This window comes from Cibotium barometz, chromosome 40 (genome assembly GCF_041138505.1).
Source record: "Cibotium barometz isolate CiBa-2024 chromosome 40, ASM4113850v1, whole genome shotgun sequence".
In the NCBI taxonomy this organism is placed as follows: domain Eukaryota; kingdom Viridiplantae; phylum Streptophyta; class Polypodiopsida; order Cyatheales; family Cibotiaceae; genus Cibotium; species Cibotium barometz.
In genome coordinates, this window is record NC_141085.1 from 9966050 (window position 1) to 10030877 (window position 64828).

The following is a 64828-nucleotide window of genomic DNA, read 5'->3' on the forward strand; positions in this document are numbered from 1 at the left end:
GATAGGCCCCATACTTACACCACTGGCATGGTTGGTGAGATCATGGGTGATATGCGGCCAGTGGGATGACAGGCTGTGTGTGACAGCCATTCTAGAGACTGGCATAATTATAGCGCCAGCTTATTTAGTTGGGTTCACACTATAGAGAACCCTAGTACATATTTGGTTGAGTACCTTTCATATTGTGTGTTTTTGTATATGGTGTGTTGAGTGTTGAGTGAAGAAGAAGAAGATTTTCAGCCTCTCACCTTGTGTGTTCTCTTTTAGGGTTTTGTGAGTGTGTGTGTGCTTGCAAGAGCTCAAGCTCTCTTCTCCCCTGCATCTTTTCATGTTGTACCTAGACCAAGAAGGGAAAGAGATGGTGATGCTCTTACCCGGTGTACCACTTCCTTGCTTACTTGTTCTTGTCTCTTGCTTGCCTCCTTAGCTCTAACACGAACCGAAGCTCTGTTACCATAAAGAGAATGTGGGGGGGAGAGAGAGAGCTTGAGTTCCTTGTGCAAGCAAACACACACATAGACACACACACACACACACAAAAGAGTGCAAGACACAAGAGAGATGGATGGCTGAATTTTATTCTATCTTCTTTTCTTCTCTACACCCATATATCTAAATGATAAGAGTACATACATGAAGGGAAAATACTCTCCTACAACAGCATACAAAGTAGTCGATCTATAGTGTGAACCCGACTATATGAGATGGCACTATAACTATACCATAACTCTAGTACTCCAAAGTGGCTGTCACATAGCTTATCATCCATTGGCGGCATATCAATCATAATCGCACCAATTGTACCAGTGACATAATTGCGGAAGCTCACCCAGGCAGGTCATCAATGTCCGCTCTTTGTAGCACTAGTTGAGCTTGATATCTCAACACTCCTCTCACTCTTGCACTTACTCACACAAGCACATGCACCAAGAGCATCTAACACTCTCCTCTAAACTCTCTTACACACCATAAACTCACAATAAGAGAGAAAGAAAAGAAGCATGAGCTAAATTATCACAAAGGGGGATTGTGTCTTTATCCTATGAGAAATTGACTTATATACAATTGGCTCTTATTTACATTTGGGCATCCAAAACCTTAAGTGTGACTAGTTAGGTTTGGACATGGTTAGTTTTTGTCATAATTAAAACCTTTCGAGGGCCGTTGCATGATTCTTATCAAGCCATCTCATGTGTAATGGAGAAATGCTGTTAGTCACAAAATTGGGTTAACATCTCTCTCTACCTGATTTAGATTTCATCCTTGAAAGCTATTGCTTGAGGGATTGTGATATATCTTGTAATCAACTCTTCCACATCTCAACCATACGGATTGCAAGAACAAGATCTATGAGAAACTTGTATCGATCATATCTTCAAATGTCGTGTGCATTTAAGATGGTAAATATCTTAATCTATGGTAATAATACATGATTCCTTTTTCAAAAGGACCTATGTTGAGATCAAACTTCATGCCCTCTCTAGTATAGCTATACACACAATCATCTTTTCCATAGTTGTTGATGGATCTAGAATATTCTTCTAAGCATGTATAGGGGTAAGAATGAACTTTTGTTGTTGATTAAGGGTATCAAACCTACTATGCTCAAAGTATGGGAAATTGTATATAAAGTGTGAATCCCTTTTTCTTGTTTTCTTAAACTCCATTTGTGTATCAGCATGTGAAGTGGGTCGATTCGAAGGGTTCTTGATTGGCTTCTATAGAAGTCCCCATACTGATTGATCTCTAGTATTGGTATTCGGCCATGATGGTTGGATTCTATATCTATCCATTGGTATCTTGCCATCAGCATCTGGTTGGATCTAATCCCATCCATCTGGTTGGATGTAATCCCATCCATCTTTAGTCTCTTTTAGAAGTTATCTTTTCTCAAGCACTTGTCTGCATGTGCAATCATAAATGTTAGAAATTTGATCTCAAGCACATCCGTGCATCCCAGGAGCTCACCCTACACTGAACCCAAGATGGTCACGACCTCGAATATGTACTCATGTGAGTTACCACTGGGTGATCCACGCTATCACCATGCAAGCTTTCTTCAGGCATGTAGCCTCTCATTATCACAATTTATTAAAGACTTGGAAAGAATTCTTATTAGGCATCAACACCAATTAGTCCTTTAGCAAACATATGAAAAACCATTGCAAGTAGAGATCACATTTTCCACTCTTTATCTCCTTCTTGTAGTAGGATGTCATAATCTTAATTCAGCAATTTTGAGTGGTGATAGATCTTCTAAGAAGTCACATTGCCATGGAGTACATATGAGCATGGTGTAAGAGACATGGATCAAGAACAAGATAAAGGTAATCAAGAACAAGATAAAGGTACAAGAAAAACATCATAGTGTCTTCCATATCCATCATCTATCACATTGTATTGTGTCCAAGAGTCATGTACAATTTGCATACAAGAGGGGATTTATATAACCAACCAACCATGTGACTCTTGGGATACCCATGTGACCATTGGGCTCCCATAACCTCCACAAGATCCTAACTCCCCACTAGCCCTCTTGTAACCACTTCTTGATATGACATCTTTTAATAACCAAATCCCACAACTCATTAGCCTAAGCTAATGCTACTAATGCCAGGGGGTGTTCACACCTAAGCTTATGTCAAAATGCTAGGGAATGTACACACCCATCAACACCTCTCTTTCCCTGTGTTTAGTTGAGGGTGTACTATGTCCTATCAATGCCAAGTACATCATGAAAATCTATGAATAAGTAGCTGCCCATAAGGTACAACGCAAGCTATTTCAAGTTATACAATATATCATGTAGAACCACATAAAACTGATGGTAGACCAAGGAGATGGTGGGAAGATAATTTCCACCAATATGATGAAGAGTACACAAGTATATGCTGAGATGAAGAATCTCGTCCCATGGGCACTCAATTGTGCTAGTACCATCTATTTTAATGTAGCCACCTGCTTCTGCTCCATGTGTTTGGGAAGTCAGCTTTATCTCCAGAAGTCCACAAAGTGAGTCCTCCCTTGGGTCCTGAAATTTCAACACCAACAAGTAACTACATTCTAGAAATCATTACATCATTTTCCTCTATAATTTTCTTATGCTTTTAACATTTTTCTTTTGGTTTATATTCTATTTGTTTCTTTTCCTTTACAGGCAACTCAGTGGGAACCATCATCATCATCCTCAACTATGTGAGGGATAGCATCAAGTAGCCCATGTGCATCATTGGCCATGGCTACATCAAGTAAAACATCTACATCTTGAGTAAGGTGAGGGAACTAATCTAGTAGACTATGTGCATCATCGGTCATGGCTACATCATTATAGATAAAAACAACATTAGAAAATGAGGTGGTGGAAAGTTCTTTGCCCCCCTCATCAATACATACAATAGGAGTCGTAATAGACTCAGGATGGATGCGTGAAGATGGTAGCTGCCAGCATAGTTCTCTTGGTTGGAATTATTACGCCATGGACATAAATCAATTGCTCTTGTAATGAGGACAAACTATGTCCAGGAGTAGTGATCAACACATTCTACTATATAAGGACAAGCCTGTCTCAACACTCAGTCTTGCAAAGGTACTTCCTCTTTAATTGGTAGATAATGAGGGGGACAATGCGGGAGAGTGTCAATCCATAACCCATGAAGAACTTTAGGGGCACAAAGGAGATGAAGAAAGTGTCTTCGAGAGGGAGTTATTTGCTGAGAAGCATGATGATGGACTTTGGGTTATCGATGAGTTCATTGAGGAAACTGAAGAGGGTGCCTACTAGGGTGATGCCTGAGAAAACATTAAACATATTGAAGTAGAAGTGCTTGTCGGCTTGTTGCCCAAATATGGACCAAAAGCCACATTCTCACCACCCAAGTGGGTGTCTCCAAGCTGTTGCCTTCACTTCAAAGATACCCTCTTTGATAGTAAGGAGGGAAACATCAAAGGTACCGCCCCTAAAAGGGAAAAACATCAAAGGCCCTCCAAATAAAAAATCAGCATATTCGTCTCACCAACACTAGGAGCCTTGTGGTCAGCAGACGACACGGCTCATAGCGACCTGGTTCTTGGCGGCATCACCGATGAGACGCTTCATGTTAGTGAAGGCGACATAGGAGGGAGAAGTGCAGTTGTCTCGAGATCGATGCCTTGGCCATGGCGACAAAGCAGAAGAAGACAAAATACAGTGAGGGCGGCTGAGCCTCACTGTTCAGGAAGTGTATGGAGCCTGTTGAGAAGTGTCTAAGGGATCTTGTGGAGAAGCAAATGGAGAGCTCAAGGAGGTTGTGGAGGAGGAGGTGATGGTATAAGGGTATTTTCTCCTCTACATTTCTAGTAAGCTAGGGTTTGATGTAGAGGTAACAGGGTATTTCCTCCTCCACAGACTCCATGCTAACTTGTACTTTGACATCCTCACAATACAAGAAGCCATCTTCTTTTCTACATATCAATGGGAGTGCAGCAAGCGAAGAAGAGCTTTGAAAGCCTTGGCCTTGCAAAGAGAAAACCCTTTGAGGCCGCAAAGCCATGGCTACTGTGACAAGCTCTCCATGTTCCATGTTCCACAAAACAGACCACAAGCAGTGACAAGCTCTCAAAACCCTCACATAAGAGCCTCATTTTTAAAGTCTTCGCAGCATAGTGAGAGCCTTTCACGCAATATATCCCCTTCCATTAATCACTAATCCTATGAACAGGTTCATTAGAATAGACAAATGACTCTCTCTCTCTTGCATGTGCGTGCACACTTTCTCTCTCTCTCTCTCTCTCTCTCTCTCTCCTTCTAGAAAGAAATGCTTAAGGATCAGGCATTTGACTTCTAATCAAAAGCTTGTGGGCAATGAGAAGATCAAAGCTTCTCGTCCCACCATGATTGCCAAGTGTTAGCATAGCCTTGCTAACATACAAGGGAAAACATATGCTCATACAACAAAGCCATGGAGGATACATGTACACATGAGCATGTTGTAAGAGACATGGATCAAGAACAAGATAAAGGTACAAGTGAAAGATACAAGCAAAACATCATCGTGTATTCCATATCCATCATATATTACATTGTATTGTGTCTAAAAGTCATGTACAATTTGCATACAAGAGGGGCTTTATATAGCCATCCAACCATGTGACTCTTAGGATATCCATGTGATCATTGGGCTCCCATAACTTCCACAAGATCCTAACTCCCCACTAGCCGTTTTGTAACCACTTCTAGATATGACATCTTTTAATAACCAAATCCCACAACTCATTAGTCTAAGCTAATGCTAGGGTGTGTTCACACCCAAGCTAATTCCAAAATGCTAGGGGGTGTACACACTTGTCAACAACTCACTCACTAGCAGGTAATACAAAACATACGAGTCCATGGTCCACATACGTAATGGCTCAAACAAGGGTCTTCTCACTAAAGTAAAAGTGGGTGCAAGGTACATCATAAAAGTCCAAAACTACATTTTCACAAGAAGGGCACATATAAATGTAACCACACAATGAAATCTAGGTAAATAACACCACAAAATTAGCAACACAAATGCCAAAGGAATAAAAAGAGCCAGTCACATTACCGCTATCCTACATCCCTCTTATTCAACATGCCCGTATGTGAAGTGATGAAAGATAAACCTCCATGTCAAAAACTTTGGAGTAGCGCTCAATTCACTCCATAGAATCCCTTGCACAAACTCCATGACCAAGTTGGAACTTATGAGACAAGTAGCTAATGATCATAAAATAGAGTTCAAGGAAGGCCCTAACCTGTCATGGAAGACACAACCACCAACCAACCATTGTTGGAAAGAGAAGCAGCCAAAAAAGATAGATCATAATAGACATGGTTCTTTGTGAACATATCCCATGGAGGCCTCTACACACTCTCATGGAGAATCCCTCCAAACAGGAAGCTCAACATAGTAAAGTCTACCAGCCATGGCACCTGCTTTCCTTTTCTAGTGTGCACACCACTCATAGTCTTATTCTTCGGGAAGAACTTGTGAATGCATTTGTACACTGGGTCTCTCTGCCCACTAGCAAATGCCTTGCCAATCACGATGTAGTCCTTGTGTGAACCGCCATGCATGTAGAGACACTACCAAAGCATAAAGTGTGCTCTCTCAGAGAAACAAAGGTTTGGCAAAGTTTCAAAGTAGATGTAGACAAAGAAAGAAATAGATACAAGAGTATAAAATAACAAGAAACCATTACTCAGACACCATGATGCAATGATCACAACAATTATGAGGGCAAGAAAGACCACTCGCGCTTACCCCTACAAGCTAAATCATCCTTATTGGCATACAAGTCATCATCAATGTGGTCCACAAGTGGCTCATCAACAACACTAGTAGCTTGCTTTCTTTTTGTTTCACTTGCCAACCCACAAATAAATTTAGGAAAAATACTTCACATCAAGTTTACACAAATTGCTTATCCTTTCATCATAGAATGTGTCTTGAAGTCTTTGTGATGATTGATGACTATGCCACTGTTTTGCAGTTACCTTCCTAGACATAAAACATGTGTTTGGCCAGGATTTTCAGCTCGTCTCGCTTTGAGCTATGTCATTATCAAACTCTACATTGATAGCCCTCCAGTGCTTGTCCCCCCCCAACTTTGCTCAATGTCTTCCGTGACCATGCTCTCCTCTTACAGTGATGTACACAAGGAAACTATAAAACCCCCTTCTCCTCCATGTAACCCTCATACTAAAAGCTTGCTTTAAGAGAGGAAACATCTTCTCGGATTCCACAGACTTTGGCATGTGGAATCAAGCAGCATAAAGGGATAGGTGGGCAAAATTTAGAGCTTATAATCTTTGTCCTCCTTACAATGTCCTCGCCATGAATCATGGTGATATCCCCCTCCTCCCCACTAGCACATGGCTCATTCGCAGTGGTGGATACATAGGGCACAATTTGAAGAGAAGCCTTTCATTGCAATTTGAGTCTCATCAACCTTATCTTCCTCCCCCGCTTCATCCATGGCACTTTCATGTCTATCAACCTCATCCATCTCAACAATACTAGGAGGACTAGCTTTCTCCTCAGTATGGAAAAAAATTAGAAAGCAACCCGCATCGATGTGGGGTACTTCCTATTTTTTTTTCCATTCCTTGGCCATGGCCATGCTCATAGCCATAGCCAAACAATGGGAAAGCACAAGAATTAAGCAACCAAGTTAAGCACCTTGCTTTGAGTATCCCCAACCACAAACTCATGCACCTCCTGGTTAACCTCTACTATCAAAGCACTTGTAGGTTTTTTCTTCACACCCGCATGCTTCCTCAGCTCCTCTATCTTGTGTATGCATTGTGCTACCTACTAATGGTTACGTAGATATCTGCCATGAGAACAAACCATGTAGCAACTTTTGGTTTTATCTCCACAAGTTCCTCAGTGAAGCATCTTAATCCTAGTTCAACTTCCATAAGATGCAAGTTAAGCAAGAATATTCTTTGCATGAGAGCCTCATTTAAGAGCTACAAACTTGTACTCAGCAACAAGCAAAAGTATTTGAAAGGTGACCTTAAAGTGACATTGGACTTGCAAAACAAAGATAACAAGGATAGTGAGCTCCAAAAAAAAGGGCTCTAGGGAAGTTGAGGCGCAATCATGAAGCCCACCTTAAGTTTTTCACTCTCAAGTGCTACATCATGTAGCCCTTACAAATAGAGATTCAGATATTAGACACCTTTATATGAAGAGCTCACAAAAGCTAAAGCTACACCACAAGAAAAGGAAATACCAGGAAGCAAGGAACTCAAGGATTGGCTAGAACAAATGCTAAGCCAAGTAGCCAAAATTGGTGAGTTATGATGTAGCCCTTACAAATAGAGATGCATATATTAGACACCTTTATGAAGAGCTCACCAAAGCTAAAGCTACACCACAAGAAAAGGTAATACCAAGAAGCAAGGAACTCAAGGATTGGCTAGATCAAATGCTAAGCCAAGTAGCCAAAATCGGTGAGTTACCATGCTCTCCAAGGTTGCCATCCGAGTCCTTTAACCTTTCTATTTTGACACTAACCCTCTCATATCTTCATCATAACATTTATTGCACACAACCACTACCACTACATGGCTACTCCATCATGTCATGAGAAACATTATAATCACACCACACCCTATGCACACAACACTTAGTGGCATTCTTCCAATGCACCCTCACATTAGATAATCCAAGAAACATCTTTGAGTTACCTCTTCATTTGATGTGCTAAACTTTCAATCATAGTGTCATATCCTCTATGATGTCATAGTACTAGATGATAATAAAGAGCAAATGCTAGAGTTGTATTGCAACAATAATAACACATTGATACTAGAGCCTTTAAGGGAATATTTACTCAAAGTGCCTAGCAAATGAAGGATGGTTTGAGGTAAGAGCTACAAGAAGACACCTAGAAGCCAACAATAATGCTATCTATAATCTGAGGGTATCATTCTACTCTCTTATAAAATCAACTCTATAAAATCAACTCCAAGCAAATGTTACAAGTAGGCCCTGTTCTTTTTAATGAGCTACACATTGCTTTCCTCGTTAATGATGAAGATGAAAATCTTTTTGAAGATGCCAAACAATTCTTTGGGAATATTGAGCCACCAACAACTTGAGATAAAGACAAATATCCATATAAGAAGGATGCCCTAATATTGACTAAATACCTTGGCCACCACCAAGAGAACCACCAACCCTCCCCTCCTAACAGACAATCCGTTTCACAATCACCATCACAACCACAAACCCTCCACTCCTAACACACAATCCGTTTATGGCTCTATTCTATGAAAGCATCACCATTATCTTCTCAATAAATTCTACTATCAGCAAATATCTACCACAAATCCAACCATCTAGGTTTTAAGGGTGAAACCTACTTGTGTGGAATGTAATAACCCATGGGAAATTTTTTGAGAGTCTAGTATATAAGGCTAATGTTATAAAGCCAAGTCATTTTAAGTCTTTTTTAATGGGTGTCTAACCTAGTGTGAACATATGGCCATGGTATATATAAGTGACTTTGAGATGCTATTGTGAGACTTTTACATGTATTTGAGAAGCTCTTAGCAAACTCATGTGAAGAGAGAGAGAGAGAGAGAGAGAGAGAGAGAGAGAGAGAGAGAGAGAGAGAGAGAGAGTGCTTGAGACATCAGCTTGTTGTGTGTTGTGCCACATGCTTTCATTTGTATGTGAGAGAGTGCGAGTAAGAGTTTAGCATTCCCATATCTTGGAGAAACCGTAGTGAGTTGACATAATAGCAGATTGGAATTGGGAGTGTAGTGATCAAAGAGAAGCACCATGTCCAAGCTCTCGGCTCATGTAGGGAGCTGATAAGTTCCTCATGACAGTTTGCACTCAATTTGGCCTAGGTTGGGGTGGGGAGTAACATGCACCAAAGTCGGATATAAACCACCATAAGCTACATAAGAATGTGAAACATAGAAGGCACACACATACACATAATATGTATTCTCAAATGCTTCAATAAGAAGATCCAAATCTCTTTATAATTGAGTTATCTACAAGCGGTTTGTGTTCAAGCCCGCCAAACCGAGACTTAAAAATAATCCTTAGCCTCATTCTAGCTTAATCATTCATTATAATTCAAAGAGTCTACGCTTCCTATTGTCCATTAAGATGAATTTGGAGCTATATTTAAAATGCAAGGTGTATTTTACAAGAGTTTTGATGAGTATGTACAACTTGATAGTCCATCCAAATGTAAGTTAGTGAAGTGGTTGATGAATTTGGAGCTATATTTAAAATGCAAGGTGTATTTTACAAGAGTTTTGCTGAGTATGTACAACTTGATAGTCCATCCAAATGTAAGTTAGCGAAGTGGTTGATGTAGCCATTTTAACCAAGGTGATAAACATGCACTCTTAGTCATGAGAGTGAAGATGATCTTAAATTAATTCCTAACCTGAACCATTGGTCCCTTTCCACAATCTTCATAATTCCAAACATTTTGAAAAAAAATACATAGAAGTGTAGAAAGATGAGAAAATTAAGATGGATCCACGTGTTATTGAGGAAATTATTAAATTCCTCTTAAAATATTTAATAAAAGAAGAAGAAACTCTAGCTAGGCCCTCTTTAAACTGTAGAAATGAAGAGAAGGATATAATTCTTCTAAACAAAGATTAATTCCATCATATAGTTCATTGGATACAACCATCATACAGCTCAACTTATTATACTTATAGAATTGTGTGTGGGACCTAGGTCTTGCCTCATATACAACAATAGGGATTGGTTCACACCTTAAAAAATCTTTAGAACTAGTTCTTTTAGCACAAAGAGGCATAACATGTCACAAATAAAAATGTCATTTATGAAAGGGGTGAAATAGTGAAACGACATGTTAGCGCACAGAAGGTCACCTTTTATCTCAAAACTACTAAAGTTTTCCTAGTTTAGTTTGTCAATTGTAGCAAATTAGATGTTGTGGTTTTTTTCATGATTGGCTACTATCAAAAGTATCCTACTATTTAGGTAGCTTGGACAAAAATCTTTAAAACTAAACTTCATACTATTTTATTAAAGTTGGAGTTTCTTTGCACTCACAAATTTGAGTACCACAAGAAGGCGATACAAATCTTGGCCATAAATATAAAAAAAATAGTGGTTGGCTATTTGCCTTCTTTAAAGGCATAGCAAGAAAAGAATGCATATGTGATAATCATGATCATAACCAAGACAACATAAAGCACTCCAGCATTTTTCCAATGGTCCATGGAAGCTTGGATGATCCCTGCCCTACATGTGTCACAATCATAGCATAGCTGGCTAGGGATGTTACTCCAATGCTTGCAGTCATGAGTATATGCATGGATGGTTTCACTCTTCATGCTCTCATGATTAGTGCTTTCATTGGTAGTAATTGTGACAATATTCAAGGTGGTTCTTGTTGTGGTATTTTCCTCATAAATAGCTTCATAATCAGTGTCTTGATTAGAAGTAATTGTGGTAGCATTAATGGTTGTCGTTGTTGTGGGTTCCACCTCATGATGAGTAGTGGCTTGGTTAGTAGTAATTGTGGTAGCATTGATGTTAGTTCTTTTTGTAGTTGCCTCCTTTTGATTTGATACTCCCAAATATGTAATTTTGCAAGCACTAGGAGCTAGACAGCATCCCCTCTGTATCACCAAAAGCACCATAATTTGTATCATTAGCTTAATCAAGAATAACTTTTATCGCACAAAACAACATAATTATTATTATAATTAAATTAACCAACATAATCATTATTGTCACATTAAATTAATCAAGCTCATTTAGTTTTATTAATTGCATTTAGTGCTTTATGTGATCAAAACTCCCCATATACCCTATTTTTAAAAGCATTATTAAAAGCTACCACAATCCCTTCTTATATGAAAGAAAATAGAGTTAGACTAAGGTGTAAGCAATTAATAGGAAACTTGAAAAGTAGAGTCAAACTACTATAGTCATTTATATGGTAGAAAAATGTGGACGTAGGCTAATAATGGGTTGAGGCACATTTTCCCTCCTTTGGAGGTTTTTTCCCAAGCATGTGTACACACTTATGAGTGAGTGTGTGAGTGACCTTATCATGTCACTTCACTTATACTTCACTGATTCTCATCAATCCACTTTAAGTGTTGTGCTTCTCCCTATCTCTTCTTGCTTACTGGATCTATGTGTTGCTACTTTTTTTTTCACTAAAACAATTGGTGTCAGAGCAAGTTATCTTGGCCCTCACCCCCTCATCATCACCTCCTCGAGTTGCTATTCAGATTGTCTCATATTAAGCTACCCTCTTAGGTAGAGAAGGTATACCCTATAGAGAAGGTTAACAAAGTTTTTGTGTCTTTTGGGTTCTTAATTGAGCTATCCTCTTAGGTGGAGAAGGTATACCCTATACCCTCCTATGGAGAAGGTTAACAAAGTTTTTATGTCTTTTGGGCTGTTTCGCGTGCGTTTTGGGACTCATTCACATGTTGTAAGGTTCTTGCAGATATCTTGGGGTAATGTCAATTTGAACTCTTTGTTCAATTTGGGATTTTTAAATTGTAGCATCACACATTTGGTGTACATACAGGACCTTCATCATTGATTCTCTATCATAATTGACATGTCATCTTCTATTTCATCATCAAGAGCTTTGACAGCATCATCATCATTGTGATAGAATTTTTCATCCTTGTTTCTCAGTAACATTTCTACACTATACCATTTTTCATATGCTTTGCAGGTTTCTTCATCTTTAGTGATCTGTAGGCAACCATCTCGGTATCATTTAGTAGGCATTGACAATACTTATTTGTAGGTGGTTGGGATATTTGCATTTTGTGTCAAAGATTCATTATTTGTAGGCTAAAACCATAGGCAAATACAACCATAGGCAATGATGTATTTGGGATACTCTACGGATAATCTTGACGAGACCAACTACCTGTTATTATCCTATACGATGTATCATGTCAGTGGTTTCCAAAGGGCTTTGGAATGTTATTATTTGAATTGAGGCATGCCCTATCTTGTATAGGATAATATAAGTAATTTGGATATTGATACTAGTTTAGATGTAATTGTGGCTTTTTCCTCTGCACCTCCCATAGTGGAATAAGCTAGGTGGAATGATAGGGATACACAAGCACATGCATTGGTAGCACGTTTTGTAAAAAGGACTAGTATTACTCATATTCTCTCATGTTAGACTTAATGTATAAGTTTCTCACAAGGATCAAAGATCTCCGAGAACAGATTTCGCATGTATTTAGGCCTATCTGGACATTTCATTGGTGTCTACTTTACCAGATTCATACTAGGGTTTTGCACCCACACTTTGGCTCATGAAACCAAACTAGTATGTGTGTGGGAGATCATGAATTCATTGCTAGTCAAAAAGATAAAGGTAAAGCCTTTTCTGAAGGTGGCTACAAGCCAAAGACAGAATCAGTCTAGTCTTTTGGCAAGGATGATGCCAAGAAGGGGGGTGATAAGCCTAAGCACAAAGGCAAATGCAACTATTGTTAGAAGCCAATCCATTATATCAATGAATGCATATAAAAATACTAGTAGAGAAGGAGAAGAAGAAAGAGTCAGGCACGGTTGTGGCTGTTGAATCAGTATACCAAGTGCTAAAAAGGAGGAGTTGGCAAACTATGAATATGATGATTGGGCATTCATCATTGTACACATTGCAAATCAGCTTGAACTTCAACCCATAGGTCAGCCTATTGATGAGGCAATTGTGGATGATGCATTGGATGAGAAAAGGGAAGCCATCATATAGACTTCCAGGTGTATGTTAAAATGGTTGGGGGATCGCAAATTAGCTACTCCTTTGCATAGCAGGACACGTGCAAATTCTTATCATGCATCTTATTCTTTTGTGGATCATGCTCTTAATGCCAGTATATGTAAGGAAGAGGAACCTATTTCCTTTGAGGAAGCACAAGAAAATGGTCATTGGATGCAGGCCATGCAGGATGAGTACGACTTGGTATTTGGTAGATTTTCCTTATGGTAAAAAGGCTATTAGCACAAAGTGGGTTTATAAGCTTAAGCATAAATATGATGGTAGCATTGCCACAAGGCAATGCTTGTTACAAAGGGTTATGCTCAAGAGGAGGGCATAGATTATGATGAGACATTTTTTCCTACATCTCTTATAACTACAATCGGGTGTATTATTGCATTGGCAACATATCATGTATATCAGTTGGATATCAAGATTGGCTTCATGAATGGTGATTTGCATGAGGTGGTTTATGTATCTTAGCCTTGTGGTTTTGTTCAAAAGGTTAAGAAAAGCTCTATATGACCTTAAGCAGGCTCCCAAATCATGGTACGAGAAGATAAATGCAACCTTGGTTGCAAATGCTTTTTGTAACAATCATTATCCTCTATGTAAAGAGGAGTAAAGATTGTTTATCAGTCATCATTTTATACGTTAATGGCACGCTGCTCACATGCCATAGTAAGGAGAAGATTTCAGGCTTCAAGGCCGAATTATGTTATTTGAGATGACAGATTTGTTAGTATATGTTTAATGCCTGCCTCTCAGCATGTATCTCACGTTGATGTATACTGCACATTTGTACGGCCACCATAATGAGGAGAAGCCATTTGTGCACATAGCCTTAGTGGGAAACCCATCTTAGATGCTGGAAGGGATCGTAGTTGTGACCATTGATGGTTAGGAGATGATGAGGGGTACAAGCATTAGCTGGGGTCCAAGAATATTCCCAAGAATATTTCCTTAGATACTAATTTCATCACATTAGTGAGCGGTGGTTGGTGGGACGTGTTATGGATGCGCGGGCGATAAGCCACATCAATGTAGCGTAGCCACCCACATCTTAGACGCGTCCGCACTACCTGCTGCACTATAAATGGACATAGTTGGCACAAGCTAAGGCATCCAATGCTTGTGAGTATATATTCCCTATACTCTCAATACGCCCTCCATCCAGAGTTTGTCTAAATCGCCATCTAAGATTTACACTAGAGCACATGGGTGGACAATACCATTATATTGCACCTATCTCATGTTTGGTATAATAAAAAATTTAGAATTCTCTCCATTCTCTCTATTGCATTGTCTAGTGTACTTTTCTCTTGCTGTATCTCTTTCTGATGTGCCATATTCTTACAAGATTTGGGCTCATTACATTATTATTTGGACATATAGTTTATGCATCTTGATGATGGTATTGTGATGTTGTAGTCAAGGTACACATAGAGACTACTTACACGGATTGGTCTTGAAGACTGTGTTGCTATGCCAGTAGAGATAGGTGGTGCTAAGCTCAGCCTCTAGGATGCAAGTGAACCATTTGATGCATAACCTTATCAGCATGATGTTGGGTGCCTCATCTATCTATGTAATACGAGGCCCAATATTTAGTTTGGGGTCTCCCAGTTGAGCAGGTTTATGCACAATCTCGGAAGTAAGCATTGGCAAGATTCTAAGCGAGTATTCCCATACTTATAGGGCACCCGGTCCCTTGCCCACTATTCTATGCTAAGGGGGATGATATTTAGCTACATGCTTTCAGTGATTCCGATCAGGCTAGATGTTATGACATGCGAGTATCCACTAGTGACGGCTTTTGCTTTCATCTTAGTGATTCATGTATATCATGGCTCAACAAGAAGTAGCCACCCCAATGGTGGCCATTTCGAGCTGTGAAGCCAAGTATAAGGAAGCTTTTATAGAGTGTGTATGGCTCATATGCTTTTTGGCAAATCTTGGTGTTGGACAATAGTCCCCCACCTCCATCTTCACTGTGACAAAGTGAGTGCATTGGCCGTTATTGCAAGGAACCCACTGTTTCATGCTCACACACAAAGTACATTGAGGTGCATTATCATTATGTCAGGGAGAGGTTCATTGTAGGAGAGATTAGCTTGGGTTATGTCTCTATACATGACAATGTTGTAGATATATTCATAAAGGCTCTCTCATAAGAGAAATTCACAGCTTTTCGAAAAGCTTTGGGCTTACTACCATTTGGGGATCGATCAGTCTCATGATCCCTTGTACATGTTCACATCATCACTATAGGGGGGATTTGTAGTCATTTACATAGCAGGCTAATAATGGGGTGGGCACTTTTTCCCTCCTTACAAGGTTTTTTCCCCCAAGCATGTGTATACACTCTTATGAGTGAGTGTGTAAGTGACCTTATCATGGCAGTTCACTTATACTTCACTGCTTCTCATCAATCTAGTTTAAGTGTTGTGCTTCTCTCTATCTCTACTTGCTTACTTGCTGCATCTGTGTGTGTGTGTTGCTACCTTTGTCTCCACTCCAACAACTCCGGTGTACTAGTTAACTAGAATAAAGAGAAGCCAATAAATAAAACCAGCACTTTGAAAAAAAGGCACAAAAAGAGCTATGTATATCTTTAATAAGAAAAGAAGGAAAAGGCAACTGATGTGAGAGGGGTTATATATAGGAGAAAGAGAGATGTAGCCATTAGGTGCCCCTATAATGACAATTTAGAAATATTGAAATACCTCACTTATTTGATATCTTGTAATGTTATAATTTTTATTACGAACTCTCTTTTAATGTAGTTGTAATTTTTCATATACATATTTTTCCAAAACTTGTTTTTTTGGAAGCATTAAGAAACCAAGAGCTCACACATGCCTCTGTCATAGCATATGATGATGGGTTCTCCTATGTAGCATTCACTGGTGGTAATATTGGAAAGAAACTAGGGAAAAAAATAATTCATGAAAATTACTCTAAATCAAGAGGAATTAGAGTTAACTTTCGATTAAATCAAAATTTTAAAAAAATAGGAAAAGGTCAGAATCACTATTAATCAAGATTTAACTGTAAATGAACATCAAAGTCATGTAGATCAAGATCAAAATAAAACCAAATTCAATATTACCTGAAAATCAAAACAAGAGCAAGCTCAAACTACCTTTGATAAGAAATACATATTAAATTAAAACTACCTTTTGATAAGAAATACATATTAAAATGAAAATTTTACTCGATTTCACTAAAATCAAAGTTAAAATGGAAACCAGATCCCCAAAAAAAAATCAAGTTCAAAATTGGATCAAAACCAAAATAAGATTAGGCTCAAACTTTTGATCAAGGAATGGCTTGTTGAATTGAAATGAAATTCGGTAGTTAGACTTATATCACTAAACTCAAAATTATAACTTTCCAAAATTGGATGAAAACCAAACTTTAAGTAAGATTAGGCTCTTGTGTTGCTAATTGAAATGAAACAAAAGATCAGAATAATATCAAGAAAATAAAAAATAAAACTAAAAAATGGGAACTAGATTAAGATCGAGATCCTTAATCAGAGAAATGACAAAACTAGGTTAAATTTTAGAAATGGGAACTAGAATAAGATCAAAATCACTAATTAGAGAAAAGGCAAAACTAGATTAAAATTCAAAATCAGAGAAAAGGCAAGGGTAGATTGAAATCACTAATTAGAGAAAAGGCAAAGGTAGATTAAAAATTTACAAATGGGAAGCAGATTAAGATCAAGATCACTCTAATTAGAGAAAAGGCAGAGCCAGGATATTGAAATTCAGAATCGGCAATTAAGACTAGATTAAGATTGAAACTGGGGACTAGAGCAAGATCAAAAACCCTAATTAGAGAACAAGGCAAAGCTAGATACCTGGACAGGTGTGAGGTTGGAGATCTGGGTGTAGCTTTGATTGCTTCCAAAAGCAGGGAGGACACCAGCACCACAGATGGTACTTCTGGATCTTTGAAGGCAGAGCTTAACTTTGCTCCAATAATTAGGGTTCTCCACTCTGTGCCTGGTCCACTTGGGGTATTCATATAGTCTGTACTCGTTATAGGTCTGCCCATATCCCTGCACACTGTGTGCCAACCCATTGTTTGTAATCTCCAGTGAAAAGATTGCAAAGCAGAAGAGCAAAATCACAAGGCAAAACATTGTCAATAAGTGCAGCCATGCCAATGATGCCATCTGCACTCTGCATTTCTCAATTATGGCTGCAATTAGGCCCCCTAATGACACTATTAGCAATAATGCGCCTATTGCTATCACTGGCCTCTCCATGAAGGTTGCACACTCTGTCCGGTGCCTGTCTGCTAGGTAGATCCCTGTCACTAATACTGGCACTGAGAGCAATGCCCCTATCACATTTTGCAGTATTAAAAACCTTGATCGGAACTCCAACCTGGGAGCAGCTGCCTCCTTCTTATTCATCATGATTCCACCACAGCTTTGCTTGAGTTGATTGTCTTCAATGATTACATCAATCGCTTAATCAGCCCCAGCTTAAGCCTCCCCCTTAGCCATATCTGTGAAAAGAGATTAATGATTACAGCAATCACAATTAAGGCTTAATCAGCCCCAGCTTAAGGGATTCCGTAGCTCAATTAAGAGGGCTGCACCTTCAATTAAGGTAGCTCAAGGGGGCAAGAGATTGATCTCACAAACAGGCCTCATTTGGGTGATTAGCCCCACAATCAGATCAAGATAAATCAATCCATTTTGGGTGATTAAGCAAGGCCTAATCGAGTAATAACCCACAATAATCTCAAGCTAAGGTGAGATTGTCTGGCCACAATGCCTGGATTAAGGGCTTGAGTGGAGGCGGACGGATGGCAATTTCAAGCTTAGAGGGTTGAATGATGCGATGGATTAATTTTAACGACGACTAATTAACGATTTAAAAATAAGAGACATTCGTTACTTGCCGCGATTGCTTGCTAGATTGCTTAAGGAATCTCTTCCTGTTGCTTAAAACGAGAGAATTATCTGTATAATCTTCATGGCTCAAATTGTGAAAAAAAAAACGGTAATTTAAAGATTCAAATTTTTTTAATATCTTAATTATTCATCAGATTAACCTATGTATTTTTCCAATAAAAACCGTTCTCATTTTGCCTAGCATTGAAATTTTACTTTTTTTTTTGGAATTTTAGTTATAAAACAAGTTAAGTTATGCTTCTTTTCAATAAAAACCAATTGAGGCATCCTTTTTTCACTCGTTAGCAGAAAAATTTCTCCATACAAGCTATGATTCATTTATTTTTTAATAAAGAAAGTTTTTGAGTGTCATGCCTTGGGAAAATTTCCACAGCAAGTCCTCTCCTATTACAAAAATATCACCACAGACTTTTAACTTAGATTCATTGTTTGATTGAGAACAAATTTGAACCAAATAGATACTTTGAAACCCAAATTGTGTGTGTGTGTGTGTGTGTGTGTGTGTGTGTGTGTGTGTGTGTGTTGGGAGAGAGGGGCGTAGGTGGGGGAGGGGGGGCAGGTTAAAGGAATTTTTCAATCTGTGAAGAGAGAGAGAGAGAGAGAGAGAGAGAGAGAGAGAGAGAGAGAGAGAGAGAGTTTCCTAAACATTGATGGCACTGTCTATGCCATAAGGATGCGTGCATGTGCATGTACATAGAGATTTTGTATTCTAAATTGGACATACAAGTAACAATTGAATGTAGATGAGAGTGCTTGATTGGGCTATCATCATTATTATAAAGTATGTATTCAAGAGTGCATATATAAGTTTTGTTAGCACAATTTCTTGTGTCCTCCAAAAAAAAGATGAGAGTGCATAGTGTGGTTTTGTTAGGGTGTTTTTTTTTTCAAAAGGTGTCATCCAAAAAGGTGTGCCCTTTACCCTTGCAAAAAGAAGCAAGTCCAATCTTTTGAATGATATCAAAAAACATTTGTCTCTCGAGGATGATTAAGGGTTGTACATAGCAAAAAACCCCTTCCATGAGGAAGATCCTGTAAAATAAAACCTTTTCATACACTAACAATAACGAAAGGACTCCACAAGGTAAAAGCAATTAAGAACTTTATATTATAACACCCAAAAGGAAAGGAAAGGAAAAACTTATGAGATGCGTTGCCATGTTTTATCAATGAGCATTGGTTCCATGACAAACAAGGACTTACAATGGAGAAAAAGAATATGTTAACTTTTCCCTCACTTTGGGTCTAACAAGAGATCCTTTGCCTCCCAGACACGATAGTCGAGCAATAGCCTCCCAAGAAGCAGGTTGTGGGTTCAAATATACCCTTGTGGTATATTAATTTAGTACCTACTCTAACATCAAATAAAGAAGAAGAGGAAGAGAAGCTCACATGATTAGCATAGTTAATCTTATCTTACTAAATATAATAATAGAGAAGAATGAGAAGAAGAAGAAGAAGACGAGAACGTCACATTAACATAGTCAATCTTATCTTACTAAATGTAATTATAGAGTAAAAATTTGACCATAAATTCAATCTACGTCACATATTCAAATCATTCACAAAGTGAACAAGAGGATTTTTTTTTGTTTTTGGCTTCTTGCTTTTCAACCCTCCATTTACCACTTTTAAACCTTACATAATATTTTAAGAAGAAAATTTCAAAAACCCTAAAGATTGTGTTTTCTCCTTCAAAGATTGTAAGTTCTGGATGCTAGTCTATAGTGCCCTCTTTGTTTATTATAACCATAGACTTGACCTCCTATCGGGAGTGAGATTTTTTCGGATATATTATTTTTGTAAAAGAAATCTTCTAGAGCAAGCAAGGATTTTTCAAATATTTTATTATCCAATTTTTATGAAAGAAAAGCTTGTGGAGCAAGCATGGGCTAAAATAGCCATGTAACCTATTTTTGAAGTAATAAAATCTATAAATACTCAAGTGAGGATGCTTTTAGCACACGCCTGGGGAGGGAGGGGATAGTTAGGACCCAATTTGGTGTTCTCTCTCGTCTCTGTATTTTTCTGTTGCGCACATTTCTCGAGGTTCACGGTTTCCCATTTCAACCCGGGCGACGCTTCGTCAGATTTGGAGACAAAGTTTTTGGTGTTGCAGCACTCAGACGATCGTACACAGCAGCAGCAGAGCAGCCGCGCGGGCATAAGTTTCTGACAAGACACACCGACGTGACGCATGAGAAATTGCCAGTGTCGACGTCAACTGCACACAGTGCGGGCCAATCAAACCGAATCATCTGCGCAGGCGACGATCGGTGCCAGGTGCCAAATAGCCCAACCAGATCATCAAACAACGATGCACCAAGCGTGGACCACGAGGAGGAGCCTCTGTCTCTCCCACGACTTGACCTCCTATCGGGAGTGAGATTTTTTCGGATATATTATTTTTGTAAAAGAAATCTTCTAGAGCAAGCAAGGATTTTTCAGATATTTTATTATCCAATTTTTATGAAAGAAAAGCTTGTGCAGCAAGCATGGGCTAAAATAGCCATGTAACCTATTTTTGAAGTAATAAAATCTATAAATACTCAAGTGGGGATGCTTTTGGCATGCACTTGGGGGGTAGTTATTAGGACCCAATTTGGTGTTCTCTCTCATCTCTGTATTTTTTTGTTGCGCACATTTCTCGAGGTTCACGGTTTCCCGTTTCAACCCTGGCGACGCTCCGTCAGATTTGGAGACAAAAAGTTTTTAGTGTTGCAGCACCCACACGACCGTACACAACACAGCAGAGCAGCAGCCGCGCGGGCATAAGTTTCTGACAAGACACATCGATGTGACGCACGAGAAATTGCCAGTGTCGATGTCAACTGCACACAGTGCGGGCCAATAAAACCGAATCGTCTACACAAACGACAATCGGTGCTAGGTGCCAAACAGCCCAACCAGATCATCAAACAACGATGCACCAAGCGTGGACCACGAGCAGGAGCCTCTCTCTCTCCCATGACTTGACCTCCTATCGGGAGTGAGATTTTTTCGGATATATTATTTTTGTAAAAGAAATCTTCTAGAGCAAGCAAGGATTTTCCAGATATTTTATTATCCAATTTTTATGAAAGAAAAGCTTGTGGAGCAAGCATGGGCAAAAATACCCATGTAACCTATTTTTGAAGTAATAAAATCTATAAATACTCAAGTGGGGATGCTTTTGGCACACGCTTGGCGGGGTAGTTAGGACCCAATCTGGTGTTCTCTCTCATCTCTGTATTTTTCTGTTGCGCACGTTTCTCGAGGTTCACGGTTTCCCGTTTCAACCCTAGCGACGCTCCGTCAGATTTGGAGACAAAAAGTTTTTGGTATTGCAGCACTCAGATGACCGTACATAGAAGTAGCAGCAGCCGCAGGGCATAAGTTTCTGATAAGACACACCGACGTGACGCACGAGAAATCGCTAGCGTCGACGTCAACTGCACACAGTACGAGCCAATCAAACCGAATCGTCTACACAAACGTCTACACAAACGGTGATCGGTGCCAGGTATGAAACAGCCCAACCAGATCATCAAACGACGATTGTAAGATTCCTCCCCAGCCTCTCAGGATGTCCAGTATCTTCCCCTGTAGTCAAATCCCTCTTCAAAAATATAAAAGATCTTGTTTCTACCAGTTTTGGCCTAGAGAGAGAAAATCTTCTAGAGAGTGGTAATTCAGTTTTTAAATATTTTTGGATGGAAAAATATCTCTTCTTATTAAAATAAGTTTCCCCGAAACAGAAGTTCAAAAAGATTTTCAGAAGGTGCATTAGAAATCAAGTATAATTTGTTCAAGAGGCCTTATCCTGAGGGTCAAGATTTTTTTGAAATTTGAAATTAAGGTTCCTATGGACCAATAAGATCAATCCATGTGTGGGGAGGAGATAAATCCAATTTGTAAAAGAAAAATACCCAAAAATGAGTAAATGCTCACATAAGATGAAGAGTTGACTATGTGTACAAGGGTTATTAGTAAAAAACTATGAGTATTACTAAGAAAATGAGATATTTTGGGTATAATGATTCCATTTTGACACATGTGTAAGGAAGGGGAGTCCTTTCAAGGAGGCGCCTACTTCACATGCTTGAATGAGTTTTAAACTAAAAAATAATGTGATATTTTTATCTCTCCTCTCTCTTAGATCAAACCGAATCAAAACCGAATCAAAAAGCAACAATCAAGCAATTTGTAAGGTAAAGTGTGAATTTTGATCTTTTTCCATAATTTCTCAATGTTTCTCTCTTCTCAACCCCTCTCAAGGTTGAGAACCTTAATTGGAATGGCTTTTTAATGCTATTGAAGTTAATTGATGAATGGTAGTAAGGAAATACAAAAAAAAAATCCATTTATGCTTAATTTTAATGGCTTTTATGATTTTTGTCTTCTCTAAAATGATTATGATGTTATGCCTCATTGAAAAAAGGCATTCCCCTCTCTTCTTTAGTAAATCCAACCATTCTTTATCCTAGATGAATGATTAATGGATAGAATCAAGTTTTTCATAATGTTTTTCTTAAATAAGTAGAAATTGTTTACATTAGAATGAATTAAATACTCTTGGTGAAATTCTAGTTGATTTTAGAGAGTCAAAAATTGAAAAATGGTCAACCATACAAAGGAGGCTATGGCAAAATTTTCTAAAATTATGTAAAATAAGTTTTATTTATTTATATCAAAAAGAGTAATTCCCATCGTATATGTATTCTTAGAGTGTTAATTTTCATCCTAGGTATAAGAAATTACATACTAAAAATATTTTATTAAAAAGTGTTACTTTCTTTAGAATTAAGTTCTATGCATAGAAGGAAGTATATTGAAATTGTTATTCTTATTATAAAAGTGTGATTTTCATCATAAATAAATTTATGCATAAATTAGATGCATAAAAAAAATTCTTTTATATTAAAAGAGTGATTTTTATCATAAATGATTTGTATGCATAAACATATGCATAAAAGATAAATTTTTTATATTAAAAGTGTGATTTTCATCATAAATAATTTTCTGCATAAATTAGATGCATAAAAGAAATTCTTTTATATTAAAAGAGTGATTTTCATCATAAATGATTTGTATGCATAAACATATGCATAAAATATTTTTTTTTAATATTAAAAGTGAAATTTTCATCATAAATGAATTTATGCATAAATTAGATGCATAAAATAAATTCTTTTATATTAAAAGAGTGATTTTTATCATAAATGATTTGTATGCATAAAAGATATTTTTTTATATTAAAAGTGTGATTTTCATCATAAATAAATTTATGCATAAATTAGATGCATAAAAGAAATTCTTTTATATTAAAAGAGTGATTTTCATCAGAAATGATTTGTATGCATAAACATATGCATAAAAGATAAATTTTTTATATTAAAAGTGTGATTTTCATCATAAATAAATTTATGCATAAATTAGATGCATAAAAGAAATTCTTTTATATTAAAAGAGTGATTTTCATCATAAATGATTTGTATGCATAAACATATGCATAAAAGATAATTTTTTAATATTAAAAGTGTGATTTTCATCATAAATGATTTTATGCATAAATTAGATGCATAAAAGAAATTCTTTTATATTAAAAGAGTGATTTTCATCATAAATGATTTGTATGCATAAACATATGCATAAAAGATAAATTTTTTATATTAAAAGTGTGATTTTTATCATAAATAATTTTATGCATAAATTAGATGCATAAAAGAAATTCTTTTATATTAAAAGAGTGATTTTCATCATAAATGATTTGTATGCATAAACATATGCATAAAAGATTTTTTTTAATATTAAAAGTGAGATTTTCATCATAAATGGATTTTATGTATAAATTAGATGCATAAGAGAAATTCTTTTATTCTAAAAGTGTAATTCCTACTAAATTGGATTTATGCATGGAAAGATACATAAAGAATTTATTTTAACCCAAAAGTGTTATTCTCATCAATTTTGATTTTATGCATAGAAAGATGCATAAAGAAATCTATTTTTAGTTCAAAAGAGTTATTTTCATCAATTTTGATTTTATGCATGAGAAGATGCATAAAAGATTGAATTTTAATTCAAAAGTGTCATTCTCATTTAAAATGAATTTATGCATAGGAAGATGCATAAAAGATTGATTTTTATTTCGAAAGTGTTATTCTCCTTAAAATGGAATTTATGCATAAATAGATGCGTAAAGAAATCTTATATAAAAAATAAGAATTCTCTTGTATTCTATAAATAGATATGAGGATGTGAAATGAATCGGATAGATGAAAATGTGAAAGAATGGATATAGATGTGGATGTGGATGTGGATGTATGGATGTAGATGTATGAATGTGGATGTGAAAATAGATGTATGGATGTAGATGTGAATGTGAAAATGGATGTATGGATGTAGATGTGGATGTATGGATGTGGATGTATGAATGTGGATGTGGAAATAGATATATGGATGTAGATGTGAATGTGGAAATGGATGTATGGATGTAGATGTGAATGTGGAAATGGATGTATGGATGTGGATGTGAAAATGGATGTATGGATGTAGATGTGGATGTGGATGTGGATGTGGATGTGAAAATGGATGTATGGATGTAGATGTGGATGTGGATGTGGATGTGGATGTGGATGTGAAAATGGATGTATGGATGTAGATGTGGATGTGGATGTACGAATGTGGATGTGTATGTGGAATAATGAATGCGAATATGTATGTGAATGGATATGGCATCGATATGAGCGAATGGATGAGATGAGATGTCATGTGAATCAGAATGTGAATGAATGATATAAGATGTGAATGAATGAGATGTAATGAGAAATGGATGTGATGAGACGTAATGTAATTTAAGAAAGATAGGAATGGATGTTATGTGAAGTGAATGGATCTGATGTGATGGGATGGAAAATGATGTATCTGGTTAAGAATGGATATGCATATGATTCGGATTTGGGTTAAGTAATATGGATTGATGTGGAACAATCTGGAAAGACGAGAGTTCATTATAGAAACTGTATTTGTGAACTAATTGTAAATGAATGTTTTATGTCATGAATGTTGGGGAAGCATTTTGAATGTCTTGAGAAGGTGGTCGTGGAGACCTACCTGATAAAGTTACAACAGCTGACGGAGAGTCAACAGAGGACATCTCGCGTAGCAAGGTCGGCCGAGGTCTTGACCAGTCTTAGTTTGATTTAAATAGTGAGCTTCCGGTACGGTGGATGAGGGACCAAGGAAGCGGCCTATGAGTGAAGCGCTAGGTGACCTGCGAAGGATCCTAGAGGGTGCTGACCATACGGTGCTCGGGCTCTGGGTCACCGAAGATACCCACACATGTGTCGTGGAAGATATTGGAACAAGGAGTAAGAGTTGTTTTCTGAAACCGAGTATGGATCTGGTTGATTGACCTTGCTGGTCCTCAACTGATGAGTCCATAGCTCTCTTATATGGATCTATTGGTTGATCTTGCTGATCTTCAATGAGGATTCCATCTTGATTTTTATAAGTGAATATTTGCTGGGTACTATGAGCTAGGAACTATCGAAAAGGCCCCTGAGTGAACATGTGGTGAGCGTTCTAGTTGCCAATGATGCCATAGATACTCCGATGAAGGAATGATTGGAAATTAAGATTCAACTGGATACTTGGAAGTTTATGATCAGTAACACTATGATTTCATTAAATGACTGATTTAAATACAGTTGAATTTGGGAAAAAGGCAATTTCATATTGGGTGTGTAAGTGGTGTGACTGGAGTTAAATTTGCTTGAAAATCTGGCTAGGGGGCCTGGGAACTCTTTTCCCTGGTACCCAGGACAAAACCTAACCAAATTCTAAATTGGATCCCATCACTACAGTGGTTGGGTGGTTGGCTAACCCATGGGACTGGATGGGGTTAGGCTGGACTGATGGATCCGTAAAATGATACTCAATTTCTATTGTAGTATGCTAGATGAAGTAAATCCCGGATAGTAATTGTTCTATGGAAAAATGAATCAACGGCTGTGCCTCTCAATGGGGAAAAAAGCGTTGATCTCTATGATCCAAGTGCAAGTTCCTTCCTTGATCTGACCAAGTGACTTTAGGTTCGGTTGGATCAGTTTGGTCAGTAATGACCCTGACTACGTTAGAGTAAAATTTTATCCTAGAGGAATCGCCTGTGCTTTCCGGGCAAGGAAAGTTTTTCTAAGTTTGGTTTTGGAAGAACCGAGGAATTAGTCATAAATCCAGATATCCGTGGGCGAGGCCCTGAGTGTAGGACCCTGCCCCGCGCAAGATGTGCTACTTCCGCTGCTAGCACCAAGAATCCGTTGCGCGGTGGGGACGAGGATCTTACAACGATGCACCAAGCATGGGCCACGAGGAGGAGCCTCTCTCTCTTCCACAAGTGGGAGACTAAGGGAGCCCTTTGTGCCTCTTATACCTTCCCTCTCATGCGAACACGATGCCATATGGGATTAAAGGATGATTGCATGGTGGTAGCACAAGAAGAGAGGAGAAGAAAAAGAAGAAGAAGAAGAGGAGGAGGAGGAGAGAGAAGAAGAAGGAGAAGAAGAAGAGGAGGAGGAGGAGGAGAGAGAAGAAAAAGAAGAAGAAGAAAAAGAAGAAGAAGAAGAGGAGGAGGAGGAGAAAGAAGAAGAAGAAGAATAAAAGAAGAAGAAGAAGAAGAAGAAGAAAAAGAAGAAAAAGAAAAAAGAAGAAGAAGAAGAATAAGAAGAGAAAGAAGAAGGAGAAGAAGAAAAAGAAAAAAGAAGAAGAAGAAGAATAAGAAGAGAAAGAAGAAGGAGAAGAAGAAAAAAAAAGAAGAGAAAGAAAAGAAGAATTTTGCTAAACTAAAAAAAAAACGATTATTGTGACATGATATCTTTAGTAAAACATTTGGATTTAATAACTTTAGATTAATGGAGAGACGAAAAACTCTCTCACTTGTAGCAAGAGTAGTACGATCCACATATAGCTCAATCCAATGGGATTTGCATCCCTTTTGGAGCTAGGGATTCAACCTATACCGGTGCACAAAAGCTTATCCATTTGATGGAGAGAATGCTAAGAATACTACTACCATTGACATAGACTTAACACACACACAAGCTCAATCTTGCTATTGCTCACTCACTCATCATCCCACTCATTCATACATCCAAACAAGAAGAAAGCTAAGCTATTGCATACACAAGATCAAAGCATTCTTCATTCTCAAATACTCATTTCCCTAGCATGCACACAAACCTTGAAGCTATCAATAAGAAACATGCACACTAGAGAATTGACATGAGAAGAGAGACAAACATCAACTCATTGCATTGAATTAACAAAAATAGAACTTACAATAATGTAGATGGGGAGAGAGAAGAGCTTGCACCTCTATGGGAAAAGAGGGAGAGCTAGTCTCAAGAGAGCTCAAACATGAGTTTGCCCAATGTGTCCATAAACTCTCAAATGAGCCACTTTTTATACAAAAACTCTAAAACTCCCAAAAGTTTCCATGTGGGATTATTCTTAAGCCCACTCCCACACTCATCTACAACTTGGAACTCTTTACAAGAGCCCTAAGCATCTTTTTGTTGCGTCCTTGCATTGATCTTCACTCGTCCACTCATCACCCAACACTCCCCCCTTCCTATTTTGCGCACGTCCTCGAGCGCGGTAGAAGAAAGAGCTGCAAAAAACAATGGATACAAGTAAAGCCTTTTATTGAAAAAAAGAAAAGAAAAGAAAAAAAACAGCAATGACAATCTCACACGTGAGCATACAAGTGAAAGGCTGATTAGAGTTTTAAAGAGTGCTAAAATAGGTGAGTAAAGACTAGTCAAAGTGAGACTAAGTGGTAGATAGTGCTATGCAAAGGCAAGTGTGCTTGCACACCATAGGTTATGACCGCAGTCTCAATGTCCTACAAGTATTTCAGTTATTCGTAAGTGGCAAACCTACTCCTAAATATGAGCAAAGGTGATTGGACCTCTTCTTCTTTTCTCTTTTTTTTTTTTGAGGTGTGTGTGTAAAAGATGATAAAGATGAAGGTTCCATCCCAATGAGACCCAAGCAATGGCCAAGAGACCTCCGCCAAGAGAATCTAAAGGCCGCTAAGTATCTCAAAGGCGACAGACCCTTTTCTTTCTTTTTGTCATAAGGAGTACCCCATGAAGATGAGGGCATCGGTCTCGAGGACCCATAATGTACCCCAGAGTCCTACCAACATCTATCAAGGCGATAGAGTCCTTGAAGATCTTTTTTTTTGAATCTGTTAGACGTCAGTGTGCACCCCATGGAAACCAAGGCATCGGCCCCAAAGTGCTAAGACTTAGCATTTGATCTAGCCAATCCTTGAGTTCCTTGCTTCTTGGTATTACCTTTTCTTGTGGTGTAGCTTTAGCTTTGGTGAGCTCTTCATAAAGGTGTCTAATATCTGCATCTCTATTTGTAAGGGCTACATCATAACTCACCGATTTTGGCTACTTGGCTTAGCATTTGATCTAGCCAATCCTTGAGTTCCTTGCTTCCTGGTGTTACCTTTTCTTGTGGTGTAGCTTTAGCTTTTGTGAGCTCTTCATAAAGGTGTCTAATATCTAAATCTCTATTTGTAAGGGCTACATGATGTAGCACTTGAGAGTGAAAAACTTAAGGTGGGCTTCATGATTGCGCCTCAACTTCCCTAGAGCCCTTTTTTTTGGAGCTCACTATCCTTGTTATCTTTGTTTGCAAGTCCAATGTCACTTTAAGATCACCTTCCAAATACTTTTGCTTGCTGAGTACAAGTTTGTAGCTCTTAAACGAGGCTCTCATGCAAAGAATATTCTTGCTTAACTTGCATCTTAAGCTCTTCAATCTTAGATTGCTAAGTCTTTTGCTTTAGTGCTATTGGTTGCTTCAATCTTCTTTTGTGGCTCTCAAACAAAGCTCTCATGCTGCAAAGAATATTCTTGCTTAACGTGCATCTTAATCTCTTCAATCGTAGCTTGCTAAGTATTTTTCTTTAGTGCTATTGGTTGCTTCAACACCTTGGCTTGCTTCTACATCTTCAGTTCTTCTTCTTTACTCTTTAATAGCTCTTAGTGTTTTACAAGAACTTCTTCATGGGCTCTTGCCTTTTTTATAACTTGCTTCTGCTAACACTTCTTCAAGCTATGTGTTCTAGTCAAGAGATTACCTTAGACTTTACCGAATATCATATGTCTTTGGGTCTTGCCTTTGAGTCACAATGCAACTTCCCAATGTGGGTGCACCAGCTAATCCACTGCCAAACTTGCTGAGCCTTCAGGCAATCCCAAAGATAGTGTCATTTGAGACTCCTGAGGGTGGCTGTACCTAGAACAAGCTACTAGTCGACCACCAATGGCCAACCACGTGTGCCAACTTCCAAGCTCCTATGTGCCATCAACCAAAGAAAGAGGGTAATCTATTGAGGCTGAAAATTATCCCCCCAGAGCCTCTTCCAAAAATCTGAGAGAAAACGTTATGAGAGGCCTTGTGACTACCAATGATTCTCCGCATCTTCACAATGGATAGACCCTCAACTCGTATCATTACATGGAGGAGACATGGAGCACTGTTGCTTGGGCCATAGAGGCTAAGGTTTCCAAGGCTTAGGAGGAGGAAGGTGGGGGGGCTAGCCCTTTAAGTCTCTCACCTTCATATTTTGGCAATACCAGTCCTAGTCCCATCTACTCCTCCTCACTAGAGACCGGGCTCATGCTAGAGATGGGAGATTTGCACTAGCATTGTAGCCTAGCATATATGGAGAGCTAGATGCAGTGAAGCCATAGAGGGCACCCACACTCCACCTGCAGAGTCTATCAAGAGCGTTTGGCTTGACATCATCGCGCGGTCAGTGGGGGAAATTTTAGTTTTAGGGTGGCTCAAACCACATGCCTGGCCCTTTTCTCACCGATAGAGGTGGTGATCCCACTTGGAATTACAGATCAATTGTGTGGTTATTCGCCCCCTCCCTTCCCTTGTATGAGATAGCCTTCTCCTCATAGAGTAGCCAGTTGGAGGGGAAGTGCATCTTTCTCTACCCTTTGGATTATTTGATCCCCACCTCATACATGGAGGTGAGTTGTATCTAGCCCTTTGTGGTTGTACTTAGCCCTTCGTGGTTATTTTCATTAACTAATAGAAGGATCTTTTTCCAAAAAAAATATGCTAGTTTGCAGCATTAATTGTTGTGCATTTTACCCTTGCTACCCCTGAGACTTGGCGGACTATTAGGTGTTGGTTGACCTGTCTGTTGGTGACTTGGATGCTAGCCGATTGAGGTCTAATTGCCTCTTTTGTTGGCTAACTGAGATAGGGGGCATCTGTAGGCTACCGACTGGCTACATATGCCCTCTATGGCCAATATATTGTCCTTATGGGTTGGCCATGCTATGGGATGGTTGCCCATAGACCTATCAATGCAACTACTGCAAGACCCATGCTAGGGATCTGACTTCTACATGCCCTAACTGATGAATTCTCCAAGTGGGTAGTAAGAGGATTGACACATGCAGACTCTCTATGGCTATGGAAGCTGACGTACGTAGCTCATGCCTAACATGTCCCAGACTGGGGCTCACAATGGGGTCACACCATACGATAAATATTCATAAAAAACATAAAATACTACTGTGATGAATGTTGCATTGATGTAGAGCCAAATGTTGCAATGATGTAGAGCCAAATGTTGCATTGATGTAGAGCCACTATGTCACATAGCACTCTAGTGTAGGGTGCATGTAACGTGTGACTAAGCTGAAGGCGAGTGCCTAACATGTCCCAGACTGGGGCTCACAATGGGGTCACACCATATGATAAATATTCCTAAAAAACATAAAATACTACTGTGATGAATGTTGCATTGATGTAGAGCCACATGTTGCAATGATGTAGAGCCAAATGTTGCATTGATGTAGAGCCACTATGTCACATAGCACTCTAGTGTAGGGTGCATGTAACATGTGACTAAGCTGAAGGCGAGTGCTACCTTTGCCAATGCCTTAACTAATCCTGCATCCTTGATATTTTGTCCTTGGACGGCCTTGTATTTTTCCGGGCTCAGGTTGGTTTGGCTTGACTTTGTTTGACCCTGGGGGGTCAAAACTTTGCAGCAAGGCTGGCTGCGTATCTGTTTTGAGCTCTGTTGAGAAGTTCTTGAGTGTGGTTCTGATCGTTGCTTGGAATTTTAGCCTTTGCTGGGTTAGTATAATGAGTGTTACGAACTTAGAACAACACTACGCTTGAAGTTCTTGAGTTCGTTGCTTGGAATTTCAGCCTTTGCTGGGTTAGTAATGAGTGTTACGAACTTAGAACAACACTACGCTTGAACCGTAACAAGAATTACAAATCCTATAACAAGTGTTAGTTGTGTTCGTCAGAGCTGAACTGTAATAGACATTATGCTCTTACCTTAGGGGGCCCTAACCTCAGCTCTAAATGACACGTGCTAGGGGAGATGGCATCAATGGCTCGCATCTCCACCCCCAAGATCTACGATGGAGATTTTGTGGTACTAATCTCAGGCCAAAAGTAATCTCGGGTCCCCCCTTGCTATTCTGGGATTCGAATTCGGGCCCCGAGATTACTAGAGGCACACACTATATTGGTGCCGGAATTGACTTTGATGTGTAGGCCCGAAGTAATCTCGGACACAAAAGTAATCTCGGGGCCAAAAGTAATCTCAAGCCAACAAGATCTACGGTGCGTGATTCACCTCTCGGGACCCCAAATGCACAGGGGACCTTGATCCCATCTCCCCCATCCCATGTCATTTAGAGCTGAGCGAGGCCTAACTGGTGTTACGAAGTCTTGTTACGATGTCTTAATGGACATCAGAAATCATCCATAATGGATGCCACGCTTCATCTGGTAATGAACATTACAGGTACTGTAACGCTCATCGCGCTTGACGAACATTATGAGAACTATAATGAAGGTTATGCACAGATTTCAAAGCATCATCTTTTTTTTCCCCAACTAGCCCAAGATCCTCCCATAGTTACCTATTTTTCACCGTCGAAGACACCTTACGCTCACCCGTATAGGCGATGTTGCCTAGGAAGGGGGGTTTTGAACCCAGGACCTCTTGGTCCCGGTCAAAACACCTTCACCACTTGATCCATCACCTCATTGGCTCGAAGCATCATCTTTTACAGGATCTTCTGCTAGTTTTTAGGTTCTATGGTAGGGTCTGTGTTTGTGATGTGTGGAAGTGTTTCCAATGATAATATAACATACATTTTTTGTGCTGAAACACAATGATAATATTAAAACATACATTGGAAGTGTTTCCAATGATAATATTAAAACATACATTTTCCCTTTTTTTAGAGCTCCAAAGTAGCTAGAGATTCATCGAAAAGATCATAGATTCACTTTTTTGGATCACCACAAAACAAGACTCATTTATCCTCAATACACTCAAGTTCACTCACATAAGTAGTCCATAATAGTTTCAATGATGACCAAACAATGGACAGACAGCCCAATCCCAAAACTTACTTCCATCCAACACCATAAAACAAGACTCATTTGTCCTAATTATTCTTTTTTACAGGGTATTATAATGTACCATCCAACATCGAGACATATTGTCAAGGCACAGTGTGAGACCTGCATCTTTATAGGGCTTGGAATAGTTCCACCTTAGATAGAGCAACTTGATGTATGAAGGAATGAGTCTGTGCATCCAAGATGAACACTTGTAGGAACAAAAAGTACATGTGTTTAAATAAGGTGTGTGCTATCTCGCTTTTGAAAGTCCTCGCAAGTGCAACTGAGGGAGCTCCAAAATGACTAAATAGTTCACACCCTTAGTGCGTGATCCCTCCTTGCTGACATAAAATACGTGTGATTCATTGCATAAGATGATTACTTCCTGAACCAACTCAACGGAGAGATTTTTCACCCACGAGACACCTTGTGCACCCGTAAGGCGATGCCACCTAGGAAGCACCATGGGGGGTTTTAAATCGAGGACCTCCTGGTCTCGGTCAAACACCTTCACCACTTGAGCCATCACCTCATTGGCTCAAAGCATCATCTTTTACAGGACCTTCTACTAGTTTCTGGGTTCTATGGTAGGGTCTGTGTTTGTGATATGTGGAAGTGTTTCCAATGATATTAAAACATACATTTTCCGTGTTAAAACACAATGATAATATTAAAACATACATTGGAAGTGTTTCCAATGATAATATTCAAACATGCATTTTCCATGTTAAAATCAAGAAGCCAGCAGAGCACAACTTTCTCATCAAGCTAGCATAAAAAATAATAATCTTTTTGGCTTCATTGTCATCCTTGACATATGCACAGCTTTCTCATCAAGCTAGTATCAAAAATAATAATCTTTTTTGCTTCATTGTCATCCTTGACATATGCAAGCTACAAATATATCTCGGGCGTAAAACAAATATGTGAAGCAAGTCACCAATGGAACACCACCATCAAACAAACAAACCTAGATCCAACACTACATAGAACCCTCATTTGTCTTCATATGCCTCTCGAGTCCCCATGGAAGAATTTTTTTAAGAGCTCCAAAGTAGCTAGAGACTCATCGCAAAAATTATAGATTCACTTTTTTGGATCACCACAAAACAAGGCTCATTTATCCTCAATACACTCAAGTTTACATAAGTAGTCCATGATAGTTTCAATGACCAAACAATGGACAAACAACCCAAACCCAAAACTTACTTCCATCCAACACTATAAAACAAGACTTGTTTGTCCTAATTATTCTTTTCTACAAGAGATTATAATGTACCATCCAACATCATGACATATTGTCAAGGCACAGTGTGAGACCTGCATCTTTATAGGGCTTGGAATAGTTCCACCACCTTAGATAGAGTAGTTTGATGTATGAAGGAATGAGTCTGTGCATCCAAGATGAACACTTGTAGGAACACAAAGTACATGTGTTTAAGGTGTGTGCTATCTCGCTTTTGAAAGTCCTCACAAGTGCAAGTGAGGGAGCTCCAAAATTGTGACTGAATAGTTCACACCCTTGGCGCATGATCCCTCCTTGTTGCTGACATAAAATACGTGTGATTCATTGCATAAGATGATTACTTCCCGAACCGCTTCAGCGGAGAGATTTTTTACCTTTTTAATTTTTTCATTGAACTCTTTAGTTAACTTCTCCCTCCATCGAGCTACCTTGCTATCTCTATAATTACGTCGCACACCGTTGATGTGACTGACCTTGGAGTGGTGTGGTGATCTCTCTGGTTATTGGAGGTTGAGCTTCCTCTTTCCAAAACAAAACCACTTGCACAAAGATCTTCAATCTCAACTTTAGTGAGACTTGTCCCAATGGCAATTAGCCATATATAAGGAGTAGGACCCGGTGACCCCAAGACCTAGGACGTATCCATAGCCCCCCACGAGTGTGTGTTGGTGGAGTTGCAGAATCAAATAAAACTCTCTATCGTACCATCGGCATAACGATGGTGATCCCAAAACCAAGTGCAAGAACACCCTCATCTGTCGACTTCCCTACATGGTTGATAAATTTCGCACACCTCATCTTGCTCTCTGACAATAATCCAAATCACGTGACCATGCTATGTTGCTCCATGTTCCGAATAGCCCACAAGGTCTTGTTGACATTTTCTCCCACAACATCCATACTGAATTATCTTTCTGGCACACATGGGTCCACTTGCTGGTTTAATGTTACGGTCACGTACTCCAACCTGGACTATTATTCTCAAGAACAATACCAAGAGTATTCAACACTGGGTGCTTATGTCGCACTTTACATTATTCCCTATGAAGACGCTGCATCTCAAGAGAGTTTATGGTTGCCTCTTCCATTGTTGAATTAGCCAAATCAACAAGCTTTTTACCATAGGTTGCGGCAATCTCTCCATTGTAGAACTTGTCTCGTATGCCCTCAAGTTGTGGACCAGTTCCCAAGTGCTTTCCTATTAGAGATGCATTGTAGTTTGAGCTTTGCAAAACTGCTAAGGATAATTTTGCACCAACAGCTTCATATAAGGAAATGTGATTTTTAAATCCCACACTTGCTCTCATGCTAGAGTGCCTTGCCTCAGCCAAATTTGTTGTCACCACAAATAACCCGTTCTCATTTTGCATAAGAAACCACGAACTCTAATGGAAGGCCCTAACATCCCACCATACTAATCAAGTTTCCAAACAAGGAATCTCTCCCTTCACACGGCATGATTATTTCTCCAAAAATTTTGTAACTCTTGCTTGCACTGTTTGTGGGCGACCACATCTATGGAGGCTTCTTTCCATTTTTTGAACAAAATCTTGTGCTCCTCTTGAGAGGATGCAATATACATTTCTTTATGTGATTAAGTCGAAAACACAATACCTCTCCTTGCCTTGCACGATCTTTTTAGCACCAGCATTGTACATGGACCGCACAGTTAACCAATTAGCACTAGCCTCATCGGCCATGAATCCTCAAAACTCTCGAGTTCCAAAGCCACACTTCTTCACCACAACATTCAAAATTTTCCATAGCTAAATCTAGGAATACCTATCCTCCACCTTGAACTCACATGTTGCTATTGTCAACAACTCACGAATGACAGGGTCATACACATGGGCACCCATTGTAGACCATCCTTGAACTCAATGCACATGATCAAAGCAAATCAACATCTCTTGTAGATTGCCACCAGGGTGCATCCAGGGTGCATTCTGTTGACAAGGTCTAAGCCACTCTTTGGTCCAATAGTGGACATTTTACAATCAAATCCTAAAGCCTCAAGTAATGATTGGTCCGTTAATAGTAAATACATGCAATTGGTGTGTGATGTCTAGCTGAGAAGGAAATAGAATGTTGTGAATAAATGTATATCTACATCTATTTTTTAGATCCAACATTGCATCCAATCCCTTTGCACAAACTAAACTTACCCTCTTTGCATCCTCTACACACTTTTCAATCCTCCTCTTATCAAATAGTGGAGTCACTACAACCAAGATCTCTAAGGTCATGGAGACCTAATCTGTTAAGTTGCAATAGCTGACGGAGAGTCAATGGAGGACGTCTCGCGTAGCAAGGTCGACCGAGGTCTTGACCTACCTCGGTTCGATTAAAATAGTGAGCTTCCAGTACAGTGGATGAGGGACCAAGGAAGCGGCCTATGAGTGAAGCGCTAGGTGACCTGCGAAGGATCCTAGAGGGTGCTGACTATACAGTGCTCGGGCTCTAGGTCATCGAAGATACCCACACGTGCGTCGTGGAAGATATTGGAACAAGGAGTAAGAGTTGTTTTCTGAATTCGGGCATGGATCTGGTTGATTGACCTTGCTGGTCCTCGACGGATGAGTCTATGGCTCTTTTATATGGATCTATTGGTTGATCTTGTTGATCTTCAACATAGATTCCATTTTGATATGTGAATATATTGCCGAGTACTATGAGCTAGGAACCATCGAAAAGGCAGGTGGTGAGCATTCTAGTTGCCAATGATGCCATAGGTACACCGATGAAGGAATTATTGGAAATAAGGATTCAATCGGAGATTTTGAGGATATTGTGGTTTCATTAAATGATTGTTTTAAAGACAGCTGATTCTGTGAAAAAGGCAATTTCATATTGGGTGTGTAAGTGGTGTGACTAGTTTTAAGTTTGCATGAATATCCGGCTAGGAAGCCTGGGAACTCTTTTCCCTGGTACCCGGGACAAAACCTAACCAAATTCTTAAATGGATCCCATCACTACAGTGGTTGGGCGGTTGGCTAACCCACGGGACTGCTGGACTAATGGATCCCTGAATTGAGACTCAATTCTGTTATGGTACGATAGATGAAGTAAGTCCCAGATAAAAATTGTTCTATGGAAAAGAATCAACGGTTGTGCCTCTCAATGAGGAAAAAAGCGTTGGACTCTATGATCCAAGTGCAATCGTTTCCTTGATCTGACTATGGGACTTACGGGTTCGGTCAGATCAATTCAGTTAGTTAAGGCTTTTGACTATGTTAGAGTAAATTTATCCTGGAGGAATTGTCCGTGCTTTTAACTCTAGAACCCATCAATGAAGAGTCAAGGGTGGAGGAAGGCCTTGATACACAAAATAAGGAGGAAAAATTACCTAGGGAATCTGCAGAAGATGAGGATTGCCTTTGTATAAGGGAAGACATACAAGAAATGATCAATGATCCCACATTCTTGTAGGGCATGGATCTCTTAATCCAACAGAGGTGGGCTGAGGCCGCTAATAATGAGCCACCGCCATGAGGAATTGGTCGGATTCGGACCTAGCCATAGGCCCGAATTACATAGAAGAACCAATGCAAGAAGAGGAAGAGGTCTAGGTAGGGGTGAGTAGCTTCTCAAAGACCAATTGTGGATCCAAATGTAGATCTTAACACAGTCACAAGGGCGTATCTACTAAATATGGCCGCAAAAATGGGCCTAGGAATGGTTAGGGAACTAGACTGCTCTAGAATCCAGACCATCCCAAATGAAGCCACATATCATTTCCAAGCTTGTGCAAAAGTTCTTGGGGGATGGGGACCCAATCCAACATATTGAGATCTTTGAGTCAATCTGCAAAACCTGTGGGCCAGTGCGTGATGTAACCATGATCCATGCTTTTTTGCTGACCCTAGAAGGGAAGGCTCACCAATGGTATCAAACCCTAAAGCCAGAGGATAAAGTTAACTTCACTAGGCTTAAGAATGTGTTCATACCAAGCTTTGCTCTCGAAGTGGTGACATATGGAGTCCTATGGCTCCAGCTTCATAATATCAAGAAAAAAGAAAATGAGTCCATGCGAGATTATGTATCTTGTCTCAAGCACTTGAATTCAAGATGCAAGTTACGGGAGAGGCTAACCGATATCAGTTATTAACTTGCTTTTGAGAAGAGGAGTCTGAGATCATAAAATGCATGATTATTTGGTATTAGCCCGTGAGATCGGCTACCTTAGATGCATGCTGTAAGCTGGCAATAGAATATGAAGACAGTAGGCTTGAATTGCCAAAACCCTAAAGATGCCAAGGCAGCTTCAATAGCAACAACATCGTGAGTCTCAAGTCACAAAGACACAAGAACCCTGAGAAAGAAAGTTGGAAATATGAATATGATTACTACGAGGAGCTTGTGGAGATCACACCAAAGTAAACCACAATACAATGGAAAGGCAACGACATAAACTCGACCATGTGAATGGGACCAATACAATGTTTTGGTTGCAGTAGTGGACCACCTCATTGAATAGCAGACTGTCCTAATAAGAATGTGGTTCATGATGCGGGCCAAGCTCAGCCAATGGCAGCACAGCCTAACAACATGCCAACACTTACTTATGTTATGTGTGGGGTTAATCATTTGATTAAAGATTGCCCATATCACGCCAGTGGTTCTGCTTCCACTTCTAACCATGCCAGTGTGCAACCTTGAAATATCATGCCATTGAATGTCCTGACACACAAGCACAAGCAAAACAAGTGGACAAAGGGAAAAACCCAGTAGATGTCACAACTTCTAAAAACTGGGAGAAGGAGAAGAGTGAAAAAAGTGGGTAAAGGTGACAATCCAGGATGGATCCAAAGAAGATACCATCGACATTGGATCCACCCAGTCAAAGAAGGAAGGGAGCGATGAAGCATCGAAACCAGATGTGCATGCCCAAGAAACCCAAGGAGAGAGACTAGTAACTCCTAAGGGGATTGGTGAATATCCAAATGCTGAAGAAGAGATAAGGAAGCTTGAAGAAGCTAAGGCCCTACTTGAGGAGTGCCAAGAAATTCACGAAGCCAAATTAAGGGCTAACAGGGCTAGGGATACAATGTATCCAAGAAATGAGCTGATAAAGGAAAGGAAATTGGATGTGCCTACTCTAATTCGAAAAGAGTCTGAGGGAGGGACTCACAATGAATTCATGGCAAGAAAGTTTGCGAAATCAGCGCAAGACTTGTCCTTTTGATTCATTCCGTAGGGGTGGGTACGCGATAAACACATTGAAGGATCTCTCACTTGCTAGTAGGGAGCTAAGAGACATAGGCAGTCTTGCAGCCATATTGTCCACCACCATTAAAATGCCATTAGGACCATTGTTACACAATACTCCGGCATTGTGGGCAGACATAAAGGATTGGGTAGAGGGAAGATTAAACCCAATGTCCACTGCAGAGGAGACCCAATCACCTCTAGAAGAGAAAAACCAAGTCACCCTATACACTCTCAAAGGTGGAGAAGGATGAAGTTGCCAAGCAAGTCAAGGAGTTGATAGAGATGGGTTGGGTGGAACCTACCCAATCACCATTTTCTTCTCCCGTACTACTTGTGAAGAAGAAGGATGGATCCTTTAGGATGTGCATAGATTATTGGGATCTTAACAAGATTACGGTGAAGAATAGATTCCCTATACCCCGGGTGGATGACCTCCTAGACGAGATAAAGGATACAAAGAACTTCTCCAAGATCGACTTAAGGTCAGGGTATCATCAAATCTAAATGAAGGAAGGGGATGAGTACAAGACAGCTTTTAGGACGAAAAGAGGCTTGTTTCACTTAATGGTGATGCAATTTGGATTGTGCAATGCACCTGCAACATTCCAAGCCTTGATGAACAAAATTTTGCAGCCCTTTCTCTTCAAGTTTGTGCTAGTGTTCTTTGATGATATTCTCATAGATAGCAAAGGGGAGAAGGAACATTTGATGCATGTGGAGGAGGTTTTGAAGGTTTTGCATGCCAATCAGCACTATGCTAAAGAAAGCAAATGCACTTTCATGGCTCATGAGGTGGAGTATCTTGGTCATATTGTGAGCAAAGAGGGTATTGCATTGTCTATTGTGATTTGTCTTGCTATCTCTTTCCGTTGTGCCATATTCTTATAATCAGAACCCTCTTGGCTCCAATACTTCTTTGACATCTTTCATGAGCTTATAGTGACTACCACCCCTCGAGAAGTCGACCATGAGATTGAGCTAATTCTTGATGCTCAATGTGTCTCCAAGAGACCCTATAAGATGTCTCTCCCTAAAGCCATTAAGCTTAAGGAGCAACTTTTCTAACTCATCAAGCAAGGATTCGTATGCCCTAGCAGCTCTCCTTAGGGAGCACCTATTCTTTTCCAAAAGAAGAAGGATGACACTCTTCGTCTCTACATAGATTATCGAACTAAATCAAGTCATTGTCAAGAACAAGTATCCTATCCCTCGCATCGACGATGAGCTTCTTGACAGGCTTCATGGGGCGGCTAAGGTTTTCTCTAAGATAGATTTAAGGTTTGGCTACTACTATCACATCAGACTCAAGGAAGCAAATATACCAAAGATAACTTTCAATACCCATTATGGCCATTATGAGTTTACTATGATGTCATTCGGGTTAACCAATGCTCCTGCAACTTTCAACCACCTAATGCAAGATATATTCCATCCCTACTTGGATGAATTTGTTCTTTTTTTTAATGACATTCTAGTCTACTCCAAAAGTCAGTGAAAGAACGTGAGGAGCATGTGCGTAGAGTGCTACATTTGCTGCGCGTAGGCATAAACTCTATGCTAAGAAAAGTACATGTACCTTCTTTACTCACCAGATTGAGTATCTTGGATTCATTGTCTCCCAAGATGGTACCTCAATAGATCCCACCCAGGTCAAAGATATACGGGAATGGACACCCCCTAATTCAGTCCGCAAAGTTCATGGATTTTTGGGAATCACAGGATGGTACAAGATTTTCAAAGATTACTCCCTAGAAGTTGCACCCTTAACCGATCTTCTTAAGAAGGATTGCAAAATAGTGTGGATGCCAATCCATCAAGTCAGCTTTGATCAGCTCAAAACCATCATCACCTCAACACCAGTCCTGAACCTTCTCGATTTCACCAGGGAATCTGCGGTGGTTACTGATACCAGTAGTCTAGCACTTGGTGATTTCTTAGCCCAAGAAGGAAGATCGGTGGCTTATACTTCTCGCAAGCTGAAGCAATATGAGGCCAACTATTCCACCCATGATTTAGAACTCTTATCAGTTGTTCATTGCCTTAAGTTATAGACACATTACCTCTTGGGTTGCAAGTTCCAGCTTGTAACTGACCACAAGAGTCTAAAGTGGATCTTCACCCAGCCTAACCTCAATATGAGGCAAAGAAGATGGGTTGAAATCCTATAAGAATATGACTTTAACATCAAATTTTGTCCTAGGAAGGATAATGTGGTAGCAAATGCACTTAGCCACAAATCTTTCTTGAGTGCAATTTCTATGCCAAATGATCCCATATTGGTTCAGGTGAAAGAAGTCTCATTTCATGATCCTAACTACCAAAGGATGGTTAACTTACTTAGTCGAAGAAGGGGGAACTTTAGAGATAGAGAAATATCTAATCAAGGGTTACTTCACCCATGATAGGTTCCTCTACTTCAATCATAGGCTATGTATTCCTAAGGATTGTTCCCTGAAGAAGCTAATCCTCCATGAATCAAGGGTTACTTCACCCATGATAGGTTCCTCTACTTCAATCATAGGCTATGTATTCCTAAGGATTGTTCCCTGAAGAAGCTAATCCTCCATGAATCTCATGATAGCCCTACTGCTGCAGGGCACCCATGCTATGCGAATTACTTGAATGCTCTAAGGAGGAAGACTTCAAGGTGCCGTTCTTCTCGTCATCAGCATGCTTCTTTCTACAGACAGCGTGACCCTTCTTGTCACAGTAGTAGAAATTTCCTTGAAACTTCTTTGTCTTTGGTTTCTTCTTCTCATCGGAAGGGTGTCACACCTTTGCCTTTAACATTGGCTGAAAATGCAGCATCACCACCATCGCGGGTCTTCAGTCGCATCTCCTCCTCAAGTAACATTGTACTAAATTCTTCAAATGATAAAGGTGGTACTCTAACCTGAGTATTTAGTGATGTAGCTAATCCATTATACTTATGTGGAAGAATTCGGATGCACTTTCAGGCCAACTCCTCACTAGTGTGTGTAATCCCTATAGTAACCATTTGATCTTGCAGATTTTTGATCCACGAGATAAATGCTTCAGCTGCTTCTCCTTCAGTGAACTTTTCAGCAGCAAGCTGATTCTCCAAGTTCTGAATCCTAGTCTGATTTTGAGACCCATACTGATTTCTCAGTATGATCCAAGCCCCTGCAGCCTTGGTAGGATGTTGACGATGGCACAAATTACGTCAGCATTGCACCTTCTCCACAACACTGGTGCAGCAGCAACAACAACAGAGATAGAAGCCATCACTTCGGATTCTATGTAAAGAAAGACTAAACTTTATGCGCTATTCTTGCTAAGAGAAACTAATCTCTGATACCATATAAGAATATGGCACAGTGAAAAGAGATAGCAAGATAAAGCACAATAGACAATGCAATAGATACACAATGGAGAGAATTTTAAAAATTTTGATTATACCAAAGAGGTAAAAGTGATGGTACTTTCCACCCATGTGCTTTCAAGTAGATCTTAGATGGCCATCTAGACAAACTCTAGATGGAGGATGTATGAAGTGTAGAAGGAGGTGGATACTCACAATCATTGGATGCCTTAGCTCATGGCAACCATGTCCAATGAAGTGTAGAAGGAGGTGGATACTCACAATCATTGGATGCCTTAGCTCATGGCAACCATGTCCATATATAGTATTGTAGGTGGCGTGGTAGATGCGTATGTAATGAGGGCGGTTACATTGCATAGACACAATCACCACCCGCGTATCAAGAATGCGGCCCATCGACCACTGCCAACGCCCACTAATGATGGACTTGGTACCCGAGGAAATATTTTAGGGAATATTCCTCATACCTTCTAGGCCCCCTCTAGCACTCATACCCCTGACCATCTCCTAACCATCATCAATGGTCAAAATAATGATCCCATTGGTGTCTAAGTCGGGGTTCCCAATAAAGACATATGCACCATGGCTACTCATAATGGGGGCCTAACAAATGTGCATTATACATCAAAGTGAGATACATGCTGAGAGGTGGACATTGAGTGTATACTAACACTAATTCTTTACTGAGCTCAGCTGCTTTGTTAGGCTTGACAAGTAAAACTTGTTGTCCCTTACCTGCTCCCTTGAGAAGATGTTTTGCTTTGACTACCCTAGACTTGGATTTACCTATCTTCCCATGAACTAGTACTACTTGGTTGTGTCATTTTTAAAAGTGATACTCCCCTGTTTACAGTGAATACTAGAATTGTTTGCGTAGTCCATCCCAAGGATCCCCTCATAAATGCCTAATGGTAGGACTCTAAAATGGCCATGAGTTTGTTTACTACCCAATTCAAAATCAAGGTTTTCTACAGAGCGATGACATACTTTCCTACAAAGCGTTTCTTACAAAGCGGTGAGATATTGCTTCTCATTAGCTAGCTCTATAACCATTTTCCTGGTTGTTTTTTGATCCAGGTTTAATTTTCATAAACACCTTAGAGAAAGAAATGAATGGGTACTGTCGCAAACAATCAATCAAAAGCTGGTTTAATTTTCATAACACCTTGGAGAAAGAAATGAATGGGTACTGCCACAATCATTCAAAAGCTGGAGGGTTTGAATAACACCAAATTGTTCGTTAAGAACTTGATGCTATACCGCTGCATGGATGGTGGTGCGCTCTTCTTCGCCCATTTCCAAACTTGGTTCTTAATTTATAGCTGCCCCACGACCTCTACCACATCCACCATCTCTTACACCTTGGCAGATGGGGGTTCCACGACCCTTATTTGCTTGACCACTTTTGAGGAAAAGATGCTACAAGCTAGGGGAAATTGGCTTTAAAGTGTCCGGCCTCATTGTAATGGAAACACACAAGGGCCTCCCTAGGAGAAGCAATATATATGCGTCGAAGAAAGAGGTTGGTTGGCCAACCTCAGCTGTAGTTGGGAGATGGGAGAATTTGGCTGGGGCTTCTTGTAAGACTGGTCCTTAGGGTTTGATTCAGGGTGAGATCTCTTTTGGGCCCTAGCTTTGCTAGAATTCAGCTCCTTTACAAGAGGTTTGGCTCATATGAGAGCATCTTGCAATGTACTTGACCTCGGTGTCCTTTTCAATTTTTGAACCTTCCCCTTTAAAGGAGAGAGGTTGCATCTATTTGAGTAGGAGCTTCTTCTCATGTGTGTCTGTGTATAGCAAGCTTTTCTTTTAAAGAAAGAATAGTATGCCATAGCCCTACCATAAGAGAAGGCTATTTTGCCATAGACCTTTGAAAGATAGAAAAGTCAAAGTACAAGTAAGAGGAGATAAAGTTGATTGGATGATTTCAATCATAAGAGAAGGTATTAGAAGACTCCCTATTCTCATATATCAAGTTCTGAAACTCTTATTAAAATGAGCAAAGTCAATGATAAATGACAAATTTCTATAAGGTATATATATATTTTGTTTTTCAATTATATATCATTCTTAGGGGTTGAGGTATGGCCCCAGCTTCTAACTGTTAATAGTGATCTATTTGATTGATTTACTAGTTAAAGTTTTTATTCTTTTAAACAACATCATATGTCTTAATAAAGAATGTCTTATCACAATCTCAAGTTGAAATGCTAAAATATTTGTGAAAGGATTGTTTTCTTAAGAAGGTAACATGGATTCTAGTCCTATGGTTTAGTTGAGTAAATGGATTGTTATCTTGGTTAAATTAAGGTACAGGTACAACTTCTCCCTGCCTTGACGCTGCCCCGTTCTTGTGCTTGTGTAGCCAGATGGTGGAGACATTATTAAGGCCCAGAGTCAGCCCATGGTATCCCTCATACCGTTGGGAGAATAAGGTTTGCCGATTGAGGCGAGTAATTATGATACTACCTAGTTCTGAGGGCCCACGCTAGTGTGGTGAATAAGCCACCCTAATATTTGTGAAAGGATTGTTTTCTTAAGAAGGTAACATGGATTCTAGTCCTATGGTTTAGTTGAGTAAATGGATTGTTATCTTGATTAAATTAAGGTACAGGTACAACTTCTCCCTGCCTTGACGCTGCCCCATTCTTGTGCTTGTGTAGCCGGATGGCGGAGACATTATTAAGGCCCAGAGTCAGCCCATGGTATCCCTCATACCGTTGGGAGAATAAGGTTTGCCGATTGAGGCGAGTAATTATGATACTATCTAGTTCTGAGGGCCCAGGCTAGTGTGGTGAATAAGCCCACCCTAGCACGTAGGCATCCCTCTGAGGGGCGGGAGGATCGAGCGACGGAGCCTGAGGGGGCGACAGGCCAGCTTGAGTCCTCGCCACGGCCGACGAGGAGGTATATGGTCCCGTAGGGTTTTGCCCAGCATGTAGAGGCTGGAAGGCTGAATTCTCGGCAATATAAAGGAAAAGAATAAGAGAGCCGGTTTGGCTTGTATAGAATTGATTCTTGTATAAATTTTTTTATATAAATCTTATCTTTGGCATCATTATATTGTGGAAAGAGGTTGTTTTAACGAACCTTGTGAAAGGATCTTAATTAAATAACATATTTATTTATGTCAAACAGTGTGGTAGGATTAATTAGAAAACAAATTGACACGTGAGTAGGGTGGAAAGTGGGAGGATGGAATGCCCCGGACGACACCATCCTACGGACGGGTGGACTCGATTAGTCGGGTAGCTTTCCAACAGATTAAGTGAAAGCCCTATGCCACCTAGATAAATAGGTTCTTGGGCAACTCTATTCTAGAAGACTAGGCCAGCAGCAGCAGAGCAGAGCAGCAGCTGTGCCTTACATGGATGAGGAAAAAAGCGTTGGGAATCAAGATTAATGGTTGCCCAAATTATGATCAATTACCCTATGGGTGATTTGATTTTTAGAAGACCATGCTCCCCCTTGAAAAGATACAGGGGAGAAAAGAGCTTGAGCTCTTGCATGCACACACACACTCACAAAACCCTAATAGAGAACACACAAGGTGAGAGGCTGAAAATCTTCTTCTTCTTCACTCAACGCTCAACACACCATATACAAAGATAAGAGTACACACCATGAAAAAGGTACTCAACCAAATACATAATAGGGTTCTCTATAGTGTGAACCCAACTAAATGAGCTGGCGCTATAACTATGCCAGTCTCTAGAATGGCTGTCACACAGCTTGTCATCCCACCGGCCGCATATCACCCATGATCTCACCAACCATGCCAGTGGTGCAAGTGTGGGGCCTATCCCCCAGGCGGGTCATCAGTGTCCACTGCCTCACTAGATGAGCTCGATATCTTAACACTCCCCCTCGAGCTCAACTCCATCTCATGTACACCAAGCGAAGCCCTGAATCTGTGGAGCTTCTCTGTACCCAATGCTTTGGTGAAGATGTCAGCTACCTGATCCTATGTGCTGACATAAACAAGGTCAACATCTCTTGCCAAGACCTTCTCTCTGACAAAATGGTAGTGGACCTCTATATGCTCCGTACGAGCATGAAAACTGGGTTCCTGGCCAACTATATACTACTAATGTTGTCACCGAAAATGACAACTTGTCTATCCACTGATAGACCCAAATCTGCAAGTAGCTTTCTCAACCAAGCTACCTCACATGCTGCCATAGCAGATCCTCTATACTCGGCCTCTGTACTGGATAGAGCAACCGTAGGCTGCTTCTTGCTGCTCCAAGTCACAGCAGCACTCCCCAAAGAAAACATGAAGCCACTAGTAGATCTTCTATCTGAGATACTACCAGCCCTTTCAGCATCTGTGTACCCATGTACACATATCTCTGTCCGAGTTTCATAAAATAGTCCACAATGCAAAGTAGACCTCACATACCTCAGTATGCGTCTCAATGCATCCAAATGTGGCTTTCGAGGAACTTGCATAAACTGACTCACCAACCCAACAGCATAGCTCAAATCTGGCCTGGTGATCGTCATGTAGATCAAGCTTCCTACTATGCACCTATACATAGTAGGATCCTCCAAAATCTCTCCTGAATCTGCACTCAACTTGCCATTCTGATCCAATGGCACTGAGATAGGCTTACAGCCTGTCATACCATACTTGGACAACATGTCCAAGCCATACTATCTCTGCAGTAATCCAATACCATGTGGTGGTGACCTAATCATCTCAATGCCCAAGAAATATCTGAGCTCCCCTAGATCCTTCATCTCAAACTTCTGTCTAAGCAAGATCTTTACATCAAAGATCTCTGCATCATGGTCCCCCGTAATGATCAAGTCATCTACATAGATGACAACAAGCACAACCCCTCTATCAGTGTGTCTCACATACAGCGAGAAATCTACATTGGCTACATGAAAGCCAATAGTGACAAGATATTTAAAAATCTTGTCAGACCATGCTCTTGGTGCTTGTTTTAAGCCATACAAGGCTTTCTTCAACTTGCAAACATGCTCGGGGTGACTCACATCCTCATAACCAGGTGGCTGCAACATATACACTTCTTCCCTGCAAATCCCCATGCAAGAATGCATTCTTTACATCCATTTGATGTAAAGACCATTGCTTTGACGCAGCCACTATTATCACAACTCTCACTGTTGCCATCTTGGCAACTGGGCTGAAAGTTTCCTCATAATCAATGCCATATGTCTGCGCTCCATCACTGTTATGTTTTACTTTGTACACCCACTTGCATCCAATGGCTTTCTTGCCTTCAGGCAATTACACTAAATCCCATGTCTCATTTCCATATAGTGCATCCATCTCCTCATCCATAGCTTTCTCCCAACACACATTTTCAATAGCCTCATCAATGCATGTGGGCTCTACAACCTGTACAACTTTTGCCATGTATGCATAGTGATGTGCCACATAATCATCATAGGTAAACCTCTGCACAGGGTTCTTCACTCTCCCAGATCTTCGCAGCTTTGCATTCATGGCTTCCATAGCCTTCTTTACACCAGGTGTTCTCATAGCTGGGATCCCAAGCTCCTCATCAAGGCTCATCTCTGAGCCACTAGACTCTCAATCAACATGAGAATGCCCTGCAGAAATGTCAGGCATACTAAGGGGCACAACCACTTTCTCTTTGCCTTTGTGTGATGTACTAATCACATTTGCAGGATTGGTATTATGATGCAGCCTGCCACTCCATGGTCTATCAAACTGAACCACTAGATGAGGACTCTCTTGGTCCACTCAAAGATTGTGATTGTTGTTGACTTGCATTCTATGCAACCACATTTCCACTCACATCAGCCCCAACAGCTTTTTTTTAAGAAGCATACTAGCCGCTCATCTCATCAAAGACAACATCCCTGCTTACCCTCAACTCACGTGTAGCAGGGTTATAACACCTGCATCCCTTTTGCTCAAGGGAGTATCCAATAAACACACATTTTTTAACTTTTGGGTCCAGCTTAGTTCTCAGCTCATCTGGCACATGCACATATGCAATGCATCCAAAAACTTTTAGATGAGACAAATCAGGTTTTTTGCCTCTCCTCTGGAGTTACATCATGTATGGCTGCAGTTGGAGTCCTGTTCATGATGTAAACTACTGTAGAAACAGCCTCAGCCCAATAACTATGTGGCATATTCTTCTCTTCCATCAATGCTCGCACAATCTCAGCAATGTGCCTGGTTTTCCGCTCAGCAACTCCATTTTGCTGCGGAGTGTATCTGCATGTAAACTGTCTCCGAATACCATTTTTCTTTAAAAATTTAGAGAACTTATTGGAGAAGTACTCTCCCCCTCCATCTGACCTTAGGCACTTTACATATTTCCCTGTTTGCTTTTCAACCATAACTCTAAAATTCTGAAAGTGAGTGAACACCTCACCCTTCTCCTTCATGAAGTATATCTACACTTTCCTTGTGTGGTCATTAATAAATGTCACATAATACCTACAACCTCCCATAGACATGGTCTTCGTAGGACCCCATACATCTGAATGCACAACATCTAGTGCATTTTTGCTCACATATCTGTTACGTGGAAATACATGCTTTGTTTGCTTTCCAAATTGGCATGCTTCACATATTTTTTGCATACCTTCAACTTTAAACTTTAGCCGCCCTGTCACAATTCCTTTAGTCTACATAGACTTCATTCTCTGCACATTCACATGTCCAATTCTTTTATGCCAAATGTCTGTGTCTGCAACAATTCCTGGACCATTTGCAAACATCACAGCACTCACTTCAGGCATGTTTACATTCAACGTAAATATTCTGCCCTCTATTGCCTTTTGCAACCAATCTGCACTTGTCTTTAAAGTCTTCAACATAACAACCCTCAGGGTTAAACCTGCAAACCCTGCTCAATCATCTGGCCAACTGAAACTAGATTCTTTGTTATGTTTGGAACATGAAGTACATCTGCAAGGTACTTCACTTTGACATCCTACATAGACAATGGCACATCTCCAACATGAGCAATTGGATGAGCAGTGTCATCCCCTGTTTCCACAAAACCCGGTCTTTCAAGGTTCTTCATCTCCTTGAACCACTCCCCATGACTTGTCATGTGGCTCGAAGCACCTGAATCAACATACCATACATCATCTTTATGTGCTGCTTCAATATTTTCAGACATGGCATTAACGACACGCTGTATAACAAACAACCTTTCATTATCCTCCTTGTTTCTGCTTGAGGATGCATAGTTGTTTTGTTGCAATTTCCCATTTTGTATATCAGCCTGCTTCTTATAACAATCTGCCTGCACATGTCTAGGCTTACCACAGTAAAAACATCCACGTGTATCATTATACTTCCTTTGCCAATTTTCATGACCTCTTTGACTCCCCCTGCCTCTGAATTGGCCACTTCCACCTGCGTGTTGTTGTTGTTGTTGGTGAATTCTGGGACTGTTGTTGTTGCTCCTGCTGGCCATAATTTTGATTACCTGTTTGGCCACCTCCTTGACCACATCCACAGCCTCCTCTACCTTGTCCTCCTCTGCCTGAACTTGTGTAGAAGGCCTGTTGCTCTGAATTGTTTTTGTTTTGTGAAGACTGTTGGTCTTCACCCAAGCTCTTCTCTTCTATAATCAACATAGACACCAAATCTGTAAAATTGGGAATGTTTTTTCGAGTCTGAAATAGACGTCTTGAATGCCTTGTATTGTGTCCCGAGACCATGTAGACAGACTTCCACCTTATCATCACATCATCTATTCCCGTGAAGAAAGCTCCTTAATCAGAGATCATTTACCAGTGCCTCCCGTAGAGCTCCCGACAAGGGTGTAGTCGCCAACACAAATAGGGAAGAGTGGTTGAAGCTCTTACCCTCGTACCGCTTCCTGTGGTTCTCTTGCTTGCAGCTCAGCCCTTAGCATAAACCAGGCTTTGATACCATGAAAAGATGCAGGGGAGAAGAGAGCTTGAGCTCTTGCAAGCACACACACACTCACAAAATCCTAATAAAGAACACACAAGGTGAGAGGCTAAAAATCTTCTTCTTCACTCAACACTCAACACACCATATACAAAGATAAGAGCACACAAAAAGGTACTCAACCAAATACATAATAGGGTTCTCTATAGTGTGAACCCAACTAAATGAGCTGGCGCTATAACTATGCCAGTCTCTAGAATGGCTGTCACACACAGCCTGTCATCCCACCGGCCGCATATCACCCATGATCTCACCAACCATGCCAGTGGTGTAAGTGTGGGGCCTATCCCCTAGGCGGGTCATCAGTGTCCACCGCCTCACTAGATGAGCTTGATATCTCAACACCCCTGTGAGATAGGACTAGGCCTTACCTACAAATCGTATCCTTGAATCTCTACATGGTCAAGGTGTCGACGAGTAGGAAATTTTCTCCAAGTTAAGACTTAGTAGACTATCTTAAGTGTTTCCCCTATTTTGGAAGGGGGGAACCTTACAATTGGTATCAAAGTCGATCTTAGTTCCTAGGATTTGTTTTTCAAAGGCTAACTATCAAGGGATTAAAACAAGTGATTGTTTGTCATATGAGGATGAATCAATCATCTCTACTAGCCATAGAAGTCGTTTGAATATCCTCACATGTTGAGACAATTATCCTATGAAATTGTGCTTGTATCTTGGGGGTGTACACGCAAGATATTTGTACAATAAATTTGAGAAATAAGATTGGGGAGGAAACCTTTTGAGGAAAAACATAGGGTGATCAAATTAAGAAACTAGTGAGAGATTGAATGACTAGAAAGATAGACCAAAACTTTGTTTAGAGAAATTTTCAGGATATATCTCATTAATTTGTATATTATAAATTATTAAGATTATAACTCCATTAAGGTTTGAATAGTTAACGTGTGAATGCCATCCATTGAATGCTTTACACTAGGACAATCATCCAAGATCTTGAACCCATCTCAAACAAACATGGGTCTAACTTTGAATGTGTAATTCCCAAAGGATCATGCTCTTAGATGTGTTAATCCCAAGATACCCAATGTGTAATTTTCAAAAAACTAATCATCTCAGATGTGTTAATCCTGATAATCTTTGGATGTGTCAATCCCAAGTTACCAAATGTGTAATTCTCAAAAAATGAAGATCTCACATGTATTAATCCTGAGTGCCTTCAGATGTGGTGCTGTGATAAGTATTTGATAGTTTTGAACTTTTCATGGATATAATGAAAGAAACAAGTTTAGCCTTGCTCATCTAAAAAATGTAAGAAATGCCAAATTAGTTGGAAGCACTATTATCAATCCAACCATTGGAACCAGAATCAAATATGGGATGCCATGAAAGGACACCTTTGTGAAAGGTTTTGTTCTCTAGGATTTCGAGAGGATAAAATGGATGAATTTTTGGAGCTAACCCAAGAAGGGAAGACCCTAGAAGAATACCACCAAAATCTTGCTAAAACTTCTCCGATTAGCTCCAAAGATGGATGAGATAACTCTTCTCCATCGATTCATTTGGAAGCTTAATCTACAATTGAATAACCTCGTCAAGAATGCAAAACCATCCTCTATTTCAGAAGCCATAATTATAGCTAGAGACTATGATAAAGTTTTTTTATATAGAAAGTGTTAAGAAGGACATGAGTCCTTCCATGTTAATCAAGAAGAGGTCCCCTAATTCAAGAGGAACGTCAAGCCCACCCTTGGCTACAAGGAATCACGAGCTAGAGCAAAATTAGGTCAAGAAATAGCGATAGCAGGTTAAAGATAATCGAATTCAACAAGTATTTCTATGAGTAAATAGAAGAGGATTGGTGCAAGATTCATGTGAAGTAATGTACATGAGAATAGACGATACTAAGAGTATGCAATTACAAGATTCATGTGAAGTAATGTACATGATGAATAGACGATACTATCATAGGTTAGATTGCGTAAAGGATTGATTCCCTCATGTTTTTCCATGACAATTTATTAAGTACCATATTACATGGGGGTATAGAATAATGAATTCGTATAAGGAAGGATTATGATTTTTTTTTTAAAAGGTTCATATCGTATGAGAGGTATATGGATGCATGAACTTAGGATAATAAGGCCAATTAACTTTAAAATAATAAAGATCTTTTGGGGGCAACCAGGAGAGAGGAGAGATAAAATATCACAATTTTTTTGAATTAAAAACCCTTCCACATGTGTAATAGGCACCTACCTCAAGAGTCCCCCTCTCCATACCAAGGTGTCAAAAATGCATCATTATTCCAAAATATCTTATTTTTTTAGTAATATCTCATAGTTTTTAACTAATAAACCTTGTACTCAATCAACTCTTCATCTTATGTGAGCATTTACTCATTTTTGGGTATTTTCTTTTATTCTTTGGATTTATCTCATCCCAACACTTGGATTAATCATATTGGCCCATAGGAACCTTAATTGGACCATAATCCAAAAATTTCTGAAAATGTAGACCAACCCTTAGGCTAAGGTCCTTTATACACATTTTCAATTAATTCCAAATGCACCTTGGAAAGTTCCCCTACAAGATCCAGTGGAATGTTTTATATGGCCAGGGGATTCTTTGGTCTCCAACACAACACAAAAGATGATACGCAATCTGCGCGGGCCCGTCAACCAGCATTAGATACAGTCTAAGACTAGAATTACCAACCCAACCTTTTGGTTCTAGGTAGCCTAACACTGTGAGGATCAGTGGAACAACCCCCAAGATTAGGAGAGATAAGGAAAGTGCGACCACGACGACAGGTCAAGTCTTCTTCCTCACATCGAAGGAAATAGAAATAGACTTGAAGAGGGTTGAGGCAAAGCGACAATTGTGATTATTGAGCTTAAGAAAACAAGAGATCGAACAAGGGCAGAACAAAAGGAAATGGAGAATATAAATCCATTTCAATCACGTGGAGGAACCAGAAACGTTTAGAAATGCCACGGATAACATGTGGATGGGCATGACTGAACGAGAAATGATCCCAAGAAGGTTGATTGTGTGAGAAGTTGGCCCATACCAACAAATCTCACTCAACTTAGGGGATTTTTGGGTCTATCTTCTTTCTATAGAAGATTCATAGAGAGGTATGCCACCATAGCAGCCTCTCTCAACTGACAAGCTTAAGAAGGAGGCCTTCTTTTGGGATGCAATTGTGGATAAAAGCTTTGAAGAGTTAAAAAGGTTTCTCACTGCAGCCCCTATATTGGTATGTCCGGATTTCACAAAACCATACCGTGAGAGCGGATGCATGTGGGAAAGGTGTTGGGGCGGTGCTCTATCAAGATCATGGGGTTATTGCTTATGAGAGAGAGCCGGAAGTTGAATGAGAAGGAAATGCAAATGCATGTCTATGATCAAGAGATGGCTGCTATTATGCATGCTATCAAAAAGTGGCATCACTACCTCTATGGTAGTCATTTCTATGTGTGGAGTGACCATCGAGTGCTCAAGTATTTCCTATCTCAGACCAACCTATCACCTAAGCAAAGGAGGTGGCTAGCTACATTGCAAAATTATGATTTTGAGATCACTTATACTAAGGGGAAATACAATGTAGTTGCCGATGCCTTGTCAAGGATGTGGGCATGTTCATTATCGGCCATTTCGGAGGTCCACAAAGATTGGGTGATGAATATCCAAGAAGAATATCTTTTGGATGATGAAGGGTCTCAATTGGTGCAGAAATTATAGCAAGGGTCTCATGAGGATTTTAAGCTACAAAATGGACTCCTCTACTACAAGGATAAGGTCTATCTTGTTCCTACCTCGGAGTACAAAGTAAAGGTGATTGAAGAGATGCATTCATCACCAATGGCGGGACATTTGGGCCTTTACAAAACATTTGAAAAGATTAGAAAAAGCTTCTTTTGGAAGGGCATGTGGAAAGATGTGCACGATTATGTGACAAGATGTATGCCATGTCAACTCAACAAGGATCCAACACATAAGCCGGGTGGATTGCTACAGCCCTTACCATTCTCAAGGGGAAATGGACTCATATTTCAATGGACTTTGTCACGACACTTCCTCACACAAAGAGGGGATGGGATAGCTTGTATGTGGTGGTGGATAGGTTGACCAAGGTGGCACATTTTTTCCCTACCAAAGTGAAGTACACGGCATCTATGGTTTCAAGAAAATTTGTGGAAAGTGTGTTCAAATTGCATGGTATGCCGCAACAAATTGTTAGTGATAGAGATGTCAAATTCATGAGTTCATTTTGGAGGACTTTTTTTAAGATCATGGGTACCAATGATGAGCAGTGCCTCTCATTCTCAAACCAATGGTCAAACGGAGAGAGTGAATAAGTGGGTGGAGACCTATTTGAGACACTATTGCCATAAGACTCAAAGTGTTTGGGATGAGTGGTTGCCTCTTGCTGAATTTGCTTACAATAGTACATATCATGCTAGCATTGGAATGTTGCCATTTGAGGCTTTGTATGGGTACAAGGTGAATGTACCAAGCATGATTGCCAAGCAAGAGGATGTGAATCCAAATGCCAAGGAAGAGGTTGAGAAGATTCTTACACTTCTTCAACAATGCAAAGAGAACATGAGGCGTGCTCAAGAGAGGATGAAGGTTTATGAGGACCGACATAGGAGGCCAATGGAGTTCAAGGAAGGGGATTTTGTGTTTTTGAGAATCCCTAAGTCTAGATATGCCTCTCTCAAAGGTAACACCAACACTAAATTGGCTCATTGATATTATGGTCCATACAAGGTCTTGAGGAAGGTTGGTGAAGTGGCATACCAACTTTTGCTTCCACCAACAACAAGGATACATGATGTCTTCCATGTATCTCAATTGAAGCTTTATGTGGGACCGGAAGTGCAAGTCTTTGATGAGCTGCCACCCGTGAATGAAGAGGGCATGATTGAGTATATTCCAGAAAGGGTGTTGGGCACTAGAGAAAGAGTGTTGCGCATCCGTTCCATTGTGGAATACCTCCTCAAATGGAAGGGTTTACCCGAGGAAGAAGCTTCATGGCAGCCCGCATCAATGTTGGAAGGTCATGAAGAGGTTTGGCATGCAAATGAGGGATGAAAATGGAGTGGACAGCAGTGAATATATTTTTTGCTGGAATTTTTTGAAATTCACTGTTATGGAGCCCTAAACATGATTGCTATGGATTCTCATCTTTTGGAAGCTTCATTCTTGTGAAGTGTCAACCTTGAGCACTTGTTTGGGATTGTTTTGGGAGAATTTTACACAGTTTCAGCCTATGGAAAGTGATGCTTCCAACTTTAGTGAAATCATGTCCATGCGTGGCTTCTTAATCTCTCCAATACTACATTGAGTGATGATGATGCCCAATTTTTGAGGATGAAACTTATTGGGTGGGGATGGTTTGTAACAAAGGCATAAATAATGGGCCACGAGAATGAGGAAGAGGGCCATGAGCCTAAGGGGCTAAATGAAAGGCCAAACAAGTGTAAATAGTTGAATAGGGACCCATGGGCATGGCCAAGTGTGAAGGCCATTAGTTAATAGGTGTGAACAAGGGTCCAGGTATAAAAGACAATGTGTAATAGTCTAATCACAATTAACCAATACTGATCACAATGTGTAATAGTCTAATCACAATTAACCAATACTAATCACAATGTGTAATAGTCTAATCATAATTAACCAATACTAATCAAGATTTATAGCTTTGATCTCTCTTAAGCTTTCATGGTGGCTTCTCCCTTGAGAATGCATGTGAGCCCTCCATTCTGAGTGCTAAACCCTAACAGTTGCTTGCAATTGCAATTGGGGATCCTAAATGTGGAGGATCTAGCTAACAAAATGGCAATGAAATAGATAATAAGGAGTCTGATTCAGATTGGGAAATCCTCATGCATAGAAATCTCTATGGCCATAAAATGTCCCCATTGCCTCAATTGAAAAACCTTCCATTCCTCCCATTGTTCTTCAGCTTGATTCAAATCAAACCCACATGCTCAGAATAAAGTAAGAGAGGAGATATGCTTGTCCAAGGTGGAAAGGAAATCTGTAGGTCTGTTTCATTTGGATTCTATATGGTTTTCACTTTGCTTGGGTGATTATGTGGATGAACACAATTTGAAGAGAGCTCAAAAACTGTCAGAGAAAGGAATCCAATTCTTGTTAGAAATCATTGATCTAGGGGGGCTTATAGTAAGCAATCAAATCCATAGTGGAGCTTAAGAAAAATACTAATATAAGATTATGCTAGAGATTAAGAAATCACACAATAATAAGGACATAAACTCAATAATCTCCTTGCAATAATGAAGTTCGATACACCCATATTTATAGCCTTGGGAAGGGCTCCAATCCATGCTTTGTGTGCACCCTAGTACCAACCATGTGTCCATAAATGCTCACACTACATGTGCCCCCTTGCACTTTCCATGTGCTACCTTTTTGACCTTTAACTTTCCATGTGCTCTCTTTTTGACCTTTAACTTCACAAATGACCATACAAATCAACCTTTGCCAATGTACCCTTAGTCTATCCTTTTCTAATGTGCATGCTTCTTCTCTTGTTCATGTGACTCACTCCCTACCTTCCTTGTGCTCTTTGGTACTACATTTCTCAACAATGCTGGGGAGACGTATGGAACTTCTCTACTCAGAAATGGTTTAGCCCTGACCGGTTAAGACAGATCTTTAGACTCAATAAGGAAGATATGATCTTCCTCCAATTCAAATTAACCAAGTGGGACCCTGACAAATCTGCACTCATCCAATGTAGGAGTGCCTTTAACATGGATGCCTTTCATTGGTCTCATTCTAGTACTCTCTTGCTTGTCCCCCCCCTTGCTGTTCAAAGGAATGCCGGTTCATGTCAGGTTGAATGCCGGTTCATGTCAGGTTGAATGCCAAATGGAACTTGTCATGGGACAGGAAATAATGGGAATTCCGATTCTCAAAAATTTGGTCTTCTATAATTCCCCCTAAAAAGTCAATCTTGATGTGGTTAATCATGCACAAAAGGCTTTAGACAAATGCTAGAGCAAAAAAAAAAAGGATTTGGAGATGGGTTATGTCCTAGATGCAGACAAGAAGACGAGACGATACCCCACCTCTTTTTCTCCTGCAAATTTAATAAAAAGCTCCTCAAGCTAGTGCAGCAATGCCTCTCCCCTATCAAGAAAACACAGTTTACATGGAAGCAAATATTGGTGGGGGACTATACTGTGGATGCTTGTGTAAGATCTAGAATACAATCTGGGCATAATATATATGGTGTATATGGATAATGCAAAAATCACTTAGTGTTTCATAATGCAGAGTTGGACAAATGCCCAAGCCTGAGATATGCTCTATGTGTGTAGATGAGGATGATTCTCAAAGGGGACAACACTGTATGCCAAGCTCAATAATCTAGGATAGATGTTGAGGAAGCACTGGCTATTAACAAAGCGTGTGAAGAATGTGAGGAAAAGATCTCGATCATTAGAGCGGATCGTGAAAGGCAGGAACAAGAATGGTCTAAAATTGCTAGGAAGCTAGAAGAGGAAGATGCTGAACTGGCCCACTTTATTCTAGAACTGACTGATGTAAAAAACTTCAAGATAATCCTAAGTGGATCATATTGAGTACTAAAATTCTTATTTGCAATGGTAATCATAAATGTAAGGCATGGATGGACTGCATCATCAGGTAAGGTAATTTGTCAACTTTTATTTCTCATTTTTGCACATTATTCTCATGTTCTACATTGGCCTAATTGTTGTAGTGTATTGACATCTCATTCTTGCCATATTCATGTGCATTATCAATTTTTGAAGTTTAAAAAATCTCAAGAAGGTGAAATATTTCTTGCACCGAAGTAAACAGGTAACATACAGTTCAGCATGCTTTTTTTTATGACCATTTTGGAGCTTGATCAAATTATAATAGAAGAGAATACATACATTTTTTAGGCTCACTTGTGTCCATGATGTGCCTTATACACATTCCCATGATACCTTTCTCATGAGGAATATTGCACTTTAATGAGGTATTTCCCCAATGATGAGCAAAAGCTTCCTTGCTCTTATGATGAGAAAAGAGATAAAGGACCAAAAAAACCTTGTTATAATTTTCCTATGGAAGTTTTATCTCAGCTTATCTACAAGGTATAAACTTGCTTGTATTATGTTTTCTTGCGGCGGTTCATGTGTATTAAGTAGATTATTGGTTGATCTTTGTTTTGATTGATGGAAGCATGATAAGTTTGCAAAGAAGTATGAGGAGGAGATGTGCAGAGTAAATCGAGATGCCTTAATGCATGAGAAGTTTGAGGAGGCACATGGGGTAGCAATAAAGAAAGCAAAGAAAATGGTGAAAGGCAAAGGCTCCATAAGGTTACTGCTGCAATTGCAAATCCTATCCATGATGAAGGATTTTTTCAAGTGCTATTCTCCATTAACTTTGAGTAGAAAGGAAAACATGTTACCAAAGATATACCCAGGTACCTATGTGCAAGCAAGATAAACTCAGTTACCTATGTGCAAGAAAAATTGGACCTGAGAAGTATAGTTCATTTACCCTAAGCCTAAGTGAAGTACTTTTACCATGATCTTTTAATTGTAATATTATGGTCACTATTTTATATGTAACAACACTTGTTTAATGGACTACATAGGAAGAAAGAGGCGTTGAAGCTCCTTGCTTTAAATTCAGGCACATGGGAAGCTTATGGTATGAAGGCTAACAATAAGTCATTCCGTAAGTACATCTCTAAGGAGACATATTAGAGTCAAATGATTGATATTATAACAAACATGGTTGTTAGTATGATCCTTGATATTAGAGAGGATCAAGTGCAAGTTCCTCCTGATACCCTTATCTATTTTTGAACGTCATTAACTACATTTCAAGGATGCATTCTTCCACATTGAGAGGATGAATTGAGACACCATGTTCTTGTAGACAAACAACTATACATGAATATGTATGTTCATCATCTTGTTTACAAGTGACTAATTTAGATAACCCTTTAGAAAGTTAAATAATATTTATATCTTATGTATTCTTAGGTAAAACTAAAGCTGGATTGTAGCTAGGTTATGCACCTACTCTAAGGTGAATATATTACAAATATTAGAATGGATTGTCATGATTGGGGGATTACCTCCACCATGTATCCACCAAGTCGTGTGTGGATCGTATTGACATAAAATGGAAGTTGGACATATGTCTTTGGTGTGAATTGATTATCCATCGGAAAAGACACAATCTTTACAAGCTAACTTATTCAAAGATAAAACCATGTCTTGTCTTTATGGTTTTCTTGTGCATCCATTCTACCATACATGCTTGATGAGATAGATGCTTTTCATGGAAGAGGCGTTGAGGTGGATCTTGAGCAAGGATCAGTGTCATCCAAAGAAAAGAAGTTAAGATCCAAGAAAAAACATGATGCCTTGAGTAGTAAGAACTTCTTTGATTCAGTCCCTCATGACACAAATGAGCCTCGGGATGATGTGGAAGGCATACATGGCCATGGAAAGGAGACTAGTGAAATGTGAGAGCTAAGAATCTTGAACCTTGGTCTAATTGAGGTTGAATACATGGCCATGAAAAGGCGATTGGTGAAATGTAAGAATCTTGACGTTAAATACTTGACGAAGGATATGTGTAATGTAAGAGGTAAGAATCTTGAACCTTGGTCTAAAGGACGTTAAATACTTGACGAAGGATATGTGTAATGTAAGAGGTAAGAATCTTGAACCTTGGTCTAAAGTGAAGTTAAATACTTGACAAAGGATATGTGTATTAAATCCTAACCATGTTCTTCATTGAAGGAGGAGGTTATTTATTAAATTTTGTGTACCATCTTGTCATAAAAGGAGATACACTAAACGTTGCAGATGCCATTGGAACAATATATGGCCATAGGTTAGTAGCTCTATGTGAAATCTATGTGGACACCATCATGCAATGTTTAAACCATTCTAATATTCATTACATGTACATGTTGGTGTGGGTAGACTTTTCGACATCCCTTCTAGTTACACAAATCCATCCTTCGAAAGTCAAGAATGATGTCAAATGCCCAATAAATAGCAGTGGTATTCCTTTTGTGTCAAGTAATGGTGAATACTAAAAAGTTATCAAATATCCTATATTCAAAGTGAACTATTAGGTGGGTTTAAAAGGCTAAGTACAAATTTGATAATACATTTGGAGAAGTATAAGGCAAAACAACTGACAAAGGGCTTCCACAGGTTGAGGGATCGGGTAGCTTTCATCCTCATTTTGCGAGATTAACCACTATTCACATAGTTCTAGCTTTGGCTTCTCATGATGAGAAGTAGCCAGTAATGCATGACTTGAAATTATATTTTATGAATGGATATCTCAAGGAGGTGTATGTGGAATAGCCACCATGTTTTGTGGTATACACACGCTTCAATGGGTTGAAATAGGCTCATAGAGCAAGCTGTTGAAATATGCAAGTGAATGGGTGTGTGCGGGAACAAGCCCTTAGCAAGAGACTGTAAAAGGGAGTCTATAATTAAGTGGGTAGCAGTGAAAAGGTGAGAAAAATCTACTGATGAGAGAATCAAGGGTAGCATGAGTGAATATAGGGGTGTGAAAAGATTCTAGGAAAAGGTGCCCGAGGTGGCACAAATCAAGGAGAAATTAGTGGGATTAGATGCTTGGCATCTTGTGGATGTAAAACCTATAAATTGAGGCATTGGCCTAATGAGAAATTGCTGGTTTTTGAGTATCCATGCCTACATTAAGCTATTATATTAATTGCTCACTAATCACGTCTTAATCATCATCTAACTAATTATGTTGATTCTTACATTTGATCCACCATAGCTCATCACATTGTTTCAAATTTAACATGGTATCAGAGCCAAGCTTAGGATTTAGCTAGTATTCAAGCCTAATCACTCTACTAATTATAGATTAATTAAGAGTTAATCCCCCTTTTTTAGTCATTTCTCAACTATTCTCTGCACCTCCAGCTAGTGGAGGGACTTGATCTCCCTCTAGCCATCACATTAGCCCAAGAGCTCTTAGCCACATCTTGCCACAATCCCCATGCCTCGGACCAGCGCTTTAGTACGTCAAACCGCCATGGAATGAAGCAGAAAATTGTGAAATCGTCGGCGCTTGTTTTTCTGAGTAAAACTGTAAATTTGTCTTCATGTCTTGGAGTTGGGAGCAATGTATCTAGCCCAAGGGGTTTTTGGATGCTTTAAACATGCTGGGGATCTCAAATTTGAGAAATTCTTCAAGGAGAAGTGGCATCAAGCTCTGCATCAAATCTGCAAGTGACTTTGGTAAAACAATGATTAAGTATTCAATGTTTGGTCAAATCTTTTATCTTTGGGCTTGATCCTCTACTAGACTAACTATTATTGATTCCCTTGAAAGGATTTGAGCTCATTTGATCTCTAAGGCACCAAATATGGCATCCCCGTACACTCTATTTTTTTGCACACAAAATAGGAGATTATTTCACTAATCAATGATTAATTAGCACTAATCACTATATTTTGGTGCAATTGATGGTTCAAATTTACCATTGGGTATTTGATACAGATATCTATCACTTTAGATTGTAATTCGGAGATGGTTTGGTATCCCAACCATTCAGTACAAAAAAATAGTTACCCATGGCTTTATATAATTTTTGGTGAATTCATGCTGATAAACTTGTTGTAATCATCATTTAACACCAGATTGGAGTTGTAAAAGTGTAGACACTACCCTTGAATCTTGAATTGGATCAAGAGGTAAGACCCCCTTCACATCATCAATCATGAGCATTGCACAAGAAATAGCTAAATTTAACCGGGGGGGAACAACTCCATACATGGCAAACAAAGACCATGTATTTGCTCATGAGGAAGAATATGTGGGGGCTAGTTGAGGGAAGAGATGAATGTCCATAGGAGCATGGGAAGGATGAGTAGAGGAGTATAAATGAGAAAGCATTAGGGCTCATTGCATTTAGCTTAAATGATGAAATCATTCACCACATTGCAGGAATACAACAAGCTAAAGATGCATGGGATGAACTTAACAAATTATTTGGCACTCAAGCAAAGAATTCAAAGATAAATTTGCTAATGCAATTCTACAAACTTGACATGAAGGAAAGTGAATCTCTAACCACACACTTGAACAAATACAAAGGCATTAAACAACAACTGGCAGCCATTGGGAAGAAAGTAGAAGATGATGAGGCACTAGCAGTGCTTCTGAAGAGTGTGGACAAGGGAGAATATAAGAACATTGTGGCAACCTTAAAGAATGTACCAGATTTGAAGCTACATGAGAGATAGAAGGATCATTCTTCTTCTTCTTCACACAACAAAAGAGGTCTACAAAGAATATAAAGTGACTAACACACATAATAGACATATACAAGCGATGTAAATGTCGAACGATCATGTAGGTGCCTTGTGAGTGTCAACTCATGTTGAGCTTGACATCTCAATACTCCCCCTCAAGCTCAACTCCAGCTCATGAACTCCAAGCATATCTCAAAAGCTGCAGAGCGTCTCAGCTCTCCCAAGGCCTTCGTGAAGATGTCAGAAACCTGATCATGTGTGTTGACGTAGGCCAAGTCGATGTCACCTGCCAAGACTCTCTCCGTGATGAAGTGGTAATGTACCTCAATGTGTTTCATCCACGCATTGAAAATTGGGTTCCTCGCCAACTGTATACTACTAAGAATGTCATAATATTCTCTCCACATAAAACTCCAAATTAACAAGTAGCTTGTGTAACCAAGCTACCTCACACGCTGCCACCACAACTCCTCTATACTCTGCCTCTGTACTCGACAAGACAACTGTGGGATGCTTCTTGCTGGTCTATGTCACAGCAGCACTCCCCAATGAAAGCATAAATCCACTGGTAGATCTCTTGTCTGAGATGCTACCTGTCCAATTTGCATTTGTGTACCCATATAGCTCTAATGGTACACTTGCTACATAAAACAATACATAATCAATGGTGGCCTTCAAATACCAAAGTGTGTGTCGCACATTGTCAAGATGTGGTTTGTGTGGAACCTGCATAAACTGGCTCTCTAAGATGTTGATTGCATGGAACCTGCATAAATTGGCTCTCTAAGCCAATAGAGTAACTCAAATCTAGCCTCCTGATCATGACATAGATCAAACTCCCCACAATCTTCTTGTACATAGTGGGATCCTCCAACACATAATCTGTATCTGCACTAAGCTTGCCATTTTGATCTAATGTCACCAATATTGACTTACAATCAGCCATCCCATACTTGGACAACATGTCCAATACACATTATCTCTGTGACAGTCAAATACCATCAGGTGTGTGAATGACCTCAATTCCCAAAAAAGTAGCACAGATCTCCCAAATCCTTCATCTCAAACTTCCTTTTGAGAAGACTTTTCACATGCTCAATCTCATCCAAGTTGTCACCCCCAACAATAAGATCATCTACATAGATTGTGATGATCACAATACCCCTATCACTCCTACGCATATACAAGGAGTGATCTGCATCTGCCATATGAAAACCAATAGTGACAAGATACTCGGCAATCTTGTCATGCCATGCTCGTGGAGCTTGCTTCAGCCCCATACAAAGACTTGCAAAGCTTACATACATACTCCAGGTGACCTATATCCTCAAAACCAAGTGGCTATTCCATATACACTTCTTCTTGCTACAAGAATACATTTTTTACATCCATCTGATGTAAAAACTAGCCTTTAGCTGCGCCACCGCAATCACAAACTCTCACAGTTGTCATCTTTTTTGCAATTGGTGTAAATGTCTCCTCATAATCAATCCCATGTGTGTGCTCATATCCTTTGGCTACCAATCTAACCTTGTACCTACTTATGCTACCATTACTGTTATGTTTCACCTTATACACCCACTTACAACTAATAGCTTTCTTTCCTTTAGGTAATGACACCAAATCCCAAGTCTCATATGCATCCATTTTCCCATCCATAGCTTTCTCCCAACACACATTTCCAATAGCCTCATCATCAAAACATGTGGGTTCTATAACTTGCACAACTTTTGCCGTATAAGCATAGTGATGTGCCACACATAACCATCATAAGTCAACCTCTGCATATGATTTTTGACTCTTCCAAGTCTTCGTGACTTTGCATTCATGGCTTCCATAGCCTTCTTCACACTAGGTGTTCTCATTTTGTTGGAATTCCAAGCTCCTCATCAAGGCTCATCTCCGAGCCACTAGACTCTCAACATTAACAAGAGAATGCCCTGCAAAAATATCACGCATACCAAGGGGCTCAACAAATTTCTCTTTGCCTTTATATGTGATGTACCAACTACATTTCTAGGACTGGTATTATAACGCATCCTTCCACTCCATGGTCTATCAATAGAACCACTAGATGAGGACTCTCCTGGTCCACTCAATGACTATGATTGTTGACTTGCTTTCTGTGCAACCACGT

At 39.6% G+C, this 64828-nt stretch overlaps 1 protein-coding gene across 1 annotated transcript; it reads right to left on the reverse strand.

Moving 5' to 3' along the window:
• Positions 1-10552: 10552 nt before the first annotated feature.
• On the reverse strand, positions 10553-18119 carry LOC147615178 (tetraspanin-8-like). Its single transcript, XM_086778894.1, has 2 exons — positions 17138-18119; positions 10553-11140 (listed from the first exon to the last, which is right to left on the reverse strand). The coding sequence occupies exons 1-2, from the start codon at positions 17699-17701 to the stop codon at positions 10634-10636; spliced, it is 1071 nt and encodes a 356-aa protein (XP_086635020.1). The 5' UTR covers positions 17702-18119; the 3' UTR covers positions 10553-10633.
• Between the last annotated feature and the right edge of the window lie 46709 nt (positions 18120-64828).

Coding starts and splice junctions, on each gene's coding strand:
- LOC147615178 (XM_086778894.1), bottom strand. CDS start 17,701: ATGATGAATAAGAAGGAGGCAGCTGCTCCCAGGTTGGAGTTCCGATCA. Junction 11,141..17,137: donor CCAACCTCACACCTGTCCAG/GTATCTAGCTTT, acceptor TTGGTGATACAG/AGGGGATGCTGTCTAGCTCC.